Source organism: Ursus maritimus, unplaced genomic scaffold (assembly GCF_017311325.1).
Source record: "Ursus maritimus isolate PB19 unplaced genomic scaffold, ASM1731132v1 scaffold_25, whole genome shotgun sequence".
In the NCBI taxonomy this organism is placed as follows: Eukaryota; Metazoa; Chordata; class Mammalia; order Carnivora; family Ursidae; genus Ursus; species Ursus maritimus.
Genome location: NW_024425008.1, coordinates 3450194 through 3519650, shown reverse-complemented (window position 1 = coordinate 3519650; position 69457 = coordinate 3450194). Strand labels below are relative to the sequence as shown.

The 69457-nt window shown below is 56.1% G+C and overlaps 2 protein-coding genes and 2 long non-coding RNA genes across 6 annotated transcripts in view; 2 read left to right on the top strand and 2 right to left on the bottom strand.

The window, feature by feature from the left end:
• The first annotated feature begins 10614 nt into the window (after nt 1–10614).
• Nucleotides 10615–26307, top strand: LOC121105203. Its single transcript, XR_005837607.1, has 6 exons — nt 10615–10772; nt 20060–20165; nt 22418–22573; nt 23232–23295; nt 23511–24115; nt 26256–26307. It is a non-coding gene; the product is annotated as an uncharacterized LOC121105203 (long non-coding RNA).
• On the bottom strand, nt 26289–37513 carry LOC121105202. Of its 3 annotated transcripts, none has more exons than XR_005837605.1 (3): nt 37310–37513; nt 27954–28505; nt 26289–26635 (listed from the first exon to the last, which is right to left on the bottom strand). It is a non-coding gene; the product is annotated as an uncharacterized LOC121105202 (long non-coding RNA). The 3 variants fall into 3 exon arrangements; XR_005837604.1 differs by having other exon boundaries at nt 26290–26635; nt 37353–37513; XR_005837606.1 differs by lacking the exon at nt 26289–26635 and having other exon boundaries at nt 27945–28505; nt 37353–37513.
• ANKRD9 (ankyrin repeat domain 9) lies at nt 36412–39212 on the top strand. The gene is given in 4 exon segments (XM_040641418.1): nt 36412–36581; nt 37577–37645; nt 38122–38596; nt 38598–39212. Coding segments are annotated over 2 exon segments (939 nt in total). The 5' UTR covers nt 36412–36581; nt 37577–37645; nt 38122–38177; the 3' UTR covers nt 39118–39212.
• A 5828-nt stretch (nt 39213–45040) lies between these two features.
• TECPR2 (tectonin beta-propeller repeat containing 2) overlaps nt 45041–69457 on the bottom strand; it is a 97989-nt gene continuing 73572 nt past the window's right edge. The window contains exons 18-20 of the mRNA XM_040641415.1: nt 47768–47909; nt 47176–47325; nt 45041–46815 (exon numbers count right to left, since the gene is read on the bottom strand). Of these exons, the coding sequence (XP_040497349.1) occupies nt 46664–46815; nt 47176–47325; nt 47768–47909 (444 nt within the window). The 3' untranslated portion in view covers nt 45041–46663. The remainder of the gene's footprint in view (nt 46816–47175; nt 47326–47767; nt 47910–69457) is intronic.

Genomic DNA, 69457 nt, shown 5'->3' with positions numbered 1-69457 from the left:
ACATAAGAGGGGTCATACATAATTTGTCCTTTTGTGACTGGCGTGTTTCACTTCGCACAATGTCCGTAAGGTCCATCCATGCTGCAGCACCTGCCAGAATTTCCTTTTTTGAGACTGAATATATTCCACTGTATGGATAGACCACGTGTTATTATCCATTCCTCTGTCCCTGGCTGGACATTTGCGTCATTTCCACCTTTTGGCTGTTGTGAATAGTGCTGCTATGAACACGAGTGTGCAAATATCTGTTCGCGTCCCTGCTTTCAATTCTTTGGGGTGTCTACCTAGAAGTGGAATTTCTGGATCATACGGTATTTCTAGCCAATGGAGGGTTGGCAGCAGACAGGGCTGTGGTCAGACGGGGTAGTTGAGACGCTCACTGGCTGGGTGGCAAATTGACAGTGGGAGGCTGATAGCCCCATGGCGGGCGCATGGAGTGGGACGGAAGGCCAGCTGTGACTCCAGGCCTGCCGTGCACTGGCTCTGGATGGGGGTGTGCTTCACGGCCTCAGGGGTCCAAGGGGATGACTGTACTTTCGGGATTATATAGGTTCGTGTGGGCAGCGCATAGCGTGTGCAATTGTCACTGCTGTTAGCTCGGAGAGCGGCCTTTGGGAAGAGGAGCTTCAGCCTTGTGGAGCTGGGGGAAGGGGAAAGAAGCGAGATGTGGCTGCAGGGCAGGTCCATCAGGAAGGGGTTGGGCTCTCCCCTCCCACAACCCCAAGGCCCCCTCCCCCTCCACGTTCACCTAGCACTGCGCTTGCTCCGGGAGCTCTCTCTCTGGCCCACATGGGCACCCAGTTTTCAAAGCTGGGGATACCTGCAAACATCCCCCCACCCCCTCCTCCTCCAGCGTCTGGCAGGGAAAGCTGTTGGGGACATGGCTGATGCACAGGCAGGTGGCAGATTGGTGGGTACAGCAGCAGTGGCCGCTCTCACAGAACCAGAAAGCAAAACTGTGGGTGCAGGGTTAACAGGCCTAGGGGCTGCTGGGTGCCATGCAGGCCGCAATGGCTGCTCCGAGCCAGACTCGTGAGTTTTATTTGCTTCACTCCGCTTTCCGCATGTGGAAGACCTCACAGCTGTTCACAATGTCCCTCCACTCAAGGGGTGATGGCACAGGAGACAGCCGCTGAGGTGGCGGTGGGAGTGGCCAGAGCCACAGGATGGGCGACTGAGTCTTCACTGAACTAATCCGGAACTGGGCCTTGGCCAAACAGTGTGAAGCATTTCGGAGCACGTAGGTGGGATCAGGGTGACGGCCCTGCTCTCCTAGGAGGTTCTGGTCCTGTCAAGCTTGCTGAGGAGCGCTTTCCCAGTGCTCGGGGATAAAGTCAGTGGAGTCCCCTTCACAGCCTCACCTGACAATACCCTCCTTGCCCTCAGCATTCATTCTGCTCCCACTCATCCCTTCGGTGGAAATTACGAGCCTCAGGCACAGGGCTGCTTCACAGAACAGGATGGATGGACAGAGACCTCCTTCAGAGGCACTCAGGCCATGAGGGCCTCCTGGGTCCCCTTGAGAGCTGACCCTCCCACCTCCTGTCTTTGCTCCTGCAACTCTCCTGCCTGCTTCCATCTCTCCCTCACCTCTTTTGTGTAAGTCCTGTCATGCTCCCCCTCAAACTTCCTTTGGCAAAGCAGTCTGTCCAGCTCCCTGGCATGGTGGGGTCCCCTTTGCGCACGTCTATATTTTCCTGCCCCTCCCCTCCACAGATGTTAGCACAGTCTGAATAGAGGGCCAGCCACTGATTCGTCAAGTAGGTCACACAATCAATTTTTGGAACAACCGGCATTTTCTTCCTTTTATGCAAAATTATCATACAGTGCAATGCACCCATTTAAAGTGTCTGGTTCTGTATGTTTTGACCAACGTATGCATCAATCATAATATAGAACATTTCCATCACTCCAGAATGTTCCTCGGTGACCCCTCCCTGTCAGTCCTCCAGCCCCAGGCAACCACGGATTCACTTTCTGTCCCCAGAGATGAACTTGGCCTGTTCTAGAACTTGCTGGAAATGGAGCTGCGGGGTATGTACTTGTGGGATGAGGACTCCTCCACTCCCTGTGATGCCGGCACAGTTCCTCCGCGTTCATCTTCACGGCATCGGGGCATTCCTCCTCGCGGATACGGCACGTGTGTGTATCCATTCCCTGGTTGTTGGATAACCGGATTGTCTCCAGTGTGGGGCAATCATGAGTACAGCCACCAGCATTTTAAAAAAGGAAATAAGTTCCACCAGACCGTGGTATTTGGTAAGGGGACGCTTCGTTCGTCTCTGTAATTGAATATGTGCACGCAGGCTGCGGGGTAGAATAGAACCTTTCCCGCGGCAGCTGCGGGACCTGCTCCGGGAGCCCAGGGGCACTCCGGCCAGGCTGGGGCCTGTGGGGGTCCGTGCTGCACTCAGCAACCTTGAGTAGGAGTGGGGAGGGTGGTCCATGCCTAGAAAGAGACATCCACCTTGCTCTGGAGACCTGGGGTCAGGCGAGTGGGATTCTCAAAGGTCCCCGGGTGGTGTCTGTGTTGTTGCTGCTCCCAGAACCCCAACTCCCTCTGATCCCACCCTCCTTCTAGGGCCAGAGAAAGCTTGGGGTTCCACCTGGCCTTTGCGACGCAGGACCACTGTCCCCATGGTCAGAACTCCCTCCCCTGCTAGATCCCAAGCCGTGACTGGGGGAGGGGAGGACGCTCTGGGAAGGAGCCCAGATACCCCCTAGGGCCTCAGACTTGGTGACACTCCTTGTCTCTGGAGACATACCTGTGCCAAAATCAGGCTCTCCGAGAGAATAACAAATGAGACTTGGCCAAACCATCCCCGGGAAGAGGAATTGGGGCACATGGCTTGGGCCATCCCAGGGTTGAAAAAGCTCCCAGGCCTGTAAGACAGGAACGAGTCAAGTTACTAGTCAACCACCACATCCCTTCAAAGTGCAGGCTGCTGTGCTTATGACTTGGTTGAGGACACAGGCTCGGAGGCCAGGCCCTGCCACGGAGGGGCTGGAGCCACACGGCAGGTAGTTCAGACCAAAATTCTGCCACACATGCCCTTCCGGTTCAATTGCTACAGACTTCCCGTCATAGTCCAGTGTAGTTACCCCCTCCTAGCAGGAGGGCCCCCCACTGCTGTTTCTGCCCTTCCCAGCTATCTCCTACCCCCTCTCCTGGGATAGGTGTGCTGTTGTCAGGCCTCTATTACAGACGGGGAGACAGGCCCGGAGCGGGTGCACGAGCTGCCCCGGGCCACTCTGCAGTCTGCGCAGGGAGGAAATGGGAAAGCCAGAGTCCGCCTCCAGCCTCTGGCTCCGGACGGAGCGCCTCAGCCCTGTGCCCTTAGAGGTTGCCAAGCCCTGAAGCACCCCCAGAAATCCTTTTTACCCCCACCCCTCCCCACCATTCCTGTCGATCACCTCCGTAAGTCCACCGGATTCCCCTCAGGCATGCAGGCCACGCCGTGGCTGCTGGGTCAGGGACCCCAGCCTGCGACCAGTGCTCCTAGCTGGATGCAGGCTCCCAGGGCACGTTTCTCCCCCAGGAGGGAACAAAAGAAAGCCTGGCGGGGTGTGCAGAGGTGTCCCATCTGCAGCTGAGCTAATAAGAGCAAAACCGTACGCCCGACCTGAACACCCCCCACCGGGGACTGGTGCACAGATGGGGCTGTCCGGGCGCCGGGGCCTGGGAAAGGACTAAGACCGCTCTCTCTGGGTGTCGTGGTGGTGGGAAGAGCGCCCAGACTGATGCCTAAGTGAATACAGCAGGATGCAGACCATGCATGTGGAGTGAGAGACCCTCTGTGTGAGAGAGACCGAGGGACGGGGGGCGGGGGAGGGGTTGACATCAACAGAAACTGGAAGGACAGGACAGGATGCTGGGGAGACCAGACAGCCTAGCAGTGCTGGCCATTGTTGGCTGGTGCCTTTCCAAGACGTCTGGTGCCTTCCTGATGTTTTTACCAGAAGCATTTATTACTTACATTAAAATAAATTGTACAAAGTCTCCCGAATTAGGACCACTTGGGTGGCTCAGTTGGGTAAGCCTCTGACTCTTGGTTTTGGCTCCCGTCATGATCTTAGGGTCGTGGGATTGAGCCCTGCATCTGGCTCCCTGCTCAGCTGGGAGGAGGCAGCTTGAGATTCTCTCTCTCCCTCTGCCCCTCCCCTCTGCTTACACCTTCACTCTCTCTCTTAAATAAATAAATAAATAAATAAATAAATAAATAAATAAATAAAATCTTTAAAAAAACAACAACAAACAAAATCTCCCCAATTAAAAACAAAGCCAAGCCTCGTTGAAGTCTTCAGTCTTCCTAAGCAATGTCTACGGAGAGGGGCGCTCCCCGGGGTGGGGGCCTCTCTCACAGGCCTGTGGTTCCTCCCCCACCCCTTGGCTGGGATCCCAAATCCCCCCTCCACCACCACCACCATGGTCTTCCCCAATCCTCCCAGCCCCTCCAGCTCTGGGCTTCGCTGTCCCCAGGTCGAAGCCCCTGGTTCCCTGTGGAAGTTCCGGTTACCATATTCCCTCCTGAGCCCATCAGCGAGTGTTCCCCTCTGGATCCCTCAAGCCCCTTCCCCCAGGATCTGGAGAGGCTCCTGAGTGCACAGGATCCCTGGGGACTTTACTGTTCCCTCTCAGGGATCTTTTTGCCTCCACCCGTATCTCTTTCTCTATTAATTAATCAATGTGTATTTTTATGCAAGTAATGCAGTAGTTCGAGTATGATATGCACAGAACTCGAAAGGACAGACAGGCCCGTGATGAGGATCAGCAGCCCCTCCCCAGCTGCCCCCCACCTCCAGTCCTTCCCCCTGAACAACCACGTGCAACTCTTCTGGCTTTTTCTGGATTTTATCTCCATGTTTATAAATAACATGTTTGCGTGGCTGTTACTCGATTTCCCAGTTTGAGCCATTATCTACTGACTTCCTTTCACAGAAGATAAGGGTTCGGCTTTCTCAGCACCCTCCCTGCCAGGCACCCACACAGCATGCTCTCCCTGTGACCCCTCTCATTATCAATATGTAACGATTTTTGGCTAAACTAATAGTCAGCTGTTCCATGTAATGATTGTATAAACACTGCTTGCTACTGAGCCAAGAGATGCACTGTGGTTATGTCTTCATTCTGGGTTCTTTTCCTAGTTTTTCTTCAAGTGAATAATTACCTTTGTTTAGATTGCTTCAAAAATGGCTCCCAGAGATCCCCACCACCGTGTGCTCACACCCTTTGTAGCCAGGTTGTGGGTGGCCTTGTGGAGAGGCCTGCAAGGCAAGGAGGACGCGTGGCCTCCAGGACCTGGGTGCAACCACTGGTCAGTAGTCAGCAAGAAACTGAAGCCCTGGGTCCCAGGTAGCAGGGAACCGAATTTCAGCAACAAAGTCAGTGAGCTTGGAGGTAGCTTCTTCCCCAGGCGAGCCTCAGATAAGACTGCAGTCCCAGCAGGTGCCTTGAGCAGAGCCTTGTGGGACCCTAAGCAGAGGACCCAGGTAAGTCACACCCAGACTCCTGGCCCATACAAACTGCAAGATAAATTTGTGGCCATTCCTTACGCAGCAATAGATAACTAATAGCTTTCTTTGTATCCCTCTCTAAGATCTCCCAGTGCTGCAGCAATCTCTCAGTACTATCCACCACTCATCTTGGAATCTGTCCTTACCACTGCCCCCCACTTCCTTCCCAGGAGCCCCTCCTACAGCAATCCATGCTGGCTGCTCCCTGGGCCTGCAGCACAGCTACTGTTGATCGGGTTTCCGCTTTGCCTCTCTCTTCCATTGGATCCTATCTCCTGGATCCCATGTCTTCCTCTTTCTTGGTTTCCTCCCTCACTTTGCTGGGGAACATCCTGCAGCAGCTTCCTGAGAAAGGTGCATGGAAGATTGATTAGTATAATCCTCACAGACCTGAAAGGTCTTCATCCAACCTCATGTTTGGCAGCGGCTTAGTCAGGTATAGACTTAGAAGCCGCAGGAGGCCCTTCCCGCCTCTCCTTTCAGGACTTGAGCTGTAGCAACTCCTGCACTCATCCTCTACCTTGCTGGGTTTTTCTTTTTCTTATCTTCTATCTCTTTATCGTTTAAGTCTACCCTCCAGGGGGTTTCCCTTTTTCCCTCACCCTTTGTTTTTAACTATCATCTTTTAAACTCCACAAGCTCTTGGCTCCATTAAAACAAATATCATTCTGCTTTAATGTCTTCTCTGAGGAGTTGGAGTTTAGTTGACATTTGCCTCTGCTCCCAGAATCATCTCTTTTCATTCCACTTCTTTCTCTCTTTGTGTTGGTCTCCGTCCTTCCCATTGGAGGTTTTTCTCTAATGCCTGGTGTGCCTTGGCTTCTGTGAACACTAGAGTGGGGCACAGACAAGCCAATTGGAATTTCTGGGGTGTGGAAGAATTCCCTGTTGGGTTATCAGGCATGCAGGCAGCTTTTCTGAGCGGTGTACCAGTCAGCTTTGCTAAATTATGTTGCAGTAACAAATGACCCCCGAATCTCAAGGGCATATAAGGGCAAAGGTTCATTTTCACTCATGTTATATGGCGTCTGCAGGACTCTCCAGCTCCACTTCGTGTCTTTGTCATTCTGGGACCTGGGCCAGAGGAGCTGCCTCCATCCAGGATGTTCTCTTCTGAGGCAGAAGGGAAAGAGCAAAGGTAGGACCACATGTCACTTCCACTCTATTTTCATTCACCAGAGGAAGTTACCTTGTCTTTATAGCCAGGGGCAGTGAGTCATCCAGAATTTTCCAGGCATGGTGGTATTGGGTCTCCATAGAAGACCCCTCCAATCCTCTGCCTGGGGATGCAGGTGTGGTTCTTGACCTTCTAGAAGGAGGGCAGGGAAGAGTTGGGTCACTCAAGCACCTTTTCCAGCCCCACAATCATCCCTGCGTCTGCCATGCCTGATGCCTGATTCTGGAATCTCTCTGCAGAGATCACGTGTCTCCTGCAGGAGGATGGGTGGAAACAGGAAGTGTATGGACCTGCCGGGCTGAGCAGCTGGAGGGCTTGTGAGCAGATGAGTTTCTATGCTGTATAACAAATCACCACAAATGAGGCAGCTGAAAATAGCACACATTTATCATTTCCCAGTTCCCAGGAGCTAGAAGTCCCCCGAGCTGGTCCTCTATTCGGGGCGTCACATGGCCGCAATCAGGGGGTCACACACGCTCATCTGGAGGGTCAGCTGGGGGAAGAAATCTGCTTCCGACCTCATTTGGTTGCTGGGGCAGGATTTATGTCCTTGTGGCTGTGTGACTGGGCCCTGGCTCCTTGCCGACAGGAGAATCTCCCACTCCTGTCTTAGACAGAAGTGTGACATCCCAACACCTGGGCTGTGTTCTACTGGTTGCAGTCAAGTCACAGGTCCTGCCTACACCCCCCTGCAGGGGGAAGGGAGTCACAAGTGTGTGTGTATGTGAACATCAGGGGGCAGGAAATCATTGGGCCATCTTCTGTCCGACCTGGTCTCCCAGTGTCCAGCCCCCACCCCACCAGTTTCAGCTGGCACATGGGTGCTTTTCTCAGGACTCTTCTGCTGAGTCCCATCAGTTTCTGTCTCCAAAACTGTTTCGGACCATTCGTCCGTGGTCATCTCTTCTCTTGTTTATGCCTTTTTTTAATTCTTTGCCATCATTGTAATGAAGTTTCCAGAGGAAGCAGAGATAAGCACAAGGTTTATTCTCCATTTTCAACCTCTCCACTCTGCCCCCCAGCTAACCCCCACTCCCACCCCCGCCCAACAGCCTGAGCTTTGATGTGGCCTTCCCTGCCCCTCCTCCACCATGCACGTCCTGCGCCTTCGCAGCCCCAGAGGGACAATGACAGATGGGCAGGCAGACTTCAAATTCTTCATACTCAAGTCTGAGTCAGGGGTATCCCAGGCACACCGTGCTCTTTCCTGACTGTGCCTCTGGAGGTGCCTTCCCTCTCTCTTTCTCTGAAACCCCTCCAGCCCCAGCCCTGCCTCCTGGCATGTCTCCCCGGTGATTCCTACTTGTCTGTGGCCTGGGACCCCTCTCTAGGGAAGCCCTCTCTACGGGGCACACCCAGAACTGGTACTCTCTGTCTGGTTCAGCCCATCACAGCCAGGATCTTCTCGTGGTCTAAGCATCTGCAAAGTGGGTGCGGCACCCGTCCACTCACCAGTCTCCCCTAACCTCCCCAAGCCACAGCAGGGTGAGAAGTCATCCTTGTAGCATTGCATGACGAAGCAAGGAGTTCTTTTCTTCCCAAGCTGGCTGAGCCCTGGGAAGGCACCGAGGCCAGATGGGTCCACTAAAAAAATCCTAATGGCCACACTACACCCCAGCTTAAACCCATTCATGGCTACCCAGTGCTCCTGGGCTAAAATCCAAACGCCTGCGTAGCCCACGACGCTCTGTGGGACCCGGTCTCTGCTCCCCGCCCCCACCTCATTTTTCTTTCAAGGGAGCCAGAGTCCTCCCAGTCTCCTGGCTAACTGCACAAAGCACTTTCTTTCCCTCCACCCCCATCCCTTCACAGATCTGTCACCCTGCAGGTCTCTCAGTGGCTCCTCCTCAGGGACTCTCAGGTCGGCCTCTGTGATGTGCCCCTCCCCTTAGCTTTGTGACACGGACCACCTCTTAGGTATGTCCCAGGCTTTAATCCCGGGGGGGGGGCAGGGCTCTGTCCCTATCATCTCAGGACACCTCCTGAGGCTATCTCAGAGACGAGCCAATGAATGAATGAAGAAGTCTGGAAAATGGAACAGGCTTAGGATAAACAGATAAACTGAGTCAGGTGAGAACTTGAAGACCCTGAACAGCCAGAAGCCAAAAAAGCCGACAGAAGTCCAGTATGGACCTAGCCTCAGACCCATCCAGGGGCTCTGTGACCCCAGGACCATGCTCTGACGCCTGTCCTCCTTTTTCCACCCCTTGGATAAGATCCTCGACAGAGGTGGCCCTGGCAATGCCAGGTCACCAGACCCCCTCCCCCCACTGCTGGGCTGGGTGCTTTCCCCAAATCGGTAGGGAATATGTTGATTGCAGGGCTCAGGGCGGGAGGATAGCATGCCTGCAGGGCAGCTGGGAGGGCTCCCCCGGAAAACCAGGGTGCTCTTATTTGAAGAAGGAGGGATGGAAGTGTGGGCAGAGGCCCCTTCAGGGTGAGCCCAGTGAAGTGGGAACAGCTCTCGGGCCCAGGAGGTTCAGCCCTGGCGGGCTTCCACAGGTCACTGAGCCCAGTGCCTGTGTGCCGGTGCAGGAATTGCGGGGCCGCCTGGCCTTGCTCTAGGCCCCTCAGTGGTCCAGCCCAGGCAGCAGGATAAGAAGCTGGAGCAAGAAGCAGTCTGAAGATGCCCTCCCCATCATGGGCCCAGGGCACTGAACAAAGGACCCACTCCAGGCTAGGTGGTGAGTCACTGAGTGGAGAGGAGGCTTCCGGGACATGGTGGCCCTCAGGACCTGGGACTCCAAGGGTGTGTGCACTGGGGGCAGGGGAGGGATGGGGAGGGACCATACGCACAGGAAACAGCACTGCAAGTCAGGGTCCTGGTCTTGGACTGCCCGACCCGTTTGCTGTCTGTAGAATGGGTCAACAGTCCTCCTCCCTGCAAGGCCAGGGGGCAGTTGGCAGGAAGTGATGGAGGCCAGACAGAGAGAGGGGGTGGACAGCCTGGCTGTGGGAGGAGTTTGCAAGGCAAAGCCAAGGTTTGAAAAGCCATCGGATTAATCCTTCCCATCAGGGTTCCCGGACAGAGTTCAAAGTTCCCACTTAACTTCCTGGGGTGGGAGGAGGAGGGGCGCATGCTCCATGGGCTGGGGGAGCCGCACACGCGCGGGTCCCGGAGGCTCGGAGCTGTCCCCCAGGCCGGTCTGGGGCAGGTGGCGCGATGGCGACGCGTCCCTACCCAGGAAAACCCCTTGCTGGGGCGGGGGCTGACCGAGGACCGCCGGGTCTGGGCTCTGAGACCCTGAAGGCCGCTGAGCCTCCCTGAGCCTCCCTGTCCTCGAGGATACCGGGAATGACACCTGCTGCCCTGGGCCCCGCGTACCCCAAGTGGCTCTGGGCTGGAGTCCAGGCCACAGCAGTCTTTTGGGGTTTGTTTCGTTTCGTTGTGTTGTATTGTCTGAGTTTTTCCCTGTGACTTCGTAGCTGTTAGTATCGGACCACGGAACACCCTCGCCAGGCAGGCGGCGGGGACACTGCTTGGAGGCGCCTGTGATCCGCCCATTTCACCCAGGCGGCAGCCGAGGCTCACGGCGGGGGGCGGGGCCGGGACCTCCCGGGGGCCCAACTTTTCCTAACACAGATGCGCTGTGCGCCCACCTTCACCGCGCGCGCGCTGCGGGATGGGGACCCCTGCGACGGGGAGGGCGCAGGACGGCTTCGGATTTCTTCCGGCCGCACTCCCCGCAGCTCTGCACGGAAGTCCTCCCGCGGGGACGACGGGCCGAGTTTCAGGGGCCCCTGGCTGGTTCGGGAGGGGGGGGTGGGAAGGCCGCAATGGGCAGCGCGGTCAGCACCTGGCAAGGCTTAGCGAGCACCCGAGCCGGGATGAGGAGGGCAGCGGGTCGGGCAGACTGGCCAGGAGGGCGTCGAGGCTCAGAGGGCCCCCCTACAGGCCACGCCTCTGCCTTCCTCCCAGGTCCCGCCCGCCCGTGAGCAGCAGAGAGACGCTTCCTGTTACAACCAGGGAAACTGAGGCCCAGAGAGGTTAAGCTGCCTTTTCAAGCTCAGCAAGCTGGCTTTGAGCCGAGCCTCGAAAGATGGAAAAGATCTGGACGTTTGGAACAGGGAAGGTTGCTTGGTAGGCAAGAGAACGACTCGGGCAGGGCATGGAGGTGGGCCAGGATGCAGGGGTGGGGTGGCGGGGCAGTGAGTAAGGTCCTGCCAGATGGTGAGGACCCAGCAAACGATTCCATCTGCCCAAGGGTCACTGGAGGCTTAGCTGAGCATCTGGGTCGCTGGATGGACAGACAGAATCAAGGAGAGCAGTGAGGAGGTTGTCCAATGTTTGCTGGAGACATTTCGAGGCTGGTCGGGAGGTGAGGGCCACCGGGGAGGCCAGGCCTTGCAGGGTCTGTGGCACCTCGTGAGTGCTGGGAAGTTGGTTCTGGGGAGAAAGTAAATATCTGCGTTTTGATGGGGGCAGAGGGGCTGGATTCTTGCAGCTCTACCTACACAGATCCCTCATCTGCGCCCTCAAAAGGCCTGGGAAAGGTCAGGAGGCGTGGTGGGCTCCCTGCAGGAGGAGGGGCCTCGCAGTGTGACAGTCCGGTCTGAGGGGGTGGGTTGCTCCCAGAGAGGCCGACAGTAGGGGCTAAGGACTGAGGACAGTCAGCAGGGCGCCGGGCAAACGGGTTGGACCGGCTGAGGAGGGGGCACAGCCTTTGGGTGTGGCAAGCTTGCCACGCTCCTGACTCGCTGCCTCGGGGCTGGTGACCTAGGAGGCCACATCCGGGGCGTCAGCCTGGGCGGGGTCTGGGGCGGTGCCGGTCCTGCGGAGAGGGCAGGGGGCGTGGCCACAGCCGGGACGGGGGCCCCACCCCCAGTCAGCCGTCCTCAGCAGGAACCTGACCCCCTCCTCTGCCTCTGTCTCCATACCCCGTCCGCAACTGTCCTGTCCCCTCTGCCTTTCCACAGCCAGGCTGCTCCCCAGAGATGTTCCCTGTCTCCCCCCGCAGCCTCTCCTGGGGGCCTTTCTCGGCCTCACTCTGCCTTCTGCCCCCCTGCTTTCTCACCGCTCCTCAGCCTTCCTTGGCCACCGTTAGACACAGAGCCCTCCTGTGTCCCGTCTGCACCCACTCTTCCTGGAGGTGAACTCTCCTCCCGAAGAGTCATCAGTCCCCTCCGCACGCCCGGCTAAGGACACCTGGAGGGCCAGTTTTGGCCCCTCTGCTTCCCGAACTTCAGACCCGAATAGCTGGCTGGGTTGGGGGGCTTATTGGCCATCTCTTGCAAGGCTCCTCTGACACACCAGGCCCAACCCAGATGCCCAACCCAGCTTCCTCCTTGGGCTCAAACCACGTGGATTTGAATCCCAGCCAGCTCCAGCTCTTACCGGCTGTGGGATTTGAGAACAAACTACTTTCCCTCTATGTGCCCCATAAAATGTGGATAATAATAGTGCCTCCTAGAGTGGTATGAGGAGTCAGTATAAAGTGCTTGGAACAGTGCCTGGCACAGAGTCAGCGTTCAGCTACGAGTGTGTTTGATTCTAAGGAGAAGACCCTTTCCTTACCCAGCCCGACCTGGCCGGCCCTGGGAGACTGTGGTAGGCAGCCCTCACCACCCGGGCCGTCCCACCTCCTCTATTCACGTCCCACTATAATCCTTGCCCCTGGAGTGTGGGTGAGGAGTGACGTCTGGGTCTAGTGACGAGAAAACAGGAAGTGATGGGGTTGTCACTTGTAAGATTAGGTTATAAAAAGAGAGACTTGTGCCTGGGGGGCTCTCTCTCTCTCTCCCTCTCACTCTCTGGTTCTGGGGGGAGCCCACTGCCATGCCCTGAGCAGCCCTATGTCGAGGCCCAGGTGGCCAGGACCTGAGGCCACCAGCAGCCAGGTGCGTGAGCTTGAAAGCAGATCTGTGCTTCAGGAACCTTCTGGAACGTTACATTTTTCTCCAAGTCTTCACAGTTATCTCATCTACACCAAACTCAATGGCAATTTTTCAAATTAATTAACTTTTAAGAAAACTTTCCAAAACATCAATTCAGTGTTCATAACACAGTGACCATCTTTTTGCACTCGCATTTTGGCAGTCGATGTACCATTCAGTTAAAGGAATCCCTTTAACATCTTTTAGGGGTATAAAGAGGTTGGGGAACAAGGCAGGTGACTCTCAGGGGGTAGGGCAGAAGCTTGGGGCAGACGTGGAGCAGTCCCTCTCAGGGGTTCCTAACTTGGGGTGGGTGGGAGGATGAGCTTAAAGGTTCCAGGAACTCCCTGAACATGTACCCATCACCGGCATGGATGGGTATGTCTGGGTTTTGGAAAGGGTCAGCAGCACCTGTCAGCTTTTGCCCATGGGCTTAGCAGAGGGAAGTGGCTCAGTGCAGTGAGCAGATTAAGTGTTATGGTCTTTCCAGTGTCTGGGACCTTTAAAGGCTAAAATGTAGAAAATATCTGTCTACCCCCACCCCCACCCCCTTTTGCCTCTGGATCCCATCAGTCCAAAAGTCTCAGTGGTTGTGCCTCCTAGATACCTCCTGAGTCCCTTTTCTCCTTCCTAGGAGCTCTCTCCCTCCCTCCTCTTCCCCTCCCAGTTCAGTGCCTTCTGGAAGGCCTGACCAAAGTGGGCTCTTCCTGCCCTCCCTGGGCAGCCAGAGGGTGTCTCCTCTGGCTCCTCCCCTTTATATGCCCCTGCCCCTCCCCCCACCGAGCCCCTCCTGCCCTTTGAACTCCAACCTTCCCACCTCACCTAGAGCTTCCCAACTTCAGGTTCCTTTCTCAGCCAATTGCTTGCTCGCCACCTTCCCACCCAGACTGCAGACGGAGACGCACTGGGCCTGCGGCTCTGCTCCTACCAGTCAGATGGCTTGTTAGTCCTCTGTGTCCTACTTGTCCCTCCTGCAAAAAGGGGGCAGCAGTGGCTGTCCTTGCCCTTCCCTGGATTGTTGGGAGGATCAGATAAGAGAGATGAAAGGCTTTGTGAAGGACTGCCATCATCCTTATTATTATTTATTATCGTTGTTGTTGGAAACACTCAGAAACAAGGTGCTCAAAGCCCCGTAGGATGGCTATTAAGAAAAGCCAAAAACTGGGGTGTCTGGGGGGCTCAGTCGGTTAAGGGTCTGCCTTCAGATCCGGTTATGATCCTGGGGTCCCGGGATCAGCCCCACGTTGTCGTCGGGCTCCCTGCTCCGTGGGAAGCCTGCTTCTCCCTCTCCCCTCCCCCTGTTCATGTTCTCTCTCACTATTTCTCTCTCAAATAAATAAATAAAATCTTCAAAAAATTAAAAAAAGAAAAAAAGAAATGCCAAAAACCAGAAAAATTCACCTAGAGTGTCAGGCAGTGTGGGGAGAGGAGGGAGAGGTGCAGAAGACCTGGTTTCAAGGTGCAGCCCATCAGCTTCCAGTGGGGGAGGAGATGCCAGGCCAACTCTCCCTCCTCAGACACAGTAGACACTGCCTGGGGCTACCCTACTTTTAGAGGCCCATGAAATGCTTCCATTTTGTTTAAAATCAGAAAGAAAGAAAAAGAACTTTAAGGGGTGAAGAAAAAATTTTATTCATTTCTATACTAATGAAGTCATAAAACTTTCAGGGGTCCCTGTGTGGCTCTGTTGGTTAAGCGTCTGACTCTTGATTCCAGCTCAGGTCATGATCTCAGGGTCCTGAGATTGAGCGCTGTGTCAGGGTCTGTGCTGGGCGCGGGGTCTGCTTGAGATTCTCTCTCCCTCTCCCTCAGCCCCTCTCCTCCCTTCCACTCCCCGCTGTACCTCTCTGAGAGGGGGCTGCGGGGGCACTAGGAGGGAGCCTTGGTGTCTCTCCCAGCCGACCTCCTGCTGGGACCCCTGCCAAGTACCCCAGCTGCCTCCCTTCACACTAAGGGTTGAAGAGAAGGTGGCCAGGAGACCTCATTTAAGTACAGTGTCCTCCAAAGTGTGTCTGGAAACTCCTGCAGGCCCTCAGAGGCCTGGGGGGTGGGGGGTGGGGGCGCTGAATGCCTTGAGTCTCAGTTTCTCCCAGTAAGACAGGCCCAGAACCAGGAGGAACTTGGAGGCTGGGGGTGGGGTCAGGCCTGTGTGCGCTTCCAGCCTGGCCTGGCGGGCTGTGGGCGTTCTTGGCAGGAGCCAGCCAGTCGGCTCTGGAGGAGGAGCCGATGGTGCTGGGAAGCAGCCAGCTCTGGGGGAAGGAGCAGAACAGCCTCAGGCTCCCCAGGAAGGGCCTCCAGACTCCCAACCCAGGGAGGCCAGACCCCCCCCCCCCCAGGCCAGTGGCCTCTCACAAGGAGCCAGGCTAGGCACGGATGGAGGACGGGAGGGGTGGTCCTAGGTCACCGGTGGTGGTGGTGGTGGTATACCCCTCGCCAGCCTCCATGGCCCAGAGGAGCTCTGGGGCAGATCCCTGGCCATTTCCAAAAGCCTGGGCCTCAGTCTCCACCCCAGTAAAATGCAGGGCTTCTGATCCCTGCCCGCTGCCTGGGCGGGGACGGGCTTCTGTGCACTTGGGTCTGCTGCACTCCCAAGCCTGTCCCTTCAGCCGCTACTTTGACCTCCTCCCCAGGTTGTAGAGGGGTTGCTAAAAGCCTGGACTTCACACCCCAGTTCCTGGGATCCCAGACTCCAGAACCCCAGAACGGGGAAGCCTGGACTGGCGTCTGCCTGGAGCTTGGGCTCTTGGGGGCGTGTGAGATCTTCCACTGTCCTTCCAGCCCTGGCAGGTGACGTGTCACCTCCCTGGACCGCGGACCTGGAGGCAAGGCCAGGTGGAATGTAGAGTTTTCCCAAGGAATCTTGGGGCTCCTTCCCTGGAACCTCCCAGTGTCCAACCCTGGGTGAATGAGTCCTGCCATCTGTGGGGGATGAACCCCATCCCGAGACTCCTTTCACTGCCCTGTGAGGTCAGCAATGCGGAGCAATGCCCCCATCTATGGATGAGGAAATGGGGCACCACAGAGCTCACCCAGCCCCTCACCCAGCCTTCTCAGAACGGGAGGGCAGTGTCCTTAGGGATACTGGGCCAGGGGCCCAGTGAATTGTCTGTCCCAGGCAGAGGGGGGCCTGGCCTCTGGGGCTGCCCAGTGTCTGCAGTTCCCCATTCGCTCACTGCCCCAGCCCTCTGAGGCTCAGTGGCTGCTGAGGCTATGGAAGGGGACCTCCCCACCCCACCCCTCTGGGCTATGTGGGAAGCGGGGCCAGGAACCCTATACACCCCTGCTTGGGCAGCTGGGGAAGGACACATGCTGGGCCTCAGGACAACCGTGGTCATGGGCACATGGCAATGCCCAGGGCCCGTCCCAGGCCAGGGTGGGCCCTGCACCCTACATGGCTCTGCGGGTGCTGGGAGGAGCTTCCTTGACCAGAGCGTGAAATGATATCCTCATTGGATCCTGGACCCCACAGAGCCTCAATGAGCCCCAAATTGGGGCTGGGTCCAGGCCCAGAGCAGGGGATCTGAGCCCCCAGGGGTGGGCCCAGTCAGCTGGCCACCTGGCATAGTCCCTCTCTGGGGCCTGGTGGTCTCTGCTACATAAGACTCTGGGGGACCGAGCAAAGCCCTAGCGTTTCACAGGTCCCCAGGGCTCAGTCTTCAGGCTGGGGAACGGGAACAACTTCACCTCAAGGGCTGTGTTGAGGACCAGCTAACAGCAGGAAGAGCCGGCCTGGTGTGTGGCCTGCTCAGGCCCTCCTTCCCTGCATTAGCCCGGTAGCCTTGGGAATGTGGAACAGGGAACTTGGCTGGAGCCAAGAACTTCAAAGGGGTGGGGCTGGAGGCTGGCATTTAAACATCTGGAACCTTCTACAAAATCCACTGTGGGGCCGGGCTTTGGGACCTTGGCCTCCCACCCCCAGTGATGGAAGGCTGGGCAGGCAGTGCAGGCCGCTGGAAGGCTATAGTTGGCCTCAAGTGAGGGTTCTGCCCATGGCCTCTTTCTCCATAGGTATCCTGGGGGCGCAAGGTCACCCTCGACCCCAGCTGACCTCCTGGGCCAGTCCGTCCCCACAGCCCATCTCTGCAGATGGCACCTCCCTCCCTGCCCAGACGCCTCCTGTGCTCCCACTGCCAGGTCCCGCACGCTGCTCAGTCATTCTGTCGCCTGCCACCCCTGAACAGGCATTCCTCATGCCTCTGCTTATGCTTTGCCCCCCCAGCCGCACCTGCCCACCCTGCAGATCTCTGCCTGTCCCTCCTCAGTCAGAACGTACCTCCTCGTACTGTGTCATCAGAGCTCCTGGTAGTCACATCAGCCAGACCTCCTGTTCACCTGCCGTCTCTCCCACTGAGGCAGGCAGCCCTGAGGGCAGGCCCCTCAGCTACCCCTGGGAGCTGAGGATGTGGTACCAAGGGCTTCCCAGCAGGCGCCTGTGGAAAGCAGGAAAGCCTGAATGGGCAGAAACACACCAGTCCCACGTCATCCCCATTTTACCAATGAAATGAGCTCAGAGAGGTTAAGTGACTTGCCTAAAGTCGCACAGCCTTGAAATGGCAGAATTGATTTGAAGCTGGGTCAGTGAGTCTTGAGCACTGGGCCTCCCTCTGGACCTCCTGGGGCCCTGACAAGATGCAGGTGGAGACCCTGTGGCCATCACAGCTAGGCTGACAGAGAGAGGAACAGAAGTGCTAGGTCTTGGGGCGCCTGGGTGGCATAGTGGTTAAGCGTCTGCCTTCGGCTCAGGGCGTGATCCCGGCATTATGGGATCGAGCCCCGCATCCGGCTCCTCCGCTATGAGCCTGCTTCTTCCTCTCCCACTCCCCCTGCTTGTGTTCCCTCTCTCGCTGGCTGTCTCTATCCTGTCGAATAAATAAATCTTAAAAAAAAAAAAAAAAAAAAAGAAGTGCTAGGTCTTGTTGTGGGAGGAGGACCAGCTGGCCCTGCTTCCTCTCCTGCCTGAGGAAGGAAGTTGTCCACATCAGGAACCCACGAGAGAGGGGTTCAGATACCAAAAGAGCAGGTGGGGCCGGGGCATGGGCCTGGGCCCACTAAGACCATGGAGGCCCCTGTCAGTCTTGGTCCAGGGGCCTGGCTGGGGGCAGGGTGGGACCGCGGTTCCGGGCCTTGCATCCCCGAGGGGAGGACTGTGTTGGGCCTTCCTGATGCTCGTGTCCCAACCAGCACCCTGACGTGTTCTGTTGTTTACTCCAGCACCCCCCCCGAGGTCACCTGTCCACAGCAGTTGAGGCTTACGGATCAGAGGACCCCCGAAGACTTCCACCAGCCCTTTCCCCCTCAGAGTGCCTGTGTGGGGAATATAACGGAGGGTTTGGGTGGGGGTGCCAGAGGGCAGGCAGGTGGGCTCTGCCATTCACACCAGCCTCACCTGCATGCCCTGTCCTGCCTCTGCCTCACCAGGAGAAGCCAGGTGCGCACTCGGCCTATTTGCAAGGCTGCCCGGTGGCCCGTGTCCTCGGCTATGTCAGGGCCGGCTCAGGGGGCCATAGAGCCTTGATCCCTCAGATTTCCTGCCGTTGTCCCAGCTCACACTCAATGCTAATCACACGGAGAGCTTTCACTAAGTTCTTACCTAAGCTGTTCTGAGGGCTGTTAGGAAGGATCTCGCTCAGGGCGCCTGGGTGGCTCAGTCAGTTAAGCACCTGACTCTTGATTTCAGCTCAGGTATAGATCTCAGGTCTCAAGTTTGTGGGATCGAGCTCTGAGTTTGGCTCCATGCTGGATGTGGAGCCTGCTTGGGATTCTCTCTCTCCCTCTGCCCCTCCTCCCGTGTGTGTTCTCTCTCTCTCTGTCTCTCACTTTGTCTCTGGGGAAAAGAGAAGGAAAAACAACAAAGGATCTCACTTAACCTCACGGGTCCTGGTTTTGCAGATAAGGAGTAGGAGGTACAGAGAGGTTATGTGACTTGTCGGTGGCCACGCAGCTGGTGGGTGTAAGACTCCGGGTTTGAACAAAGGTTGTCTGGCCCTGTTCTTAACCACTACGGTCACATGTCTTTTGTGTGAAACAGCTTGAGCCCCCATCTCAAAATTGGGAGAATGTCCTTCTTGCCTCCCTGGGCCCCTGACTCTGTCCCACAGTAAATCCAGGCACTTCTGGTGCTTCCTCGGGCCTGGAAAATGACTAAGAAATCCGCTCCATCACAAGTACACGCTTCCCTGCTGCCTGACTGCTGGGGTCACCCCACGGAGGTGGGGGCCAAGGGGACAGGAAGAGAGCAGCGTGGGGCACCTCCAAGTGTCGACTGCCTGCCTATGCCCTTGGGTTTCAGACACCACACATTCCCTGACCCCAGCCCCAGGCCTGGATCACAGCAGGAAAAAGAAAGCCATAGAAGGCTTTATGAGGAAAAGCAACATGCTATCCTCTCCTGTCCCCCCAGAGAGCCATTGCAGTTCCTGGTGGTCACCTCACCCCCCTGTCCACTGTCCCTCCCCACCAGGCCTCCCTGTCCCTTGCGCATGGCATCCATCCCCAGCTTGGTCCTCTATCCCTGCCACCTTTGTGACCTTTGTGTCTGTCCCCTCAGCTGCCACCAGTCTCAGGAGGACCTGGGCCACCCCCTCCCAGCCCCTGTCACCCTGTCCTCCCCCACAGCGTGCCCACCTTGTCTTCAGGACCACGGCCCTTCCTGCTGGTTAGATTCCAGGCACATCCAGCTCACACCCCTAACAGACTTCCAGGCTGTGTTCATAGGTTTGCAGGTTGAAAATCAATAATCAGGTTTAATGCTCTTGCAGATCTGTAAACCTTGGAACAGGCAACTTTCAAACAGGATCCTCTGCTAGCCTCAGTGCTAGCCTCCCCCCAGCTCCCTGCTGCAGGGTCACACAGTGTCAGGGCGCCAAGAGGCCCTGGAGACAGCCTTCCTATGCCCCCATTGGAGACAGCACCCTGCAGCCCCAGGCAGGAGCTCAGAGAAGCTATGGGACTTGCCCAAGGGTGCACAGCTCGCTGGTGGTAGCAGAGACTGCTTACCGTCCTCCAGGTTCCTGTCCCCACCCCACCAGCTCCGGTGGTCCAAGAGAATAGAACCCCTGATAATTCACCTGGGCATTTGCGGCTTAGAATTAAGACACTTCTAAGTTAGTCAAAGAAGGACAAATACCATATGATTTCACTCATGTGGAATTTAAGAAGCAAAACAGATGAACATAGGGGAAGGGAAGGGGAAATAAAATAAGATGAAAACAGAGGGAGGCAAACCGTAAGAGTCTCTTAACTATAGGAACAAACTGAGGGTTGCTGGAGGGGAGGGGGGTGGGGAAGGGGTAACTGGGGGATGGACATTCATATAACACTGGGTGTTATATGAAACTGATGAAGCACTGAACTCTGCCTCTGAAACTAATAATATAGTATATGTTAACTAAATTGAATTTAAATTTTAAAAAAGAAGATACTTGTGGGGTGCCTGGGTGGTTCAGTGGGTTAAGCCTCCGACTTTTTAAAAAGGATCTTATTTATTTATTTGAGAGAGAGAGAGTGTGTGAGAGAACACAATCAGGGGAAGGAGCAGAGGGAGAAGGAGAAGCAGACTCCACGCTGAGCAGGACGGAAATCAAGTGCGAGCCAGCAGAAGGTGAGTGCAGAGTTTATCAAAGTCACAGAGTGCGGGTATAGACAGAGTGTCTGGGGGATGTGGAAAGGAGAGAGTCTGGTCGTAGCTTGAGGTTCCGGGTTTTTTATTGAGGATGGTGGCCCCATGCACGTGTCTTCTCAGGCATCCAGGAACAAAGACGAGTGGTTAGGTATCCTCGCTAAGTCGTTTATGCCCTGGAGCCAGGGGGCTTGGTGAGTCAGTGGTCCTGGAAATGATGACCCACCTGGTCACTCCTTAGAGGTTATCTGTTGTGCTGGAAAACTCCAAAGAAGTCGGTAGTCCTTGACCTTTATACGAAAGACGTACATTACCTGTTCTGTAGGGGGTGTTTGAGGCAGTTGTGTAGGTCCTAGCAAGAGTAGAGGCAGCAAAAACAGTTTTCTGGGGGTCCTTGCAGGTGTCCTGTCTCACTCCTCCCCCTTCCTCTACCTTTCCTTCTGTGCTGTCTGGGCCACTGGCCTCTCTGGGCTTAAGTTCTGCCTTCTGGCCCTGCCTGCCTCCCTCCCACACTGCTGTGGCTCAGAGATAACCAATGAGCAGGCCCTTGGGGCAGGAGGCTGGCGTTCATATTGCCAACCTGGGGGGCTTGGGAGGCAGCCACGAATGACCCCCTTGCTGGCCTGTTCCTGTTTCAGGGGACTTAACCTTTCATTTGGTGAGTCATCATGAAACTTGTCACAAGGTAGGCTGGTCCTTTCTCCCGAAGTGGCGGATGGAACATAACCTTCTTGAATTTTCCCACCAATGTTTCCTAAATTGCAGAGGCCAATGAACTCAGAGAACAGGACTTGCTACCAGCACAAAATCCCTCGGTTTACAGAAGAATCCTTGTGGGTGTGGTGCTCTGCCCCCTTAATATGGGAATGAAGTAATGATGTTGAGTCATGAAGAAGATTTAAGCATTAACTTGCTTCCCCGCCTCCCACCCCAAATGTCTGAGTCAACCTGATGCTGTGGAAGCTGAGCCATGTCTGTCCTGTGGCGACTCTCCCCCCACCACACACTCCTCGTTGAGGAGCAAAGTTGTAGGAGAACGTGAGTTCTGTGGTCAGAGTAACTGGTTTCCAGTTGTGGCTCCGACCCTGCTGGCTGTGTGACTCTGGGCATGTCACTTAACCTCTCTGGGCCTCCATTTCCTCTCTGCTTTAACTCCCCAGTGAGGCCAATACGGGGATGGGGTTTGGGGTAGGGACAGTAGTCAGGATGCTGTTTCCTTCCCTGGCACAGAGCAGCCCCTCCAAGAACCTTCAAGTGGATCTGTTGAAGGGCTTCGCACTGGGCTGGGACACCATGTCCGTCAGGAGCTGTCTTGGGCAGACTCAGGAGCCCGGAAAAGCAGAGTTAGCCAGGCCAGCCTGAGCGGGCCGGTCCTCTACCCCCTGCTTCCAGGAAGAGGCCACTGGGAGGGCGTGCTGCCTGGTAAGGCTTCTGTCCAGGGGCCGCTCCTCTCCTGCTGCCCTGACTTCAGGCTCCTCAGCCCACGGCTTAGGACTGACGGGGCCCTGCGGGAGAGCCTGCCCAGCCACTGGAAGCACGAGATTTCCCACTGGCGACTGTGATGTTTGCAGTGAATGAAGAGCCCAGATTTCACGCATCGGTCTCCAGGCCGGGCTGCGTGAGGCCCTTCTGGCCTGGTGCCATCGCTCGCCCGGGAGACAGACTTCGGTTGAAAGGCGCGGAGGCTCTCGGTTGTCTCGGTGTGGGGATCCCGTGCAGGAGGGGCTCCCGGGTTCGTGGAGGAATTCCGGCTTTTTTGAATTGTGGTAAAATGCACATGACATAAAATTGACCACTCAGCCATTTGTCCGTGCAGAGCTGGGTGGTAGCGCGCGCGTCCCCGGCTGCGGCAGTCGTCCCGCCGGCCGGCTCCAGACTCGCTCTCATCTTCCCGAACTGCAAGGCCGCCAGTGTTGAACAGGAGCCCCCCTGCCCCGCTCCCCTCAGCTGCTGGCTCCCCCCGATCCACGTTCCGTCTCTGTGAACATGACGACTGTGTATCTCGCAGGAGCGGACTCAAGCGGGATTGGTCCCTCTGTCACTGGTCCGTTCACTCAGCACGACGCCCTCGGTTCAGCCGTGGTGCGGCCTGTGTCCCGTCCGTTTCCTCACTCTTCCAGACTGACGCAGTCCAGTGTGTGGACAGGCCACGTTTTGTTTATCCATTCCCCTGGGTTTTTAAACATTTCATGTATTATCATTATTTTTAAAGATTTTATTTATCTACTTGACAGAGAGAGAGCCGGAGAGCACAAGCAGGGGGAGCGGCAGAGGGCGAGACAGAAGCAGACTCCTTGACGAGCAGGGAGCCGCCTGAGGATCAGGACCCTGGGATCACGACCCGAGCCGAAGGCAGCCACTTAACCGACTGAGCCCCGCAGGAGGCCCTCGTCTGTGTTTTACAGATTGTGTTTTATTTTAACATTTTATTTATTTGAGAGAGAGACAGAGATAGCGCGAGAGAGAACGAGCAGGGCTAAGAAGGAGAAGCAGGCTCCCCCCGAGCAGGGAGCCGATTCGGGGCTCTCCTGGGATCATGACCTGAGCCAACACCGCGCTTAACCGACTGAGCCACCCAGGCGCCCCCTCATCTGGTTATTACTATTTTTTTTAAAGATTTATTTGAGAGAGAGAGAGAGAAGCCGGGGGAGGAGCAGAGGGAAAGGGAGAGAGAGACTCTTAATCCTTTTTTTTTAAGCTGTTTTATTTGAGGGAGAGCGCGCCGCGCACGAGGGGGGGCAGACCCCCAGGGAGCGGGGAGCCAGAGGCAGGCTGTCAAGTGGGAGAGCTCGGTCCTTGCCTCTCGGACTCAAAGAATGAGCCTCGGGGACAAAGGAGAGTGAGAAAGTGGTAGACGTTTACTAGGTGAAGATACAGAAAAAGCCCTCCAGAGTGAGAGGGGTCCTGCCAGGGTTGCCCCTGAGGGTCTCCAGGGTCGGCCTTGCACAGAAAGCTAGCCAGGGAACTAAATCCTTCCAGCATTTCTACCCATACCACCACTGAGCAAGGAGGAGTGGTAACCCCTTCAAAGCCTTACTTCCTTTTCAGGGTCTGGCTGCTCCGCGTTGGTCACAGGTGATTATCACGAAGACACCCACCCCACGCGCCGAAGGTAGGGGGGTCCCATTTGCCCCCTTATCCCTGGCCTCCCCACACCTCCGCATCTGGGGGATTTCTGTGAGCCTGATCGATAACCCCATTGCTCCCTGCCCAGCCCCGCTGTCCCTTACTCAGCTGATCCCGGGACCCCGGGATCAGGCCCTGCGCGAAGGCAGGCGCTTCACGAGAGAGCCACCCAGGTGCCCCCAGAATCTTAATCTTAACCAGGCTCCACACCCAGCGCATGCGTTCCATTCGCCCTTGGAGCTCACGACCCTGAGATCACGACCTGAGGTGAAATCAAGAGTCAGACCCTTAACGGACGGAGCCACCAGGCGTCCCAATCCATCACCTGTTGGACAGCTGCGTTTTCCCACCTTCTGCCGGTTGTGCATAAGGCCGCCATGAACATGGGCGTGCAGATGAGCAACGCTGTCTCGGTGCTGACGACTTCATGTCACCAGGTCCTGAAGCAAACAAGCGCACCGCCCGTGGCCGTGAGAGCTAGTGGGCCGCTGAAGTGATTCGGGTGATTTAACGACGCCCGCTCAAGGCTGACGGTGGAGGGCCGCGTGGGCCTGGGTGCGACTTGGGTTTGTTTGAGAAAGTCTGAAGGGGGTCAAGCGGATGCCTGCCCCCGGCCTCTCCCCCAGCCTCTCCCTCTCCAAGGCCCAACCATGGCCTCCAACCTGCTCGCCCTCCTCGCCCAACTGGAACCCAGAACAGCCAGAACTCCCACTACCCCACAAGTCCCGCTGGGTCTGTTTTGACTGAGTCCCAGGGAGGCATCGGATTGGCTCCGCTCTCACCAGGCCGTTCCTGATTGGTCACTGGTCAGTCTATGGCTGGGCTCACCCTGGTCAGGTGTCCATTCCTGGTCCAATCAGCGGTGGGGAGGAGGGCCCACCTGGGGCCTGCGGTTCTCCCAGGGGTCTATGCAGCAGGCAGAGACACCCCCCCCCCCGCCCCACCTCCTGAGGTTTGTCCTGCGCACCTGCTGTTTAACAACGTCCCTTGGCGGTGTGCCGGGAGGAGACTTGGAGGGCCCCGGGATGAAGGTCAAGGTCTGAGCTGACTGACCTCTGAATCCTAAGCTTGACCATAACCAAGGGGGGTGGGTGGGTGGGGGAGCAGTCCTGCCTCTGGGCTAAGCCTCACAGGTGCCCCTTCTAACAAGGCACCTGCGTCTTGGCGCCTGGGGAGTCGGTTGGTGTACGGATAGGAATAGGGGTGTGTTTTGGGGGGTATCCCAAGGTCTCCCCAGATGCTGCTCTTCTCCTGGGCCCTCCTGCCAGGGCCCCTTTTTCTCACTCAGAAACCCCCACAGTGAGGACTTCAGCTCCTGTGCTGTTTTTGACCTGGCCTCAAGTCCTAGGGTGTCCTCTTTGGGGTCTAGGTCTCTGCACCGACTCTTCAGTGAGTGTCTGCGCACAGGAAACTGTGGGTACCCCTGCCCTTTGGCTCCAGGCTCAAGTCAGTGCGACCCTATGCCCACCCCCAGGCACACAGTCTGTCTACTCCCAGGGGATCTACCCTCCCTGAAGCATCTGCCTGGGGGCTGGGCCCCACCCCAACAGAGGAGCGTCTCTTAATTGTCCGCGGCTAATTGTACGTTTCACCTGCGCGGCTGGGCGGGGCCTCTCCTGGGCCTTGAGCTTGTTATTGGAAGGAAACGGATTTCCCCAGTTTGGGAGAATGCAGACTTGGGGGTGAACCCATCGTGGTTTCGGGTATTTATCATTCTCGGCAGGTCTCATTCCCTCAAGGAGAGCTTGCTGTAAACAACTCAGAGGGCACCCCTCCTACCCAGCAGGGGCTCCTGACCTAAGGGGCGCAGGTGGCACACTGCAAAATACACAGGCCCCTAGGGTTTAGGGCAGAGACCTGGAAGGCTCAGGCTGCCCCCAGCACCGTGGGGTGGGGGGCCCTCCGGAGCCACAGGCCACTCCCTAGGCCTTGGCCTCCATTCTTTGTCTTTTCAAGAACTATACTGATATATACACATTATTATCATCATTATTATTATTTTTAGTAGGCTGCACACCCAGCATGGACCCCAGCCTGGGGCTTGAACTCACCATCCTAACATCAAGACCTGAGGGGAGATCAAGAGTTGGATGCTTAACCAACTGAGCCACCCAGGCGCCCCTCCTGATGTATGATTTAGACACCATAACATCCCCCCAGGTGTAAGGGCACACGTCAGTGCTGTTCAGTAAATGCATGGAGTCCTCAGCACGACTCCGGTGTAGACCATTCCATCACCCCCACGAAGTTCCTTGTGCCTCTTTGCAGTCAGTCCCTGCTCCCACCCCCAGCCTCAGGCAATCACTCACCTGATCTCCGAGTCTGTGGATTTGCCTCTTCCCTACGCTTCAAGGTCACAGAACCTTGCAATATGTAGTCTTTTGTGTTTGGTTTCTTACTTTTAAAAAACTTTATTTTATTGGAATAACAACACCCTCTTAACACAATTTTTAGCGTACAATACATTCGTGTGGACTACAGGTGTGTTTGGTTTCTTGTCTGTATCATCATGTTTTTGAGGTTTACCCCCCGGCGTGTGTCAGGTGCTCATTCCTGGCTGTCGCTGGATCATTTTCCACGGTGTGGGTACACCACACTTCCTTGATCTATTTAGTGTGAACAGGGGCTTCCATTTTTTGCTCTCATGAACGATGTTGCTGTGAATGTCGGTACAGATCTGTGTGTGGGTCTAAGTTTGCATTTCTCTCAGGCAGGTACATAGCAATAGGATTGCTGTGTCATACAGTAAGTGTGAGAAACTGCCGAACTGTTTTCCAAAGTGGCCACACCATTTACATTCCCACCTGCAAGGTGTGAGAGTGCCAGTTCTCCACAACCTTGTCCACAGGGGTGTGGTCAGTCTTTTCATGGTTAGACTTTCAAATAGGCGTCTAGTGGCGTTCCATTCTGCTCTAACCTGCATTTCCTTTTTTTTTTTTTTTTAAGATTTATTTCAAAGAGAGCACAAATTGGGGGAACAGGCAGAGGGAGAGGGAGAAGCAGACTCCCCACTGAGAAGGGAGCCCAACATGGGGCTCAATCCCTGGACCCCAAGATCACGACCTGAGCAGAAGACAGATGCCTCACCGACTAAGCCCCCAACGTGCTCCTTTAACTTGCATTCCCAGTGACTGGAACATCTCCTCATGTCCTTGTTGGTTAGCTGTATATCTTCCTCGGTAAAGTCCCTTTTCAAATCTTTTTCCCTTTTAAAAATTGGGTCATGGGGCACCTGGCTGGCTCAGTCAGTGGAGCGTGGGACTCTTGATCTTGGGGTTGTGAGTTCAAGCCCCACATTGGGTGTAGAGATTACCTAAAAATAAAATCTAAAAAAAAAAAAAAATTGGGTCATGTGTTTTATTAAGTTCCAAGAATTCTTGATATAGTCTAGATATATGATTTGCAACTATTCTATCTCAGTTTGTAGTATCAGTGGTATCTTTTGATGTGCAATATTTTTAATTTGTATAAAGTGCATTTTATTAATTTTTTCTTTTACAGAAAAAAATATAGACTATCTAAGACCTCAAAAAAATAAGACCTCTTTGCCAAATGCCAAAGTCATGAAGATGATCTCCCAAGTTCCTTCTTGAGTTTACCTAATTTTCCCTCACCCCCCACTTCCTCAGCTTTTTCTTCTCCCACTCCTGCACCCCACTTTTGACTGCCTCTCTCCCCACTTTTGTCTCCTTTAAGCTGTGTTTTTGTTTTGTTTTGTTTGTTTGTTTTTTAAGTAGGCTCCCCATGAGCGTGGAGCCCAGTGTGGGGCTTGAACTCACAACCCTGAGATTAAGACCTGAGCTGAAATCAAGAGTTGGACGTTGAACGGACTGAGCCACCCAGATACCCCCCCTTTTTTTTAATTCTTAAATCAAATCATACTCCACAAGGGTGGGGATCTCTGTTTTGGTCACTGGTGAGTCCCAACAGTGCCTGACATACGGTGGGTACTAGGTGGATACGTGTTGGGTTCTGTCATATTGTTCCTTGGATAGTGCTGCATTGCATTCGGGGGAAAAGTCCAGCAGCATCATTAAGGCCCAACTTGATCTGGGCCTGTGCACCCTGTCCCCTTGCCCACTCCTGTCCTGCCCTCCTGGTCTTCTCTCTAGTTCTCAGGTGTGCCAAGCTTACTCCCAAATCAGGGCCTTTGCTATCATTGTTCCCTCTGCCTGGAATTCATTCCCTCTGTATTCCTCAGCTCTGACGCCTGTCCGTCAGAGCTCAGCCTGTATGTCACCTTCTTTGAGAAGTCCTCCCTGGCCACCTCGCCTAAAGCAGCTGCCTCATCCGCCATGTCCCATCACACTATCACATCGCCCTGCTTTCACTGTCCACAGTGCACCATCTCCAATCAGAAAACTTCGCAGTTAAATAAAATCTTAAAAAAAAAAAAAAAAGAAAGAAAGAAAGGGGGGGCGCCTGGGTGGCACAGCGGTTAAGCGTCTGCCTTCGGCTCAGGGCATGATCCCAGCGTTATGGGATCGAGCCCCACATCAGGCTCCTCCGCACGCTATGAGCCTGCTTCTTCCTCTCCCACTCCCCCTGCTTGTGTTCCCTCTCTCGCTGGCGGTCTCTATCTCTGTCGAATAAATAAATAAAATCTTTAAAAAAAAAAGAAAAAGAAAACTTCACAGTTAATACCTTTATGGAGTGGTTGGTTGTCCTCCAGGCTCCATGGGCAGGACAGGAGCAGGGAGGAGAATGGAGCTCCTGGCCCTCTTTGGTAAGCTCTTCCACCTCCAGGAGCCCTCCTTGGTTATTCTGGCCCCTGGAGGTTCACCATCTCCTCTGTCTTCGTTGCTTTCCCACTGCGGTAAGCTGCGACGTCGGTGGCGCCCGATGAACCACGCTTCTTGATAATCCACATTGACTCTGGGCTTGGCCACGTCCCTTGTTGGGGCCAATGAAACGTGAGCAACTGTGATGGAAGTAGAGTTTGACAAGCTCTTGCACACTGGGGCTTGTTCTCCATGGAACCTAGCTGACGTGCCGTGAGGAAGGCCAGGTCAGCTGCCTGGAGAGGCCAAGGAGGAGAGAGCCGACGAACCTGGGATGACAGCCCGTGCTGGCTGCCAGCTCAACTCCCTGTTGACGCACACATCTCCTGCAGGCGCAGGTGAAACCACCGTGGGTGTTGCCCTGGCTGAGCCTCCCGCTACTTGCGGCTGTATCCATGAGCTCAGCTGATGTCACCTAAAGCAAAAGAACCAACAGGCCAGTCCAGAGAATTGTGAGAAACAAGGAATCATTGCTGTTTCCAGGCACTGGTGTGGGGCTGCTTGTTACACAGTGATAGATAGCTGACACGCTTGTGGAAATCTCATTTGTCTCTCGGGTTGGTGGCCTAACTACAGCCTACTCTCCTCACTCCCTGTCCATCACTCTGGAAGGTGGGCAATTCTCCCAATCACCCCCTGCTCCTTGCAGCCAGGAAGCCTCTCCCACGCCTTACTGGCCTGTCTCCTTGCCAGTCCTGTCCTGTGTTCCTTCCACAGTGGATATTAAGAAAAGCCTAGAACTTTAGTGACACTTGGCACAGCTCCCCATTGGGCAAGTGTAGGCAGAATAAGGGGACCCCTCATCTCCCCCATCCAGATAGCACTAGACCCTCAGTGGGCTCCCCAAGTCATGTCCTGGGGGGATGGGGGTCCCTGCAGTGAGAGCAGAAGACAGGCCTGGGACACAGTAACACAAAAGGTGGCCCAGCAGCAGGCCACAAGGGATGGCTGGGGTCCTGGCCGGCCACTTCCCAGCTGCGCGCCCTGTGGCCCGCTCGTTCCTCAGACCGCTCTCCTCTCGGTGTCTGCATGGGATCTGCATGGGCTGGATATGTTGAACCCTGGCCCGAGAGGCTCATAAAAGTGCCCCTGGGAAGAGTGAGGAAAGGGCCAGTGTTGTGGGACAGGGAAGCCCCTGGGGGGAGCATTCAGGACGCTGGCTGTGTGGACCACGTTCCAGGTGGAGGGAACAGGTAGTGCGAGGGTGTGTTCCCTCGGGGACGGCCGAGGCTGGGCCAAGGGCTCGCCCAGGGGCCGCTGCGGCTTGCAGGCCATGGGGGTGCAGAGGCCGGGCTGGCTGCCCTGAGGCTGACACCCGGTGAGGACAGGGGGCAGCGCTCGGCCTCACTTCCCAGACCCGGAAACTGAAGCGCCCCTCGGCCTCTTCCGCTCCCGGAGAGCCGCCCTCCTCACGCGGCGGCCCGCGGCCTACGCGGGCTCCCGGACGCGGGAGGCGGGGGTGGGGGGTTGGGGGGGGCAGGCGGCCGGTTTCCCCACCCGGGTTTCTCGCCCCTCCTCGCGGGACAGTCCGCCCCGCCCTCTACGCCCCGGGACTTCCGATTGGCGGGTCAGGGCAGCGGCGGGCCCGAGCCCCGCCCACGGGGGAGGGGGGCGGGCAAGCGAGCCTGGTGCCCGAAGGGCAGCGGAGGGCCGCAGGCGTAGAGTGGGCAGCATCGTGGCTATTTCAGAACGAAGACTGTGACCCAGAGGCTTGCGGAGGCCACATAGCGAGTGGCGAGCGGGGTGAGGTGTCGGGGGTGGAGACCCAAGTCCGCGGTCCCCGCCGCCGGGTAAGGGCGCTCAGATGTCCTTGCCCCCGAGCGACCTGGCCCCGCGCCTTCGCGGGGCCTGGGACCAGCTGCAGGCTGCCAAGACGCGCGCGGCCGCCAGGGGGCGGTGTCGGCCCGCGCTGGGCGCTGGTAGGGCGGGACCGCACCCCTGCCCGCTCTGGTCCCCTGCGCCGACAGAGAAACTGAGGCCGAGCCCACACTGGCTCCGGCCAGTGTCTGGCCCCCTCCCCAGGGCCGCGGGGCGGTGCCCGACAAGGGGACCCAACTTCCCAAGTCCTGCACCCGATCGGTGTCACAAACCGCGTCAACGTCCCGGTCCGTCCATGCACCTGCTTTAGCCCCTTGAACTTGTTTCCCCTTGAGTCACCACAGAGAAAGGTTTTCTTCGGATACAGGGATCCAGACTCCCACAGCTGGGAGACCTTGGGAAGGGGGAGTGTTCCCACGCTCAGTGGCACACAGGGGCCACTGTTATTGTGACCTGTGTCACCTGGGCCAGGCCCGGGCCTATGGCCTCAGTGTGCCCTTCTGCCTCACTTCTCTGCAAGCCAGAACTCGTTACTGATGATGGGTTAGTGGAAAATAAGGCGGAAGGCTCAGACAATGGGAGGCTGTGCTTGTCCCCATAGCCCTGGGTGTTCAGCCTCCAGTGAGGATGTTGCTACCGCAGTCCCGAGGGCTTGGCCAGATACCTCTTGGCCCTTAGGGGTCACCAACACCCTCAAGGTCACACAGCCAGGCAGCTGTACTGTGTGCCCTTGGTGGGGGGGTGGGGAGAGGGGAGGAAGCAAGCTCAGCCTTCGGCATTCCCCACTGCTTTCTTTGCTTGCCAACTCCCCCTCCTGCCGCCTCCGTCCCCAGGGCAGCTGGAGCTGGCCTCCACCTGAGGAGCCAGCTCTGTGTCTCTCCGTCTGCACTTGGGCTGGGCCTCTGTTGAAATCTCTGCCTTGTGCTTAGGGCTTCCTAGTGGCGAGGACTCTGGTGCAGCCTGGCTGAATCATGGACTTCCTGCTCCCAGCCCTCCAAGGCACCTCAGGCATCAGGACCTGCCCACACTCCCCACAGCCAACCAGGCCTGCTAGGCTCCCACCTCTGCCTGCTCCCCCCACCCTGGAGTGCCTGGACCCCACCCACCCACCTAACTCCTTCTCCACTTAGTCATCAGCATTTATGGGGCACCTACTATCCTCCTGCAGGGGCCGGCCCCTCCCTGTGGTCTGACAGAGGAGAATCCCCCAGGAGCGCAGGACAGTGTGGTAGGGACCCAGAGAGGCTGGGGGAGCTCCTGTAGTTAGGTGACACCCGAAATGAGGCCATGAAGACTTCTGGGGACTGGCGTCCAGGTCAGAGGGAATGGCATGAGCAAGGGCCCCGGGGACCTGAGCACTGACGGTCAAGGTTCCTGGTGGAATGTGAAGGGGTCTGCCCTGAGGCAGAACAGGGGTTTTAGTCTGAGATGGGCAGCATCTTGAAGCCAGGAGGCTCTGAGCAGAAGAGGGCCCTAGCTGACGTGGCTTTGACAGGATCCCTCTCAGGCTGGAGCTGAAAATGGAGCCACGAGAGTGGGGGGCAGCCTCGACCTGGGAGGTGGGATGGAGCACTGCAGACTGGTGGGGTCAGAGTGTTTGGACATGGAGCCCAAGGGACTTGACTGATGATGCAAGGGGCTGCATGACTCCTCATCTCAGATAACCTCCTCCTCCTGGAAGCCTCTCCTGCCCACTCACCTCTGGTCTTCAGAACAGGCTCTAAGGGCCCGTTTATTGGATACATGAATGATGAAGCTGCTTAGAAGTGCTGGCTGACTGCCCGACTCCCCGGGCCAGGGATGAAGGGGCCCTGACCCACCACCCCAACTCACGTCTGAGGCCTCCCTTCTGTGAGTGGAAGAGACTTCCAGGAGGAGGGGCCGCAGCTTTCATTAGCTCTCGCAAAGGAGTCTGAAACCCCAAAGGGGCTTGGAACTCATGGAACCAGCCTTCCCTTCTTGGGACAAGATGAAGCTTGTTGGTTCCACCTCTGTGGGCAAAGCCCTGTCCCTTGAGCCTCAGTTTCCCTATCTGTAAAGTGGGCTGACAAGCCAAACTACGTTACTGGGCAAGTCAATGACATAACAGGCCATGAGACGGCATTTTGTCAATGGGAACTTCCTCTTTAAAAACTTATCTTGGGGCGCCTGGCTGGCTCAGTCAGTCGAGCACATAACTCTTGACCTCAGGGTCATGAGTTCAAGCCCCATGTTGGGGGTAGAGATTACTTTAAAAAAATGTACCTTAACTACACAAGTAATATCTGAGTATGTACCTCTTGTGAAAGATTCAAACCACAAAGAAGGTACAGAGAATAAAAACGAAAAGGGTCCCTTTCTCCTTTTTGCCGATTCTCTCCCCAGGAGGCACTGCTGGCGATAGATCAATGTGTGGCTTCCAGCATTTTCCAAACAATATGTATGCTTTTTCTTTTCACATTTTTATGTTGGGATATTTAAAAATGAATCCTAGCAGCTCAGTTGCCTCGGCTAGCTCTGTGCCAGGCACAGCCGTGTCCTGTGAGAGCTCAGTTTCTCCTCAGGACGGCTCTCTGTGGCAGAGGCCATTCCTCTCTCCACTTGACAAACAAGGAGCTCAGGCTCTTTCACCCATGGCCCCAACATACTGTGCACCGGTCACAGGGCAGCCATCATCATTATGCTGGGATGACAGGACTGTCCCAGGTAAGTAGTCTCAAGTGTCAGGGCTTTCTCAAAGGACGGGCCTGGCCTCCAACTGGCCTATGCCAAAACGAGCATCCCCTGCTCATTTTGTGAGAAAGCCCAAGATGCAGCATGGCGGGATCCAGAGATCCCACAGGGACCCAGGGGTGCCATGGGAACTGTCTCACTGGGGGTGGGGGGGAAGAGGGTCGTCTCAGGCAAATGAGGGAGTTGGTCCCTAGGCTTCAGGCTCCCACAGTCCTCTCCACAAGCCCAGCAGAGGCACAGGGACCAGCTGCGTGTGGCAGAAACCAGAGCTGGGAAGGGTGAATCGTGATGATTTAAGCCATTCCCCCTCAGACGGTCACCTAGGTGGTTTCCAGGCTGTCATGGTTAGAAATGCGGCAGGCACACTGCCTCCTTGTTGCCTGTAGTCACCTGTATTCTCCTCAAAAGTTTAACTCTGAAGTAGTTAGACATAAGATAGGAAATTCAGTCTAAATTCTTTCATAAAATTTAAAGGAGTAAGCAAGTGAACAAAACCCACAGTAGTGATTACTGGACATGGAACTTGTTGGCGTGTGGGCCAGTACTTCTGTGGGATGAGACACCCACCCCCAAATTGCTTGACCCAAGTACGTAGCATCTACCCTGCTGGGGGGGGGCCCTCAGGGGTGCCCTCCCCTCCCTTCCCCTGCCTGAGATCAAGGGCCTGATTCTTCACCCTGTTATATGTTTGCTGATTTCTTACAAAGCTGAAGACCTTCATGTGTTTATTAGCCGCTGCGTGAATTGCCTATTCATGCCCCTTGCCCATTTTCCTCCTGGGTTAATCTTTCTCACTGGATTGCCAGAGATGTTTACACCTTCTGAGTGTCAGTCCTTCACTATACATGCTGGACTCTTTGGTTCCCAGGATATCACTTGTCTTCCCTTGGTTTTATCCTGTCTTTGGTCAGTATTGGCATTTCAAGCTGAGCCTTGAAAGACCAGTTGGATGGCGTGGAGAGTTCTGTGGGAGAGCTTGAACCCGAGTGCAGATGGGGACAAGCCCAGCTGTCCAAGGGGAGAAGCTGGAGGGGCAGGAGAGAACACCATGGAACGGGCCCTTGGAGGCCAGGTGGGCTCTGGCCCAGCACAGCCAGGTGAAGTCCAGGACCCAGGTGAGGTGGGGGCAGGAGGTAGGAGGTTCCCATCCTCTTTCCTGGTCCTGGCCATTTCACATTCTGGCCTTCCCCAATCTTGCCCTTCCTTTTGAGATCTGAAAATCCACCTGATTCATTTCACAGATAAGAGACTGGAGCTCAGACAGGTGGAGTTACTCAGCCTAAGTCCCCACAGCTGGTGAGCAGCTGATTAGAACCCAGCTTGTTTGGCACCAGCCTCCTCCCTCTACCTGTAGCACACACCCTGAACTGGGCTCCAAGGCCCTCACTGACTCTACCTCCCTACCTGGGCACACCCAGATGCCCTGTGGGACAAGCTCTCCCAGGAGAGAGGAGAGTGGGTTTGGGGTTGGGTTCCAGAGGGAACATGACAGGGTCAAAAGTCAAACCCCATACCAAGAAGGCAGTGGCCCTGCTCCAGGCCTCCTCAGTCTCTCCATCTTCTGCCTACTCCCTTCTGCCCCAGCCACCCTTCACCCCCTCCAAGTCCATCCTCCCTTCCTGAGGGAAGCTGCCCTTTTGCACCCTGTTCACACTGTTCCTGAAGCAGTCTGGCAAAGAAGTGGCTGTGGAGGGTCACACCCAACCTTGGCACCTCCTCCCTGGATCTGGGCCCCAGCATGGCCCCCTAGTAGGCATGGGCAGGACGTTCACAGCTAGCAGTGCTGGAAGAACATACATGGGTCCAGGCACAGGGGGTGAGCTCCCACCAGCAGAAGATGCCCCAGCGACCCAGAGCAACCCAGAGCGGCACGTACCCTTGAGGATGAGTCTAAAAGTAACCTTAGGAGAAGAGAGCAAGTGGCTGGCTGTGAGGGACGGTGTTACAATGCTAGCTGCCACCGAGGGAAAGACCCAGGGATGGGCTGGGGGCAGGACAGTCACATGGGCCTTTAGATTCATCCACCTGTTATTTCTTAAACTGGACCATGGCTCCCAGGCATTCATTATGATTATTTTTGTATGCCTGAAATATTTCACTAACCAACTGACTTCCAAACCCCTTCCACCTTCACTTCCAGATCCTCAGGACAAACCCTAGTTCCTTGCCCCAGCATTCAAGGCCTGGCCCCTCCCTGTTGACCTCTGCAGCCTTCCTCTGCCACTCCCAGACCTTTGCTCCAGCCGTGGCTCAGCCTGGAATGCCCTTCCTCTGCCCTACCTGGTCTTTCTGGTTAATCCACGTGCACAGGAAGCTTCTAAGTGGTGGAGAAATGGGGTCAGATACGACTTTTAGAAAGACGCCTTTAGGAATCCCAGTGAAGAGCGCACGTTGAAGGGCAAGGTGAGGAGGGCATGGAGAGGTGGAGAGAGACCTGCCCTGAGGCCAGCTGCACACTGTGGCACCCAGCCAATGCCCTCACATCCTCATGCCATCTGTAGTCACGGAGATGGAACTCCAGCCCTGGAAGAATGAGGACAAGCAAGCAAGGAGGCTCAAGCCTTGAGCCCCAGGTAGTTCACCGGGGGCACCATTTCCTGAGGATGTCTTCCAGGGCTTGGGGGCTCCAAAAGGCCAAACATCAACTCCAGGATCTCCATTCGGTCCCCCCCCCCCATACTCAGAGATGCCCACAATGGGAAAGCTAGGACAAAATGCAGGGAAACTGGGGCCCAGAGAGGTCAGCAGGGAAGAGCTGAGGTGAGGCAGGTGGATCCCAGATCCCTGGGGCCAATGACCTAGTGTCTTTAAATCTGGTGGTGGCCATGGACCCCAAGAGCTTCAGTGCGGGCCTACGAGATCACACCCCGCCTAGATGGGGCAGGGCTACCGGTGCGGTCTCAGCATGACCTTGGATGCCTGCATGTGTGGCACCCCAAACCTTGGACCCTTTGTGGAGAGGCTGGGGTAGCTGGGGCCCAAACCCCCACAAATGTCTGAAGGAAAGTAGGGGAAGCACCTGGTTTCCCTTCTGGCTGCTCCTCCCTTGGAGGCTGTGAGCCTCAATCTCCTGGTCTGTGAATTGGGGCTCATAACTCCCACTGCTACCAGTTGTGAAAATGAAGTGAAATCAGTTACGTTTAGCATAGAGACTGGGCCACAGGACGCGCTCCTAAATAGCTGTCGCACGCATCCACCCGCTCCCTGGGAACGTCGTCCTAGAGCAGGGGCTCCCGATGCCCCGGCCCTGGCCGGACAGAACGCAGCTGGGGCCCTCGGGGATCACAGCTCTGCCTCTTGGCCCCTCCATGTACAGCCGGGCAAACAGTCCCGGAGGTCTCCCTCAAGGTCATAGAGGGTCAGTGCAAAGGGGAGGCGGAACACGACTCCTGGGGTGACGAGGAAGGCACGAGTCCGGAGCCCGGGCGCCCAGACTCGCATTGAGCGTGGGCTCCAGTCGCCCTCCCGAGCCCTGGCCCCCGGCCGCCCGCCCGCCGCCCGCCGCCTGCGGCTGGGAGCCTTTCCGCGCTCGCGGCTCGGGTTTCCTGGAGCCCCGCCCCCCGCGCGCCCTCAAGTTTCTCCCAACTTTTCCGCGGGTCCTGCTGGGCGCCCCACCCACCGGCTGGTGACGTAACAATGGTGCAGCATAGCGACCAATGAGCGGCGACGGGGTCCAGCAGCGCGGGCCAATGGCGGTGGCGGACGGTCCCGCGGTCCTGCCGGGCCGGGGCCGCACTGCGCCGCCCGCCGCCCGCTCGCCCGCCCGCCGCCGGCGCCGCCGCCCAGCTCTCGGGCCGCGGCGGCTCAGACCGCGGCTGCGGCGGGCGCGGGCGGCGGCGGCTCCTTCCTGCCCGCCCGTCTTGGGACCGTCTCCTGTGCTCCTACCCGCGGGGGAACAGAGCGCGCTCCGGCCCTCAGCGGGGACGGGGACGTCAGGCCCCCGGCCCCGCCGTCCCCCACGGTGAGTCCCCCCTTCCCTCGGCCCGCTCCGCGCTCAGTCCCCACCCCGGGCAGTCTCCCCTGGCCGCCGCCCCCTCGTGTCCCCTGGGCACATGCACACGCAGGTGCAGCCTTCACTGCGCTGGCCACCGGTCGGCAAACACCCTGGCCTCGCCCCCCGCGACCCGCGGCCGCCGGGAGGGGACGGGGAGGAGCTGGCGGACGGCCTGGGCGCACAGCCCAGCCCTCGGTGGCCCAACCCCCCATTCACGGAGCCGCGGCCGTGACTCGCTGCCCAGTGACGTGGGGCGGCCCAACTTTACGTAACCCTCCTGGCGCCCCACGGGTATCCACACTGGGTACATACACCTGGAACGCAGAGTCCCAGGCTTGGGGGGTTGCTCCGGTTATGGTACCCCCTGGAAGAGCACTGTGGCTGCAGCCCACCCCCACCGTGCCCGTCTCTGTAACTTAGTTACCCAGTGTGTGTGGACGCGGCCTGTGCGCTGACCCAGCCCCCTTGTGACCAAGGGCTTACCCTTGAGGGAAAGCAGTGGGGAGCTTGGACCAGGGTCAGGGGTCAGGGGCCAGGGCTCAGATTGGGGCGGGGGGACTCAGAGGGCAAGGTCAGGTAGGGATCAAGCTGGGCTCCCTGTGGGTTGGGGGTCCCCCCACTTCTGGAATGAGCCCAAAATGGGAGGGAAGAAATCTAGGTTCTAGGCCTGGCTGTACCATGACTTGCTGACTGACCTTGGACAAGCTTGCCCCTTGCTGGAATATGGGATGACTGTACCTGCTTCATCCAGTAGTTGGGAAGATCAAGAGAAGTAGTAGACCTGGAGGGGATTTGCTGTGAAGAGTTGTGCTCACGTTTCTAGGTTGATTTTGTTCTCCTGCCTCCTCCCAGCAGCCAGGGTTGTTGATATCGAGCAAACATCATGTTGGGGTGGAAGGCTCCACCCCATCTCAGCCTGCTGGGGCTCAAAGCGTGCATTCCTCCCATCCCCTTTCTTACAGATGAGGAAGCTGAGGCTCAGAGAAGGAAAGTGATACACTCACGTCCTGTGGTCGGAGTCCAGGAACCAGGTCGGTCTCGGTCTAGAACTCTGACCCTGCCTGGCATGGGGGGAGGCTCTAGGGGATCCTATCTGTTGTCAGGGGTCAGAGGGATAGGGTCGTGGTTAGGTGGGGCTTGGACCAGCTGGAGATGTGGATTACAACATTCTACCCCCCCACCTGGTCTTTTCTGTTTGGGGTTGGATATACCTGGTCAGCCAGGTCAGCGGGTCCCTGGGCTGGAGGAAGTGGGGGAGGTTGGTTTTCAGCTTGGCCTTGTCTGTGAGTGGGGCTTTGAGGGGAGGGGGTAGGGAAAGGCATCTCTAGCAGAGGTGCCAGAGAACAAGACACAAGAAGGTTGGGAGATCAGGTGCAGCTAGATCAAGGATGTGAGAGGTGGTCCAGGGTCTAGGAGAGAAGGGAGCTGTGAAGAGTAGCGGGAGCTTCCGGGCGGGTGGGGCTGTGGGAGCAGCCGGGGGAGCCTCACCGTGATCCCCTCCCCGCAGGTGGTCAGCCGCCAGGCCCATGCCGTGAGGCCCGGAGGTGCCCCGCCGCCACCAGCATGCCTTGGGACGCACGGCGGCCCGGGGGCGGTGCGGATGGCGGGCCTGAGGGCGCAGGCGCAGCGCGCTCCCGGGCGCAGAAGCAGTGTCGCAAGTCGTCGTTCGCCTTTTACCAGGCCGTGCGCGACCTGCTGCCCGTGTGGCTGCTCGAGGACATGCGCGCCAGCGAGGCTTTCCACTGGGACGAGCGCGGCCGCGCCGCCGCCTACTCGCCCTCCGAGGCGCTGCTGTACGCGCTCGTGCACGACCACCAGGCGTACGCGCACTACCTGTTGGCCACGTTCCCACGCCGCGCGCTCGCGCCACCGAGCGCCGGCTTCCGCTGCTGCGCGGCGCCCGGGCCGCACGTGGCGCTGGCCGTGCGCTACAACCGCTGCATCCTGCGCCGCATCCTGCGCACCGTGCGCGACTTCCCGCCCGGGCGCGGTGCTCGACGGCGCGCGCTGCAGCCGTGTGGAGGGCGGTGGCACGGCGCTGCACGTGGCCTGCGAGCTGGCGCGCCCTGAGTGCCTCTTCCTGCTGCTCGGCCACGGCGCGTCGCCCGGCCTGCGCGACAGCGGCGGCCTGACGCCACTGGAGCTGCTGCTGCGCCAGCTGGGTCGCGACGCCGGGGCCACCAACGCCGCCGCTGGGGCGCCCGCCGCGCCTGGGGAGCCACGCCAGCGCCGCCTTTTGCTGCTCGACCTGCTGGCGCTGTACGCGCCCGCCGGCGCTGCCGGTCCTGCCCGCCGAGAGCTGCTGGGGGACCGGCCTCGCTGGCAGCGGCTGCTGGGCGAGGACAAGTTCCAGTGGCTGGCGGGCCTGGCGCCACCCTCGCTCTTCGTGCGCGCTATGCAGGTGCTGGTCACCGCCATCTCACCTGGACGCTTCCCCGAGGCCCTGGACGAGCTCCCGCTGCCGCCCTTCCTGCAGCCGCTGGACCTCACGGGCAAGGGCTAGACCTGGGACGGGGGAGCCCCCCTGGGCGCAGGATTTTTGGAAAATCTATTTTTCAGAGCGTTGTACCCAGCACTTTACATATACTGATCTCTGTACGGGAGAATCTCTGCTTCGTATGTTGCGTGCATTGCGGGCTGGGCTGGTGGGCCCCCCAGCTGCAGATTTCCTGGGGCCGGCAGAGCGCAGCTCCCCCACTTCCCTCCCCTTTTTGCAAGGGTTTAAGGGTCATGCGACTCTCTAGAGCCAGGCCCAGCCCCTGAGGTCGGTGAGAACCAGTGTCCCATCTTGATCTAGAGCCTCCGGGACTAGGTGTCCCAGAGGGAGTGACAACTGAGCTGAGCACAGGAATTGGGCAGGGGCAGGGGGTGTGGACTGACGGGCCTGAGTGCGGGGACCACGTGTGCAGAGGCAGAGCCAGCAGGTCCAATCCTAGGAGGAATTCCCCTGTGCATTGGGCACCTGCGGCCGTGTAAACGCCCATGTGAGGCAGAGGAGGACAGGAAGGCCTGCTCTGCTGGTGCTCCCTGCCTCTCCCCCATCCCACACCAGCCCCCTGCCGGTCCTTGGGTATCCTTGTGACAGCTACCACCAAAGCTAGTGTATCCCAGCCTGGACTTGTCCCTGTCACCCCTTTTGCTCTTTCCTGACACGTAGCAGGCACCTAGTCCTGGGGCTCCTGCTTTTCTCACCTCTGCTGTGAAGCCCCTGGCCCCCTGCTCTACCCTGTCTTCGGGTGGGGTTAGATGTTCCTTCCTCCAGGCCTGACCACCGTCCAGCTCTGGGTGTGGGCTCCTATGTGCCCCCGGCCCAGCCCCCAAATGCTGTTAGGTGGTGCCTATGGGTGACAGGAAGGCTGTAGCACCCAATGGGCAAGGGCTCTTGGCCCAGCCAGTGGAGCTGGCTTCTGCCGGAAGGTTCTGAAGATGACCTGTTAACAGATGTGCCACTGCCTTTCAGGACAAAGGGACTAGCTGAAGAGCTGGGTCTGTGCCCTGAGGAGCCCTGAGCCAGGGAGGATGGCCAGGCGGCCCTGCCCGGGGAATTCCACTGGTCTATGAAATTCAACCTGTGCTGGCACGGGCTGGAGGGCCACGATGTCCTGCCAGGAGCAGAAGGCTAAAGGTCTGCCCAATGGTGGGAGGAGGGGAGAATGGAGGGGTGCACGGCCCAGAGGCTGATCCTGGATTGCAGGTGGGAGTGAGGACTCCTCCCCTCCTGCTGTGTGTCTTGTGGGTCAGTTAAATAGCTCCTCTGAACATTGACCCTTGGGAGCAGTGTATACTAACCTCTCTCCCAGCTCAAAACTTGGGGCATCAGGAGCCCTTGGCTCCTCCAGGCAATCCCAGGTCTTCATATCAGCGATGCCATTGTCAGGGGGAGGGCTCATTGCCTTTGGGGGTGGGTGAAGATGGAGACAGAGCGGCTCAAGGTAGCAGGTGACTTCCGGGCTCTGGGCCTGTGGAGGCACTGGGGAACCCTGGGTGCCTGGTGCCACCAGCAGCCTCTGCCGAGAAAGCCCAACAGGGAGCTGGGCCTGCACACTTCCTGTCATGTCTCCCCAGGCCCAGCTCTGTCCCCGGAAGAGCAACCCTCCTGGGCCCCCTTCCCTTCCACACTACAGCTCAGCTGCCCCTTTGAGGCCCCTGGGCTGTGGCTGGGGTGATGCGGAGGTAGGGGAGCTGCCCTGCCTTGGGGCTCCCCGGGAGGCCATGGAAGGGGAACCCCATAGTACGCACTGTCAGGCAAGCAGGAGGCAGGACCTGGGCTGGATCATTCTGGATACCACAGCCTGGGGGCCCAGCCTGAGCACACGTTCAGGGGAAGTTCTGGGGCCCAAGTGGGGTGGTTGGTTGGTGACCAGGAAGCAGAAGCTGCGGGGACTGCTCCATCATTTGCTGGGTGACTTTGGGGCCCACTGGAGGCCCCTTTGGCCCCTAGGCCTTGGAGGGCTGAGGGCAGGAGGGTGGCGTCTCGGGACACTGGCCCCTGATGTCCTCCTCGCTGTGGGTGGGTGGGACGTGGTCCGGGAGGGTAATGGAGTTCACACTGCTTGGAGCTGCACTGAGGGCTGCAGAAACCAAGGTCAGGCTGGCATCACTGCCCGATGTCAGCGGAGTGGGGCCGGAGTCCTGGCACAGCTCCCACTGAGACTCAGGGGACGCCTGGCTCAGGGCACTGCAGGCCTCTGAGCACAGAGGACCTGGGGAAATGGTGCAGGGTGATAAGTGAAACCTCGGGGTTATCTGGTGGCCACGGCTGGCCAGAGGGAGGGCAGGAGTTGGGCAGGAAGTACCTAGCGCTGGGCTTATCAGCCCCAGAAAGGGCAGCCAGCGTCTCAGCTCTTGGTCGTTGGCAGGTGGCCTTGGTGGCTTCGCAGAGGCAACTGCTCTCTGCCTGGAACAAGGCCCCCTTTTCTCTGGAGTGAAGCACACTGGTTTGCGTGTTCGGTTCACTCATTCCAGTCTTTCTAAGGAAAAGCTGACTGCGGCCAGTACGGCCACCCCCCAACGCCCGCCCAGCGGCCCAGTGAATCCCAGCCTGTTGGAGCTCAGGGGCCAGACTCTTGTTACCCCACATGGCTGCTGCGGAGGACAGGGGAGGGGGGGCCACTCCTGCACAGAGGGGTCGTGATCTCAGCCGGGGACCCGGAAGGGACACCTCGGGACCCCCGTGCTATTGGGCGGCCTGGGGGAGGTGGCCAGGAGGGCGGGGGAGTAAGGGCCTCGCTCTGCCCCTCTGGCTGTGGTGACATGACACAACGCGAGAGCCTGGCCGCACGCGGGCTTCAGCCTGATGTTACCTTGATGCAAATGACGTCTGATTTCCCTTCCTCCCGATTGCTCCACCGGCGTCAAGCTGCCGCACGGAGAGCAAGATTGTCCGGTTCGGAACAAGGATGCTTCCTGGCAGCCGGGAAGGAGGGAAGCGAGCGCAGTCGGGGGACGACCGCGCGGTATGTGCGCCCGCTCCTGGAGGAGGGAGAGGCTGCTGCTGTGACCCCCGTGGTTCAGTCTGGCTGCAGTTTGAAGTGGACGCACAACTGACCTATGACAGATGCACAGACTTGATGTATTTTTAAAGATGGAAAGAGGCCTTTTTAAAAAAAAATAGGCTTTACACCCAACGTGGGGCTTGACCTCATGACCCCAAGATCAAGAATCACATGCTCTCCCCACAGAGCCATCCAGGTGCACAGACCTTAAATGTGTCATCTGAGTTCTGACAAACGTCTACACACATGGAACCACCACCCCAGTCAAGATTGAGATTTCTGTCTTAAGTGGTTTTTAAAAAGAATTTCTGCTTCTGGAATTCATGCTCCAGGGGGAACACCAGAACTGCAGGGAAAACCAGGGCAGGGCGTGGCTGGGTGTCCACGTGGAAACGTCATCCCCCCCCCCCCCCCCCCCCCCCCCCGTGGCTGCCAAATAAAGGGGCAACACCTGCCATCGTCCCACCAACCAGACAACCACAGCTAGCATCTGGCTGTCTTTTCTTCCAGTTTCTTCCATGCACATCTATAAATACAAGATTCTTGAATACATACTTTTTTACATACGTGACATCAGATCACTTAAGTAATTTGAGTATTTTTAAACTTACTGTAAGCATTTTCCTATACTGTAAAATGCTTTATAAACAGGGTTTCTCAGAAGTCTTTGGTGTTTGTGATATTTGACTCACTAGTGTTGACGGCATAAGGAGTCAATGTTAGCACTGTTTTTATTTATTATGAAATAATACATTTACAAGCTTTGAAAATTCAAAGGACACAAAAGGGTCTAGACCACAGGCAACCACTGTGACCAGCTGTGTAGGGAACTCGTTTCCTTCTGCCCCTCCTGTGCCCCTGGACTGATGAACAGCTGCAAACCCACCGGAAGTTAGAAGGGTGCGAGTACACGGGCGTTATGTGGTTTCCCTGTCCCTCTTCTCTCGCCCTCTGTATGGTCTTTGGCCAAACCACGCGGTTACGCACTGCCGACGGTGAGCGCCCACGCAGTGAAGTCGTGGCCCGTTTCCCCCAGGACCGCTGCTCTGTGACAGTGGCGCCCGACGGCGTCAGGCCGCTCCTGGAGGCCAGGGCGGGGGGTTCTCTTACCATCAGCAGGTGGGCTGCACCATACGTCTCCCTCCAACTTAGGGTTTGTTCTTGAGGACAGGTTTCCAGAAGTGGTTTGTGGGTTTGCAGGTTTTACGGTTGCTCCCCTTGCTCCGTCCGCGCCCCGCCTGGGTGCCAGGCATTTGCTGAGTGACACCCTATCATTGGTGTCCATAGGAAAAGCCTGAGGTGTCCTCCGACTGGTGTGTACATGTTTTTAAGGTATATATGTAGCAATTTCCCCTTTTAAGTGCAATTTTAAATTTATAGCATTTTAATATTTTGAGGAAATCAAATCTATGTGCTTATTTTCCTCTGTGGCTTTTCCCATCACTTTTGAGTCTAGAAGGCCCTTGCCATCCAGAAATGATACACTGTTCCCCCTAGTTTTAAGATTTTTTTTTTTTAAGTAGGCCCCACACCTGCATGCATCCCAACGTGGGGCTTGAACTCATGACCCTGAAATCAAGATCTGAGCTGAGGTCAAGAGTCAGACACTTAATAGACTGAGCCACCTAGGCGCCCCTGGTTCAAAGATTATTTAATACATTTAATAGTTATTTTGTCCACATAATGAAGGGGTGGGGCCCATCAGCTGTGACCTCACCCGCCCGTCCCCTCCCCTGAGCCTTCATCATGCTGGCTCCCTGGGGGCGGGTCGGCCGCCTGTCGTCCCACGCCATACTTAACTTGCCTGCTGCTGTCAGCACTCTTGGTAATTCCCACCTGTTTCTTCCCAGGACAGTGAGGTGGCATCACACGGCGCTGGAGTTCCGCAGAGCTGGGCTCCAATCCCAGTGGCCCGTGTGACCTCCAGCAGGTTCCTGAACCTCTCTGAGTGTCACTGAGGCTGACAGTATTTCCCTCAGGGGGCTCCAGGCGCCTCCGGAGCGGTGCAGGAGCCCCAGGCACACGTCTGGCAGTCGGGGGCACTTGTGGGCAAGAATGTTATTCTGGGACTTCTTCCCTGCCTCCCAACAAAACATGCCAGTGAGGGTTCTTTCTTTTTTCAAGATTTCTTTATTGGAGAGGGAGAGGGGGAGAGAGAATGAGCAAGCGACAGCACAAGAGCAGGTGGGGGAGAAGCAGGCTCCCCACGGAGCAGGGAGCCCAACGTGGGGCTCGATCCCAGAACTCCGGGATCATGACCTGAGCCGAAGGCAGACGCCTCACTGACCGAGGCACCCAGGCCCCCATCCAGTGAGGGTTCTGGCAAACTAAGTTAAACCCTTTGGAAAGGACGGATGTCTACACGGTGTCCTTCATCTTTCATCAGGGACATGGGACACGTCTTCTTTATTCAAGCTTTCTCTGATGTCTTCTGTGGAGTGTGACTCTCCCTGACAGGAGTCGGACATTCCTCGTTCAGGTCTTCCCTGGCACACGAGGGGTCCCGCTGCCATGAATGGGATCCTTTCCCACATGTTGGTTTCCAGGAGGGCGCTGCTGGCATTTGGTTTTGTTTCTTGGATGGAGTCTTAGACCCAGGGTCTTGAACCCGTCCGAAGCCTGCCCACAGCAGCCCAGCCTCGGCGGGCCTCCCTGTGGAGACAGCCCTGCGCTCCGCCTCACCTGACAAGTCCTTCCCAGGGGCTATCGGGGGCACATCTACCTCTGGAGTGACCGTTCCCTCGGGACAGCTGCCGTGGGTACACTGGTGCATGTTTAAACACGTGCAGTCACGTCCGCCACGCTCTCCTGGCCGTGGGGCTGGGCTGGCCAACGTCATCAGCAAATTCTTCCAGCACAGGTGGGCACACCACGCTCGTGGGTGCTCGCGGGGGGCCCCTTCTCACAGCCCAAACACCAGACTCAACCAGGTTTGGAAAAAGTCTAGTTTATTGCACTGCCTCAAAGCACAACTAAAAATTAAAACCGGAAAGAAAAACCGTACAAAGCACTGAAGCTAAAAGTAGTTTAGAAGTATCAATCTAGACTTGGGTTTAATTGCACTGAAGTCCCGCGGGTTTAGGAGAGCTCTGCCATCTGAGCGGGCCGGGCAAGGCACAGCACACACGGGAGGAACCGTAGCCAGCCTGCGCAGGCCTCGGCCGCCCCCAAACTTGTAAAACCAGGATTCTACAAAAGTGGAGTGTGAAGTGGGATCTGGGATTTCAGATTCTTGTCCTCATTTAGACCTGGAACACTTCCATCTTCGCGGCTGGCTGGGTCCTGTCAGAGAACACGTTTTATCGCTCTTCACCTGTGGCCTGGGGGCTCCCGGACACATTTGCTTAGGAGAAAACCGGCATCGAGTCACTGGGCTGTGGGCCAAAGGCAGGCTAAAAAAAGCAGCGAGGCTGGAGTCCTGCTGGGGAGCTGCCTCCGGCAGGGGCGGCACACGTGGTGGGGCTGCCGAGCCTATGGCCCACATGCCAGCGAGAACCCCAAGAACTGACGGCTGGCGCGGCCACAGTGGGCACAGCTGGAACCTCCTGGGGGTATCCACCCAAGCCCCACCTGCTCGGAGCCAGCCCGCAGGTCCCGTGATGGCCCCGCGGTGGGGGGGGGGGGCGTCTGCAGTCGGTGAAGCTGCAGGGGGGACAGTGCAGGCTCAGGGTATACCACGCGGAGGAATGAAAGGCCTTCCGCTGGTTTCAGAAAATACATTTCTCCTCTAAATTTATAAGAGTTGATTTCAAGTGAGGTATCTTATGCAGGTTTGTAATACAACAAACAAAAAAGGCAATAATTAGTAGACTCATCCCGCGAGGACGCCTCTGGTCTTTACGATGTCCGCCAGCAGCATTAAACATCACTCTCAAGACCTCGCGCAGTTAGCTCCCGTGGCTGGGCTCCCCCACGTCTGGCCACACCTCCTGGGGCCATGGCTGCCGCCTTGGAAACACGTGCACCTTGTCTATTCCATGTCATCCACCAGCCTTTATTGTTTGGCTAAAGTGTGTTCTCCAGGAGGCGAGTGTGCCGTGCCCTGTGAGCGGGCCAGGAGGGCGTGGGTGGTGTGTGCGTGCACGGGGTATGTGTGTGTGTGTGTGTGTGTGTGTGTGTGCGCACATACTGGCACAGACCAGCACCCCACCTCGCAGACGCGGCCTTGGTTTCCCCACCGCGGTGTCCAGCACGGAACGTGTGCTAGAACTTGCATCCCTGTAGTGACCCCGAAGCTGGCGCGGGACCCCCTCACCGGTGGGAGTGTGCTGACCTCCGGCTCCCGGGCTTGTCCCCGCGCTCGGAGGTGGCCTCGGCGAGAGCTCAGAGGCACTACCGCTCCGGCAAGGGCTCTGGGTCGCTCGGCCAAGGCTGTGGGTTCTGGAACAAGACGGAAACAAACATGGATGAAAGAAAGTGTGGGCTGTCCAAGCCGGCCCGACATGTCTGGACAAGAGCTGATGAGGCGTGGCCGAGAGCAAGCGACTCCGAAACCACTGTGTCCGCCACCCGTCCTGGCCTTGTCCCTCCTGAGCAGCCCTGCCCGAGGCTCCTTCAGATGACCTCCCACTCGTCCTCCAGGTCCTCGGGGTGGGGGGTGGTGGCGTGGTTGCTCGGGGCACCATGCGAGTGGCTGAAAGTCCTTGTCAGCCGCTGGAGGAGGTAGCCGGGGGGGCCCACTGCCCACAGCTCATCTGACGAGGTCACTGCAGGGACGAGAGGGGGCCGCACGCTCGTGAGTCACCCAGCCTGGGCAGCGGGCGCAGGTGGAGTCGGGCCGGCTCCACGTCTTGACGTGGCACTTCGAGCTGTGGGCCCTGGACACGCCACCCCCAATCTGTGCCTCAGTTGCCCAGCTCTAAAGTGGGTGGCCCCATGCCCTGTCCTCCCGGGCCACTCTGACCCGTGGGGTGCTGGGTGCCCTCCCTCAGGGGTGACCCTTGGCTCTTGGGAGAGCGAGCCCTGTGGGAGCAGCCTCTTGTGGAGCCCCCACTGACCTCGTCCACGGGAGCCCCGAACCCGAGGAGAGCCGCGCAGCCCCGAGCCCCGCAGAGTCCAGCACTTGCCTGTGAAACACGTCACGTTGCCAGGAATTTTCTTCCAGTAGTCTCCGGCAGGGTTCTTGTCGGTGACGCCGTACCGTCGGGCAAGATCACCATTGGGGCAGCGGGCCCACACGGTCCTGGTGCTCAGTGCCAGCTGGCAGGCCTGCAGCCCTGCACACCAACAGGGTGTCCGTCTGTCCTCAGCCCCCAGTTGGGATAGGACAGACCACCTCCCTCCCAATAGTCTGTTCCCTCCCACCACCAGGTCCTGTCAACCAGGGTGGCCCCGTGCTGACCGTGCCCTGCACTGCGGGCTCGGAGTGGTGGCCGAGGGAAAGGGTGCCCCACGGCAGAGCTAGCAAAGCTGCCGAGAGCCCGAGGCCATAGGACACCAGGGTCCGGGCAGTCTGGAAGCTACCATCCCACAGGAGCTCCAAGGGAATGGGGCTGATGGCAGCTTGGCAACGCCGGGTCCCTCAAACAAGGAACATTCAGCTAGACACTTGCTTGTCACCTGCCTCAGTAGGACAGTAGCGAGGAAACAGAGCCCCGAGTGCAGCAGCAGGAGCAGGGCCTGTGTGAGGGGGCAGCCACGACGTGCTTGCCTTCCTACCTGGCACGTGCTCCCAGCTGGTCCCCACGGGCATCTCTTCGGTGATGCCAGCCCGCACATGCACGTTCCACCTGCTGTCGAGTGCCCACAGCATCTGGTCGTTGGGACTGGAGTGGATGCTGACCAACGTGACCCCAGCGGGCTGCAAGAAGGAAGAGCCTTTCCTCAGGGAAGGAGGTGGTGGAGCATGTGATTTTTGGAGAGAGCAAGGACAGAAGGTTTGGGGCCGACACGGGACAGGAGGTGCAGGGGAGGCAGAGTGGACCTCACAGGGAGAGACGCCATCGCTGCCACGTCAGGCAAACCCAGACCGAGGGACCGCCCACCACACAAGGAAGCCCAGCTCATCAGCAGCAGCGTGTCCTGAGGGACAGAGAGGCAGAGACGGGCCAGAGGGCAGGAGGAGGCAAGAGGCGTACACGGGGTCCTGGGCTGGGATGGGCAGGTGGCGGCAAAGGGCAGCAACAGAAAAGTGGCGGCAAAGGGCAGCAACAGAAGAGCATGGGGTGGCCGCTGCCCACGTCTCTGCCTCATGGCAGGTGAGGTCGGGAAAGGGAAGGCAGGCTCTGGGGAAACAGGTCGCGCAGGACCCGGGCCTCGGAGGGTCCGCACACGTACAAGCACACGGCCACACGCTCCCGGCTCCCAGCTGAGAGCAAGCAAACACGGCAAAACATTACCCGTGGCTGAATCTGGACAAAGGGTCTATGGGACTTTACTGAAATATACCTGCAGGGTTTCTGTTGGCCTGAAGTTTTTTCAAGATAAAAAGTTTAATTTAAAAACTCATAGAAATGGGGCATCTGGGTAGTGCAGTTGGTTGAGCATCTGACTCTGGACTCTGGCTCAGGTCGTGATCTCAGGGCTGTGAGATCAAGCCCTGTGTCGGGGTCAGTGCAGAGTCTGCTTAGGACTGCCTCTCCCTTCCCTCTGTTCCCCTACCCCCTGCATGCTCCCTTTCTCTCTCTCTAAAATAAGTAAATAAAATGTTTAGAAGCACTATAGAAATAAAATCCACCAAGATATGCTATTGCTGTCGTGGGAAGAGGTGTAACAGAAGTGCGGGGGGAGGAGGCATCTGATGGCCCCCAGGAGCTCCATCAAGGGGGCGGGCGGCCTGGGGAGGGGCGAGGTGGGTGTCGGGACAGTGGGCCTCCCGGCGCACTCTGAGCCCTCGTCTCCATTCTGCTTTTCATTCAGACGGGATGGGATGAGGGCAAGGCTGACTGTGACAGAGCCTCTGTGCGCACAGCAGGAAATGGGGGCTGGGCGGCCAGAAGGCCAGTGACCCCACCCACCAGGCACAGGCCTGGCCCTTGCTGGCCTCATGACCAATGTCAGCTGAGAACAAGGGCATCATTTAACTCCTGCTATCTCTCTGTAAGCCCCGTGCTTGTGAAGGGCCCATCCAGAGCCACCCACCTGGCCGGGCCCCAACCCACCCCCGGGTCCTGACACCCAACAGGAGGACACCTCTTGGCTCGAGCTGCCCTCCGGTGTGTCCCCTTGGGCAGTGATGTTCCCTGCTGGGTTGGCTTCCCGTCCCCGAGTGGGCACAAGGCCAGCTGCTCTGCCCTATTCCTCCGTCAGCCTAGGTCCATGTTCCACATCTCCTGGTCCCGTCCACTTCTCATAGGACAAGAGTAAGCCCTTCAGTGTCCTGTCTGCCGCCCACTTTCTGGGTCATCCAGGGCTGCCCACCCCTTAGCCAGACGCTTCTCTGCCCATGAGGACACAGCCGTCTGTACGTTCCCAGCCTCTGGTCACCGGCACTGCTGGTGAACACCAAACCCTGGGGTCTGGCTGTCCTCCTCCTACCGACCGACGCTGCCCGTTTTCCCCAGACCTCTTGGTGGTCCCTGTTCCGTCCTCTGGTCTTGGGCCCTGCCTTCCTGAGCTGCCTCAACTGGACCCAAAGCAGTGGACACTCGGCGCTGACATGCATGTGCGGCTCTGTGCTTCCTCCTCCTGGCTGTGGTGAACGCGGTCACTCTCTATGCCTCGTGCCCAAGGCACATCCACACGTGGGGCTTCCTGTTGTCACGGTGACATCACACAACCGCCAGGCCAGCCATCAGACCCTCTCAGGGCACGCGGGCAGAGAGGCTCCCCTTGCTCCCTCCGCCCCGTCAAGGGGGTCGGGGGCTCTGGGGCTCCACCCCTCTCACTGCCCTGCCGTATTTCTCATCCCCAGCAGCTCTGGGCACGAGCTTTTCACCTGCTCGATTCCTGAACGTAGGAGCCAGCCTCTGAGGGGGGAGGAGGGAGGCGCACCGGGTGCCCAGCGCTCAGCTCCCGGGTCAGAGAGCGAGGCCTGGGGACACGGAGGCGGGCCAAGAGGGAGGCATGGCAGCCACAGTCTAGCGTGTGGTTACTAGCACTGCGCGGTCACCCACCTCTGGGAGCCCTAGCATCTGCCTTGCCTGCTGCATGGTCCTCAAAATAACGTCCAGTGCTTCCAGAGTTGGGGAGACCTGAAGCTCTGCTGGCGTGCTGCCAGAGACCGGGAGCTGCCCACACCCCCTCCCAACCTGGGCCCGACTCTGGTCGCTCCAGATTTCTCCCTTACGTGGAGCTCACACACACACACGAGCAGCCACACGCGCCCAGCCCTGCATCAGGGCCGTCTGTCCATCTGCAGCATTCCGAGAGGTAACAGGCATCTGTCAAGAGAGTCCTATCAGCAAAGGGCTCCCTCCTTGGCCTGGCTCAGCTCATCAGGCCTGCGGACACCAGGCCCGGGGAGTCTCCGGGAGGGCTGGGGAGCGGGGCAGACCAGGCTGGCTGTGCAGGGGACGGGATGGGGCAGGCAGGAAACCTAAGGCTTTTGAAGGCTAGTTTCAGATGAGGACAGGTGCTATCAAGAAATAAAAGGAGCCCTGTGACAGGGGGGCAGCCCTATGACAGTGGATGGCCAGAGAGGAGGCAGCCTGAGGGACACACGGCAGCTATGGGACGAGGCTCAGTGGGGAGCAAGTGTGTGGGGGGAGGGGTTGTGCAATTTATTCTACAAGCTTTTAGTGACCATGCTACCAAACCAGTCCCTGCGGAGGGCTAGGCCGCTAAGATGTCGCTGAGGCTTGGCAGAACCCCGAACAATAGTCACCAACATAAATCAGAGTAGCATATAAAACCCCGAGTCCCTTCCCAGCACCAAGCCGCAGATGTACAGGTGAGCTCAGAGGGAGCCCCCAGCCATTTCTCCTGTCTGCTGGGCAGCCCGGAGGGGGCCGGCAGGGCTGCGAGCTGAGGGCTAGATCCACAGGGACCCCCCCCCCACACACACACAGCCACAGAGTGCATGCTCCGGCTCTGAGGGGTGCTAGATGCACTAGAATCCGGTGTGTCTGGGCATCTCTGCTTACCCCACTCCCCTCTGGGCAGTACAGATGCCTGTTTGGTCAGCTCTGTCTAATCCACACTTGTATGGCCATGGAACCCGCTGTTTTACATATTACACCTTTTCCATCCCGTGACCCTGGGGTTCCCTTTGGGAAGTATTGCTCTAGGCCAAGCCGTCCCCTCCACCCCATTCCGTGGAGGATGAAGGGCTCCAGGGTGGGGAGGGAGAGGCAGGGGCCAAGCGGAGGGAACATGACTGTGTTCTCATAGTATCTGGAGAGGTAGCGCACACAGCCCCACCAACATCCCCACATTGTGGCCTCACTAAGACACGAGGTCTGTCCCCTCCCCTGGAATCTGGTCCGTGACTCCTCTGACCAACAAAACATGGCAGAAGCAACTTGATGGCAGGGCTGAACCTGGTCTCTTGGTTCCCATCAGAGCCCAGCAGTGTGAGACGGAAGGCAAGCGTGGGCCCACCCAGGCCCCAGGTGCACAGAGGCTTCTGCATCCGAGGGGTAAGATAACAAACCACTGTTTGAAGCCATCAGCTTCTGGGGCAGTGTGCTGTGGACAAGCAGAACAGTGGGAAGACACAGAAGATGGTGACGGGCCAGGAACAGGGAAGAAAGAAGTGGGCTGACATGGCAGGGACATAGCAAGAGAGGGCAGGTGGAAAAACGCCTGAGAAGAGGCAGGCAGGGGGAGGGGGAGGATAAAGACAAGCCACCTGAACGCCAGGCTAGGCACCTTCTCTCTCCTCTGTCCTCAGGCTCTGCCGTCTCCTATGTGTCTCTTAGTGGCCCTCTGTTCCCCCTACTCCAGGGGCAGCTGGGCTCCTGCAGCCACCCTGTCCTAGGGCCCTGGGGGCCCAAAGAATGCAGTGGGACTTCCTCTCACAGCCCAGGTTCAGCCGAGTTCGCACCTTAACTCCTCTGCATCTCGCCACCATTCCCTTCCTGCACGCTCTCCTTCACCTGGCAAGCCCCGAGCCTCACATCACCCCACTCAAATGCCCGCCCGCAAAGCTCTGGCCTGGCCCAGTGAGGTGCACCTGCCCGAGGCTGCTGAGGAGGGCTGGCGGGATGCACGCACTGCTCCCTGCTTCCCGCTGAAGGGTCGTCCGAGCCCAGCTCTTTGCTTGCTCTCGTCCAATAAAAGGACAACTTTTTTATCGAAGGATCACATGCATCCAAAAAAGCACACAAAATCTCAAGTGTATAGCTCGGTGGGTTTTCGCCATCTGAACACAGCCGTGTAACCACACCCAGATCTGGAAGCTGAACACGAGCCCGAGTGTGCACCCAGTTCCACACCCCACACAGGACGAGAACCTCACTCCGATGGAGCAGGTGGCACGGAGGCCGCCTCTGAAACAGGTAACGGCCCTCCCCAGCAGCTGGAGGCGAGGCCATGGGGAGAGGGAGGGACACAGGCCAGGTCTCAAAGCACAGAGGAGCACAGGCGGTCAGAATAAGAGCTCACAGGACATCAGTAACTGCGCACTGAAGGAACAAGAGCAGCACATCCTCATGAAGCACATCATCGTGCAGCATTTCCCAGACTGGGTCCCACGGAACACCACGCCACCCCCACAGAGGTGCTCACGCTGCCTGAGCTCTCGGACCAGCTCCCTCCTGAACACTTCTGTCTGGGGTCACGTAATCACTTGCTGGACAAAGAGCACCTTCAGTGCACCGGGCGCTGTGCTAGGCACTGGGGAACCTCAAATGCAAACAAACCACACCCCCCTGCCCGTGGGGGAGGGCTGGGCAAGGCAGGACACACCGATGCAGTAATGGAGGGGGCGCTAGGAGAGCCTTGGCACAGGAGGGGTGGGTGGCCAGGGGAGGTTCCCTGACCCGGCTGCCCTGGGAAGGCATGCTGGGCAGGCCCAGCGAGTGCAGAGCCTGAAGCCAGGTGCAGGCTTGGGAGCAGGAAGGCGGCGGGGTGGCTGGAGTCCAGTGACCAGAGACAGAGTGGGGAGAGGTCAGAGGGGTGAGGGCCACTGGCTGAGGGAGGAAGTGGACTTCGTGCTGAGTGAGGTGAGAAGCCACTAGATGGTTTTGAAAACAGAAGTAACACGAAGTGACCCTGGCTATCATGAGGACAGACTTCGGGGAAGCCCGTTCTGGAATCCAGGCGAGACAGAGATGGCTGGGCCCCGGGGCGGTGGTGGACAGCCTCAGGGCAGGCCTGCAAGGTGCCGGCCACATCATGCCGGGGCAGGGCTGCCGCTTATCTGGATCCTTCGGAGCAGCCTCCCCGCCAGCCTGAGCCCCCTGTCCGCTCGGGCTGATAAACACAGCGGCCACTGTGTCAGAGCATGAACACAGGGAGAGGCCTGTCTGACATCCTTTCCAAAAGAAGAAAATAAATGGTTGCAAAGTTGGCTGCTGAGAGCGTGGGCAGTGGAGACGGCCGGTCTGCCTGCGGGGCTCGGGCATGCCATGCGTTCACGAGCGAGCACCTGAGGGCCGGCCACACCAGCGGGGCTGGATGCGTCCTACGGTCAGAAACCAGGAAAATCACTGGAGCTAAAAGCAATGACTTCCTCCTTCTCTGGAGCAGATGGTGTCTAACAGGCGTCAGGGTCATTCCTAGGGGGAGACAGTGCAGGGTCGGGGAGCAGGGACCCCTGGGTGCTCGCGTACCATGAGCAGTGGCGGGCTCTGCTGTGGCTCAGGACAACGGTGCTTGTCACCCAATTCATTAGCCGCCTCCCTGGACCTTTGCCGGATTTATTTTATGAACTCAGATTTTTTTTTTGTAATTGTCACTTTTGGATTTGTTCTTTTGTTCGTAGACTACTGTTTCAACTTTCAAATTGAAGTAGAATTACCATACAGTGCTGTATGGGTTTCAGGCGGACAGCACAGTGACTCTACCAATCCACACACCCCCCAGGGCTCCCGAGGTACATGGGGTCGCCACCTGTCACCAAACGACGTGATGACAACATTGTCGACTATATCCCCTGTGCTGTACTTTTCATCTCCGGGACTTATTTATTTCCAAAATGTAAGTTTGTGTCTCTTACTCCCCTTCACCGATGTCACCACCCCTCAGACTGTTTGTCTGAAGAGCTCTGACATAAGCACAGGTGTCTCCACTAGGACAGCGGGAGTGTGTTCTTCTTGGGCCTTCCTCTGAAGGCGACCGCGGGCTTCTGACTGAGCGTGGGGCCCTCAGGCGTACTGGCTGCGCTGCTGTGCGAGGGGTGCTCACGGCGTCTGACCACCATTACCACAGAGTCTGAGCTAAGTGGGCCTGAGCATGTCCACGGACAAAACCGAGCACACCAGAGGCTTCTGGACAGAGTGGGCAGGACTAGGGTCCCAGCAGCCTGCCAGTGAACAAAACAAACTCCCAACCACTGGGCCCTACCCTTCCATTGGCTCATTTGAGAAACGTGAAAAACAAAATATGAGGGAACTGTAAAAAGTGATTTTGAGGATACTTACTGTTAATACTTTGATTTATTTTTATTTTATTTTTTTCTACGTAAAGCTCTCTATTTAAAAAAAAATCTGGCTTACGTCATTTTGCGTTCTGCTTTTGGCTCAGTTCACAATATACGAAGCCTTCCCCCCAGGCCGCCACAACTGTGATTCCAACAGTGGCTCTCCCCCTGTCACCCAGCAGGCTCTGGAAAACAGACCTGGGCCTTGCATCAGGGGCTCTCAGGAGGGCCCAGGCCTTAGCATTTGCGATGCAGTCCTTCTGGGGCACAGTCATGAAAACATCTGTAACCAACGGGTAATAACAAAGAAGTGGCAAGCAGGAAGGGCTGGACACTGGTATCAAGTGTGACTCAGAGGTCAGAAGGAATACAAAATGAGGTCACTAGCAGTCCCTGGAGACCTGGGCGGACAGGAGGTGGCCTGGGGCCTTGTGACCAGACTGCAAAGGGTTAAGAGTGAGAAGAGAACAAAGTGGGACCGGAAGGCAGGGGAGAGTGTGGTGAAGCCTCCAGGAGGGGAGGGAGGGCTCAGGGCCTGTGTCCAGTCCCACCCTGGAGGAGTTGAGGATTTCTTCCTTCGAGAGGGGCCTTGTCTCAGGAGGGAGGAGACAGTGCGGAAGAGCCATCAAGCACCCAGCCCCACCCGCCCCACATGCTCCCACCAGTCTCTGGGACACAGGGCCATGGCCCTGACAACATACGAAGTCTCCGTGACCTTTGTTTCCCGACCAACAATCAAATATAGGCCCTGAGGAATGTTTGTTGAAGTGGAGAGAAAGGAGGTTCTGGAAACTCACTGACTGGTACTTGCCAGCTTCTCAGCCAGGCACTTGGCCACCTACCCATCCATCTACCTATCACCCACCTTCCACCACATTGCTGCCTACCCCCTGTGCCTCCACCACGCTCCTATCAACCACCAGCCCACCAACCCAAGCATGTGCCATGTGCCAGGCACGGTCCTAGGTGTGAGGGATCATTTTTCTTGACTCCTGATATTAAAGTCTGGTGAGAGATACACCATTAACTGAACAGTCCCTCAAAGAAACAGAAGACTGCAACAAGGAAGGCTACCGAGTGAGGTGTTCTGAGACGGTATGGTGTGCCAGGAGGCAGGAAGAGAGTGCGCCCAGTGGAGTGAGGGCACAGCAAAGGAGCGAGCAAGGGACCTGGGGCCGGATGCTGGGCCAGGCGGCTGGAGCAGGAAGTGCAGGGCAGCACCGTACAAGGCCTGCCTCCTCGTACACTGCAGGAAGGTCCGCGGGGGCCCCGGGCTCTGAGACTGAAGGTGTTCAGAGAGGGAGAGGTTAGAAGAGGTACCTGAGGGCAGATGCTAAGAAACAAGACGCAACGTACAAAAGGCTTCTTGGCTGACTTGAGGACTCAGTGGATGACATGGCATCCTGGCCCCTGTGAGAAGCTGGAGGCCATATGGAAAAGAAAGGCACCTGCCTGGGGTGACAAGGCAGCACTTGTCACTTTATGTGTGACATAAAGTTATGTGTGGGGTGACACACATTAAGTGTCACTTGCCCTCTGCCACCACTCTGAGAGCTCCGGAATATGGCCCAAGACACACAGTTTCCCAAATGGCGACTGGAGAAGTCCCAACAAGATTACTCCCACTGGAAAAGCAGGGCCAGACGCTGAGATGGGGGTGAACAGGGAGCAGTCTGTGAGGACGACGCATCACACACAGGCCGTTTTCTGTTTTTGCTGAACCCAAGTCCCTCCAGAGGGAAGGTGAGTGAGAACAGGTCCACTGGTTCTTAAACCTTACAGTCCCCAGGATCTGTGCGGGGAACTTACTAAAATGGCACATTCCTTATTATTCAGCCATAAAAAAAGAATGAAATCTTGCCATTTGGGGATGGAGCTAGAGGGCATTATGCTAAGTGAGATCAGTCAGAGAAAAACAAATACCATATGATTTCACTCATGTGTAGAAACAAAACACATGAGCAGAGTTTGGGAAAAAAGAGAGAGAGGGAGAAAGACAAACCCAGAACTTAACTACAACAGAACAAACCGATGGTTCCTAGAGGGAAGGCAGGGGTGGGGGAGCCGGTGACGTGGATGAAGGCGCACCGGTGATGAGCACGGGGTGGCGTGTGGACACCGCACACCGGAAGCTACTCTAACGCGGTAGCTTCACTAACTGGAACTTCAGTAAAAACTTCACTAATGAATGAATGAATGAACAAACAAATGGCACATTTCTGGGCTTGCATCATCCTTTCTGCATCAGACTTTGGGGCTAGGGCCCAGAAACGACCTTTTACACAAGCACCTCAGGCAATTCTATACAGGTTATCTATGGGTTAGCCCCCCCCCCCTTTTTTTTTTAAGATTTTACTTATTTGAGAGAGAGAGAGTGGGGGGGGGGGAGCAGAGGGAGAGGGATAAGCAGACTCCCCACTGAACGCGGAACCCAATGCGGCTGGATCTCACACCCTGAGATCATGACCTGAGCTGAAATCAAGAGTCAGGTGGTCAACCGACTGAGCCATGCGGGCGCCCCTCTGTGGGCTACCTTCGAGAAACAGTGCTCTGCACTGCTGTCAAGAAGTGGGCAAGACAATACTACCCAAAGCAGTCTACCAATTTTAATGCAATCTCTATCAAAATCCCAGCTGTTAGTGCAGCAGAAGTGGAAAGGTGAACCTAAAATTCATATGGAATTGCGAGGAATCCTGAGTAGCCAAAACAATCTTGAAAAAGAAAAGTTTAGAAGACTCACACTTCCTGATTTCAAAACTATGATGAAGCTAAGTGCTCAAACAGTGTGATACTGGCCTAAGGACAGACATATAAATCAATGGAATAGAACTGAGAGTTCAGGAAAAAATCCATAGTCAAGTGATTGCCAAGACCGATAAGATTGCCAAGATCATTCAGTAAGAAAAGAACAGTCTTCTCAACAAATGGTGCCGGGACAAGTGGATTGCACACATGTGAAAGAATGAGGTTGGACCCTTACCTCACACCATATACAAAATGATCTGGATCAAAAATAAATGAGAGAGCTAAATCTGGCAATGGTTTCTTAGATATGATACCAAAGGCAACAAAAAGAAAAAAGATAAACTGAATTTCACTCAAATTAAAAACTTTCATGCATCAAAGCACAGCATAAAGAAAGTGAAAAGACAGCCCACACAATGGGAGAAAATATTTGTAGGTCACGTATCTGATAAGGGTCTAGTGCCCAAAATAAAGAACTCTTACATCCAACAATGAAAACACAAACATCCCAATTAAAAAATAGGCAAAGGACTTGAACAGACATTTCTCTAAAGAAGACGTACAAATGGCCAACAAGAACATAAAAAGATGATCGACGTCATTAGTCATTAGGGAAATGCAAATCAAAACCATGCAATACCATTTCATACCCACTAGGATGACTAGAAAGAGGAAAATGGGAAATAACAAGTGGAGAGAATGTGGAGAAATGGGCACCCCCCCCCACCTGCTGGAGGGAAGGTAAAGTGCTGCAGCCACCGTGGAAAACAGGCGGCTTAACCTCAAAAGGTTAGACACGGAATGACCATATGACCCAGAAATCCCACTCCTAGATATATCCCAAAGAATTGGATCAGATGTTCAAACAACACCGACACGAATGTTCACGGCAACAGTCTTCACAACAGACAGAAGGCGGGAGCAGCCCAAACGTCCGTCAGCCGACAAGTGCGTGAACGACACACGGTCTGTCCACAGGGTGGGATATCATTCAGCGGAGGTGCTGATATGGAAACAACACGAACGCACCTTGAAAACACGATGCTCCGTGAAAGAGGCCTATCGCAAAAGGCCACCTACTGTATGAGTCCCTATATAGGAAACGTCCAGAAGAGGAAGATCCATGCAGAGGAAAGCAGATTCGTGGTGGCCAGGGGCAGGGGCAGGGGGGCTGGGGAGTGGCCGCCATGGGCGCAGCGTTTCCCTGAAACCTGATGACCGTGTCTGGAACTAGACGGTATGAAGGCTGCATGACATTATGATTGTGCTCGATGCCGCGGATGGTAACATTTACGTTACATGGACTTTACCGTAGATTTTTTTAAAAAAGGAAAACCTGACAAGCCTTGTTTGTCATGACGTACTACTATTTTGCAAAATGATATCACTGGGGAGGCTGGGGAAATGGTACTCAGATGTCTATTATTTCCCTCAAATGCATGTGATTCTGCAATTATCTCAATAAAAATTTCAAAAAAAGGCAGCCTAAAATTTTGGCTTATTCATATTCAAAACTACATAAAAATGAAAAACAAGGAATGAAGGTTACAAATGTAAAATGGAATAAATCAGGAATTTAAGATTTAAAAATGATTTGGAAACGCTAAAGAATTATGTATAGCTTTGGAACCCTTCCAAAGACTGTGAGTGTGTGCCCCGCTCCTGCTTACTTTTGTGTCTTTCAGAGATGAGATACAGGGCAGGCACAGGGAGAGAGCACACCCCCTTTCCGGAAGTACCTGCTGATTTAATCGCGGCCATCCACAGGCTCTGATACTGACAAGTCAAAGGGGCTGCTCAGGCGGAAAGTTTCCCTTGATCAAGACCTCACGGCGGCGGGGGGCGGGGGGCACCAGGCTGCTTTTCCATGTTCTCAAATGATAAAGGCTCATTACTAAGTATCAGCCATAAGACGGTATTTTATTTATTCCAAACTGCCAGTATTACAGAATAAACCATTACTTGTTCCCATCAACCGGGAAATTCTACAGGCAGAATTTAACTGTATACGCTGAGATCCTGACCAGACACACAGTTCAAATGAAAGAGTGAGGTTTTCCTGTGACACACCACTCTGCCCGCCCGCTGGCCCACCCAGGGCCCCTGGGGCCTGTCCTCAGGTCAAGGGCTTCATCTTACTTACCAAGTGCAAAGAAATGCTTCTCAGCTTAGATAACGTGAGCTAGAAATGGGACAGGCTCTGTGTTTCCTGGAATGAAGACGAGCTTGTTTTTGAGTTATATACGGGATTTGTTAGCTCTGACTCCAACTGTCTCATCTGGTAGACTCCCCCAAGAATTGGGGCTCCGGCCACGGGATTACTTGTGGCAAGACCACAGTCCCAGGAGAAATGGTTCTGGCGACATGTTCAGACTGTAGCCGGTGGTCCCGCTGCCCGCTGCCCGCACCCCTGCCAGTGGAAGCCTCCAGCAGGGAAAAGTGGGCAACCCAGAAGGCATCTACACACCCTCCCCCAGCGAGTCCCTCCAGAGGTTGGTAGCTCCACCTGATTTTGCGGGTCCGGCAGCTCCATGAGGGCAGGGCGTGCCTGCCTGCCCAGAGCCTGGCTCAGCGCCTGGTGCACAGCGCGCTCTTTACGGGCAGTGACTCAGTGTGTGGGGGCCCGGCCTATGGGACTCGGCCTCCGTGCCGCGCGGCCCAGACTGCTTCCAGGCCCTCCTAACAGGTCAGGCCAGCCTCAGCCCGTGCCACCCTGCAGGACGGTCTGCCCCTGTGCTACCACACCCTGCTCCCTCCCCACCACGCAGCAGCCCCTCTGGCCCCAAGGTTGGCCAGGCCCCACAGCACTGGGCTGGGTGTCCCAACCCCCTTCTCGGCTTACTTACAGGACTTATGAGTCCACTCTAAGAACGCTCCCTGCTCTGTGAAGCCCAGCCCACCAACTGCCTGTTTCAAGAGCCTTCTGAAAGACACCCTGCCCCCATGGCCCAGCCCTGAGGGACCCCCAGCCAGTGTGCCTCCCACACCTCACTCCTCTCACCTGGGCAGACTCAGAGGCAATTGGCTGTTTCCCTTTTCACAGCCCACAGGGCTCCAACTGTCACAGCATTTCACAGAGCCCCTGCTCAAGAACGGTTCATGAGATTGGCATTCTGGGGACAGCAAGTCCCAGGTGGCCCCCAACAGGAGCGGGGCAGTGCAGCTAACTGCAGGTTCCACAGAAACAACACCTCTTACTAACAAAATCTCTGACTTTTCTGTTTTAAGGGTTTGCTCAAATGATTTTGGGCCGGAAGGGACCCAGAAGACCAGCTAAACTGGACGCCCTCGTATTCCGGGTGAGCGAAGTGATAAATCTGATGCTGATGGTGAGGGGCCCACAGCAGAGCTGAGCCTAGAGCTCAGGGGCCTGGGGGCTCAGATCCGAGTTCTCCCAACTTCCAGCAGGTGAGCCTTTACCCTAAAGGAGTGCTTGCACGCATGTACACACACACGCGCGCACATACACACTCGTACACACGAGCACGTGCACACCCCTTAGCCGGAATGTGAATACATCCAGGGCAAAAAAAAAAAAAAAAAAAAAACTGAAAATTTTATAGCCAAAGGAAGTGTTTGTCTAGACAGCTCATTTAGGTATGGGCTGTACGTGAACCTGGATAAAATTCAGGGGGACCATTTCAGGAACCAGAGGCGGGTAAGTCAGAGAGCCAGCAAAGCGGCAGCACACGCACACAGGTCACCCCAGGAGATGCCTGGCAGGGACCAACCCTACTGCCACCACCTTCCAGACTCCTCCCTTCACTTGTCTCCCTCCGGATATCTGTTTCAATGAATCGTTAATCCACCTCACGTTTGTGACACACTGTGTGAACTTTCCTTTTCCTCCGTGTGGAGCGAGTACGCGGGCTGCTATCGTGATGAAGCTCTCGGGCCGCTGAGGCGTGGGGTTTGTTGTCCTCTGTCATGCGGCCCCACAGTTCTTCTACGCTCTGACTTTTCAGTGGTCACTTCGGGTCTGTGCCTTCCCCCATTGCAGATGCTCTTCCTGCTTCTGGTATATTCCTTCTGATCTCAGATAAGCTTGAAAATCAGACAGTATTAATAGGCCTGTATTTAAAGCACCAGCAGACTCTCAGGGTGAGTGAGGGCCGAGGGGCTGACGCGTGGACCCTGCTGTCTTTTCTTCCCACTCAGTGTGTGACCCAGGGCAGATCCCCTCCCCCTCCGGCTCTGTGTCCTTGCTCTGAGGGTGAGTCCGACGACCTGCCGGGCTCCTGACTCTGGGTGTTCATGCTCCCATGCTGGGACGCAGCCGATTCTGCCTGCCGTGGGGCTGCCGTGGGGCGTCCTCTGTCCTCACTGCCCAGAGACCAAGCAGAAGAGTCTTCCACCTGAGGCCACCGAGCTGCCTCAGGGCTCCCGCAGAAGGCATCCTGGGCGGTCTCATGCGAGCGGCTCTGCTGTGATTTGTTGAACACATCAGGCTGAAGTATAAGATTTTATTTGAAGAATGAGTTCCATTGCAAAAAATGTTTGAAAACTGCTGGCCTAGCTGAGTGAGGCTAACAGGCCGGTTCTGGGGTTCTGGATGGGAGAAAAGCTCCCCTGTTTCTCTCCTTTGGTCAGCCGACGACAAAGCCAGACGCCCTCTCCCCTGTCACTCCCGCGCTGGCTTCAGCGAGTTCCTACACCTTTGCATCTGGAATCCAGCGAGTTACGGCATCTGCTAACAGCAGGTGGATGTGCCCAACAGAACGCTCAGAGGCGGCTTTCCTGGGCGCGGTCATGTTCTTTTCTTCCTAAGTGAGGGTTGGTGAAGCTCACCGTGGCCACTCTTTCTGTCCACCCCTGGAGACCTGCCACTGACACCAGCCCGACGCCTGTGTCGTGGTCCACATCGGGCCTCCAATGCTATAGTGACACCAGAAGTCTGCAGAAACTTTATCCAGTTGCGCTGGCCCCTAGGTGTCTCTGATAGCTGATCTCACGGCAGCTGCTCAGAGGAAGGCCCAGCACTGTGGCCCCGTTCGCTGGCTGCTGCACAGGCGGGCCCTGGGACTGGCCTTCTGGAAGTGATGCCCACAGGACGGGACCCTGTGGCTTTGCCCCTCTGGCTGGCATGCAGGTCCTTCCTGGTGCTCACAGCTGTACGGGACACGCACATCAGGCTGGGACATGGGACAGGTCCCCAGGGACATGTTTTCACCAGTGGTCACATGCCATATTGGAAACGGACAAGGGCGCTGCTGCGGGTCCAGGCAGCCCATGGTACCTGGCTCTCTTTTACAGGGAATTGCAGCCTTCCAGAATGAGGGGACGGGCTGAGACTTGGCTATCCCAGAGAAGGGCACTATTTCTTAGCAACAGGGTTTGAGGAGGAGAGCTCAAACACAACTCTTGCTCAAATGAGCTACAGGAAAAAGGGCAGCATGGGGAAAAAAATAAACGAAGTGGCGAAAAACTTAGTTTCCCTCAAACTGGGGCTTTTATGTCCAACAGCTTCAGACACCGTTTTTGGAGGTTTTCCACCTTCACCTGGAGGCAGCCCCGCTGAGTGCATCAAACCCTGGACATGTCAAGGGAGCCCCACCTACCCTAACCACCACTCAGATTTCTGCGGGCTGAAGGAGTGTGGGTGGGGGATGTGGGCATCCCCCGAGGGCTGGACCATGGAGTGTGGAGTGGAATGGGGTGGCCTCCACCCAGGTTCTCAGCACGAGGGTGTCAGAATCAGCTGCGGAGCTGTAAATCCCACAGCCTCCGGGGCCGTGACAGTGGAATGAATGCACACACCTCCCTTCTCGCTACCTCTGCAACACCCAGTGAGAACGAGAGTTCAAACAGACTCAAACGTCCTCTGCACTGGGAGAATGAGCAGGGCAGACGGCCACCTGACTGAGGAAGTGGGAAGGCGTGGGGGGCAGGAAAGGCCTTAGTGGGCTCGGAAGGCCGAAAGCTACCAATCGCATGCAGGGAGCCCAGCAAAACAGCCCAGTCAGCTACCACGCAGGGAGCTCCAGGCAAAGCTCCTCCCAGGAGTGTGCCCCACTCTCAGAACCAAGACTGCCAACATCCAAGGCCAGCCTCTGCCACAGAGAAGACGAGACAGACGCAGAGAACAGGCAACTCCAGGGCATGGAGACCACACAGGAGAAGAAACTTCAGAAACATCCTCGGGGGGAATAAAAGGAGGCTTGAGAGCGAGAAACAGCAACAGGGACTTCCAGGAACTAAAAACAGGCCCACAGAATCATCCAACAGAGGGACTGCAGGATGAGGCTGAGAGTGTCTTTTAGAAAGCAGGACAGAAGCATAAGAAGAGAAAATGGGAGAGGGAAGAACAGTGGAGGCTGGTTTGGGAAGTCCCCCGTACAGAAGCAGGAATCCCCAAGGGAGCAAAGGAAGAAAACAGGAGGGTAGAGGCAGGAAGCAGATCGCCAACAGGGCAGCAGGGCACAAACTCCACGCTGGAAGGCCTATCAGCACAGAGGCTAAAATAGGCCCTTTCCAGGGTGTGTCACTGTCTGTTCTGGGAACACTGGGAACAGAGACATCTTATAAACTTCCAGAGAGAAAAGCAGGTCGGCTATCAAGGATAGAGGATTGGAATGGCTCGGACTTCTCAAAAGAAATGCTGGACACCAAGAGATAATAGAGGAAACCCTTCAAAGTCTAAAGGAAAACGATTTCCAAGCCAGACTGCTCTACCCAGCCAAGGCCAAGGGCAAATGTGGGCAAAAGACTTTCAAGTTACTTATCGTGAGCTGTTCTCAGGAAAACTGGAGGATAATGCTCACCAAAACAAAGGAACAGGAAGACATGGGATCCAGGACAGATAAGACCCAACACAAAAGGGGGGGCAAAGGGCAATCCCAGGTAGGCTGGGTGACCAGGCCAGAGGGGGGCAGGCCAAGGCCTCCAGGAGAGACCCCTCCAAGAGGATGAACTGGATGGAACCAGATGTGCCCAAGTGTATGGAGAGGAACTTGAGACAACTGGTGTGGGGTTGAATATGTAAAACCACTAGATGGAAACCTAGATGGAAGAACAAGACAATTATCCAGTCCAGGGAAAGGAGAGTGGTACAGACGGGAAAATGTAGTGCAGGTTACCCCTGGCTCAGCTGTGAGGAGCCTGCCCCCTACCCCCGCACAGAATGATGAACTGCTCTGTATCCTTCTCTCCCAGCAGGGAGTCAACTGGAAACACTTAGAGCTAGAAGGATCAAGAAATCGCTCCCTAAGCCGTCATTCGGGGATATGAAGCCATAGGGAAGTAGCTCTCCTTAAAGGGGAAAACAGGTGGGGAGGCTTGTTTCTTACAGCTTCTTCTAGCTGACACGTTAACCTCTGCACTTACCTGTGTGACTTGTATTAAAACCAACCAACCGAGGTGTTGGAGCCCCACTCCAGACCTGTTGAGTTTATCTCCAGGGGAGGGACCCACGCCAAGACCTCTGAAAACATGGCTCAGGTGGGCCTTACATGGATCTGATTCTTCGCTGGTCAGGAAATGAAGGGCCAGGGAGTTTGGGCAACTTTCCCAAGGTCATTTGGTCTCATGGAAAAGTAGGAGTATTAGTTCAGGTTCTTTTGATGCCAAGTAATAGGCTCTGCCTCTGTCAGGGACAGTCCTGGCTGGCGGGGCCCCAGCTGATTCCCAGAGCCCTGCACCCTATCTGAGAGCAGAGGCCCCTGCAGGTGGCCAGGGAGAAGGCCAGCACCCCCGCTTCCCGCCAGGTCTGTCCAATGCACTTGTGTGCGGACCAGCCGGGGGTGAAGCCTCTTGCAGCACCGTGAACTGGAGCAGGACCTAAGCACAGCCACCAACAGGGCCAGCAGGCACACGCAGAGGGGACTGGTCCGGTCCCCGAGAGAAAGCTGGATCCCAGCATGGGTCGGCTTCCTTCACCCAAAAACATTCTGCGTCAGGGTCCCCACTTCCATTCCACGTCAGCCTTGTATCTCAGATGTGCAAACAGACCCACGGAACCACGCCAGAGAATTTCTGGGGCTTGTAAAACTTCCTCATTCAGCTCCTGCCCGGATCTGGGCCAGAGGACATCTCGAGTCTTCTCTTCACACAATACGTTCTCTGTACCCTAGAGTCCCAGTTCTCCTTTGGGGGCTACTAGTATTTAGTGCCAAGAGGCACAAGAAACTAAGGTCTCCCCATGCTCATGACGGTCCCCAGCCATCAACTGTCCTAACCAAAGCCACAAGGGCAGCAGTATTTTTCCCTCATCAGAAACACCAGGCCAAACCCATGACTTGCCGGTCACTGGAAATGCCCTTGTCTGCAGGGCCCAGTTCAAAGACCACACGGCCCACAGAAGCCAGGGTTGGTGACCCAGGGCGATGGGTGTTTCTTTCATGGTTGTGACCATAACCCAGTGCACCCTCTTCTTTGGGTCAGTGATCACTTATCTCTCGTCTGGAGACCACTTTTTGCATTTCTGTTCCCTCTGCGACCCCCAACACGACATGGTGCGGCCTATCTTCCTCCTCAACATTTCCTCACTGCTTGATACAGGTTTTCAACAGCTCACAGAGGGATAACTGACATACACAAGATGTACACATTTAACGTGTACAACTTGGTAAGTTCTGACACATGTATGTGCTCAAGAAACCATCCCCATGGTGCTCGTCTATAAACCCTCCCAACCGCCCACCGATCCCTGAGCTACCACGGCTCTCTGTAACCACAGATCAGCCAGCATTCTCTACACTTAACCTAACTTAATCATATGATACGTATGCCTTTCTGTCTGGCTTCTTCACTCAACATAATTATCTCATCAAATTTGGAAACCTTTCGGCTGAATTTCTTCCTGCCACCCCTGCTCCTCTTTCTCCTCCGGACAAGGCTGCATTTGAACAAGGCCATGTGAGGCTGTCTCGGGCTCACTGATGCTTTGAGTTTCTTCCAGTCTTTTTTCTCTTTGTTCTAGTTTGGATGGTTTCACTGCTGTGTCTCTGAGTTCCCTGATCTTTTCTCCAGCAGTGTCTACACAGCCACCAATCTCATCCAGAGTATTTTCCAACTCAGACATTGTAATTTTTATCCCTGCAAGTGTGATCTAGGTCTTTTTTTATAGATCCCGATTTTCGACTTAATGTATGCAATCTTTTCCCCAGTATCTAGAACGTAAAGGGTAAAGTTATAACAACTGTTTTAATGCCCTTTGAGTTTTATCATCTGGAGTATTTCTGGGTCAGCTTCTGTTGATGGATTTACCTCCCTTCATTGTAGGTGATATTTTCCTGTTTTCTCTGCTTGCCTCATGAGTCCTGATTGGACAGAAGACAATGTGAATTTTACCTTGTTGGTGCTGGATATTTTCATAATTTATAAATATTCTTGAGCTTTGTTCTGGGATGCCACTAAGTTACTCAGGAACAGTCTGATCCTTCCAGGTCTTGCTTTTAAGCGCTGGTCACCAGTATTAGAGTTGCATTCACTATAGGGCTGATTTTGCCCCATCACTGAGGCCAAATGCTCTTGTATGACCTGATTACGGATGGATAGCACCTAGGAGGCCTCCTACTCTGGATGGTGAGATCAGGAACTACTCCTGGCTCTGCCTGAGCTCCCAGGCATGCTCCCTCTCATGCTTCCAGGTGGTTCTCTGGCCCTAATCTGTTCCTCAGCTGAAGCCCTGTGGGGCCTCTGCAGCTCTGCAGTCCCCGCCCCAAGGTCCTGCCTCCTGCACCTTTCATGCTCCCAGCGCTATGCCCTCAACTCAAGGAGCAGGCTGGGCTCTGCCAGCCCCTACCTGGGGTCCCCCTCCCCATTCAACAGCCTGGCAACTACAGGGTTCACCTCATTTGTATCCTATTTCTCAAGGGTCACTGTCTTTCACTGTCTGACGTCCAAAGTCTTGAAAACCACTGTTTCACACAATTTGTCTGGGATTTTAATTACTTCAGGCTGGAGGGTAAATCTGCTTCCTGTTAGTCTGTATTGGCTGGAAGCAGAAGTTTATTTAACTGGTCTAAGGCTTCAGATTTCATGTCCAAGTGATGATTCCTGTTGTATGTGGATTGTGCCTACTACGTACATGGATTGTGCGAGGTATCTTATCTATGTAACATGTATTTTAACTTAAGAGAGAACTACTTATAAATGTCAGCTATCAGTCTCACTAGAAGAAGAGCATTTGAAAGACAACATTCTAGAGCTCATGCAGTGTTCACAGACATCAGAGCACGTGCTAGGCAGCAGGTATCTGAGACACTGTGAGCACGTACGTGGAAGGACACCGAGAGAGGCTGGGACAAAACGGGGATTTCAGAGGGAGGCAACATTACTCATTATTGTGCCCAATCCCCCAAGTCCCCACTCTTGGAGGTAAGTACTTCCTACACACAGACAAAGGTATTTTTGAAGGAGTATTTTAGGTTTCTTTGCTCTCTTGACTCTGCTGGAAAGTAAAGGAGGTGAATTCACACTTACTATGGGTTTTCTTTGTGCCGGTTAATTTTACATACGTATTGAACACCCACCCGCCCCCACCTAAGCGTTATTATGACAATTTTGGAACATACAAAAAACCTGAAAGAATTCTACCGGAAACACCTGTACACTCACTCCCAATAACACTTTACTGTCATGCCTGTTCACGTATCCACCCGTCTGTCCACCCAGCAGTCCGTCATGCTTCTGGAGGTGCTTCAAACAGAGTTGCAGACATGAGCAGAGTTTCTCCTTAATCCTTCAACATGCAAATCATCAACTACAGTCAATATTAATTCAGAGTTCTCCCTTGAGGTGAAGTTTACATACAGTAAGTGTATGGACCATAGGCACACCATTCCATGAGTGTTGACAACTGTCATCTCCCAGGGAAGCAGCCTCAAGCCCCTTGCCAGTCATCCCCCTCCCCCCACCCCTGCATCCCCAGGCAACCATGGGTCTGATTTTTGCTATCAAGATCTGTTCAGTTCGACCTGTTCTAGAATTTCCTCTAACTGGAGCCATATGGGAGCCAAAGGACCTGTAGCTGTAGTGGGCCTGCTGCGATGTCTGCTAAGCAGCAAAGGCCAGCTCCAAAGCCATGAGGGCCACCGCTTCACTGGAAACAGTTCTCCTTATCAATACTCACTAGGACATGACTTTTTTTTTTTTTAAAGGTTTATTTATTTACTATTTGAGAGAGAGAGAGAGAGAGATAATGAGCAGGAGGGGCAGAGGCAGACGGAGAGGGAGAGAGAATCCCAAGCAGACTCGCCATGAGCACAGAGCCTAATGCGGGGCTTGATCCCACGACCGAGATCATGACCTGAGCCGAAACCAAGAGTCAGACGCTTAACCGACTGTGCCACCCAGGTGCCCCTCGCCAGGACACGATTGTAAATGGCTTTTCAAAGCACATTCTTGATTATTTATAGCAGCTGCCACTGTAATAACTTGCTAAGTGGACTCCCCACCACAAGGCGGGTGCTGCACCTGCTTCACTCACCACACAGCCTTGCTGCACCAGCAGAAGAGCCAAGTTCACGCTGCTAGAAACAGTGTGACAACAAATACTTGATTATTTCCTAAGACTGAGTCTTATTCAGATTATTCAGAGTTATGAACTACTTACTCCATAAGCAGTGTAAGCTCATTACCAGATTTTCAGAAAACAGAGGTAAACAAAAGGAAGAAAAACATCAGCCACGAGAGCACCACCCGGACATAACCACTATCATTCACTGTGTATCTTTACAGAGTTTTCAGTGCATACATCACTTTTTTATTTTTTATTTTTTTAAAGATTTTATTTATTTATTTGACAGAGATAGAGACAGCCAGCGAGAGAGGGAACACAAGTAGGGGGAGTGGGAGAGGAAGAAGCAGGCTCATAGCGGAGGAGCCTGATGTGGGGCTCGATCCCAGAACGCCGGGATCACGCCCTGAGCCGAAGGCAGATGCTTAACCGCTGTGCCACCCAGGCGCCCCCATACATCACTTTTTTAAACGAAAACAGAATCATTGAACATGTTTCATAACTGACATTTTTACTCCACAATGTGCTGTGAGCATTTCTCCATGGGAATAAAAGCTCTTCTGTGGAGTAATGCAGAAGACTTATGGTGGATTTCCCTGAGTAAACACATCACAGTTTAACTCAGCTCCTTCACAGCAAATCCTCGTAACATCCCTCCTACAGAGCAGAGACCTCCTAGACA